This window comes from Chlamydotis macqueenii, chromosome 16 (assembly GCF_036417535.1).
Source record: "Chlamydotis macqueenii isolate bChlMac1 chromosome 16, bChlMac1.mat, whole genome shotgun sequence".
Lineage (NCBI taxonomy): Eukaryota > Metazoa > Chordata > Aves > Otidiformes > Otididae > Chlamydotis > Chlamydotis macqueenii.
Genome location: NC_141571.1, coordinates 6,351,184 through 6,404,188, shown reverse-complemented (window position 1 = coordinate 6,404,188; position 53,005 = coordinate 6,351,184). Strand labels below are relative to the sequence as shown.

At 49.4% G+C, this 53,005-nt stretch overlaps 4 protein-coding genes across 6 annotated transcripts; 2 read left to right on the top strand and 2 right to left on the bottom strand.

Annotated features, from left to right (window-relative positions):
• Nucleotides 1-3,164: 3,164 nt before the first annotated feature.
• On the bottom strand, nt 3,165-9,932 carry LOC104474686 (oxidative stress-responsive serine-rich protein 1). Its single transcript, XM_086760438.1, has 4 exons — nt 9,802-9,932; nt 6,578-6,694; nt 4,733-4,846; nt 3,165-3,980 (listed from the first exon to the last, which is right to left on the bottom strand). The coding sequence occupies exons 2-4, from the start codon at nt 6,652-6,654 to the stop codon at nt 3,287-3,289; spliced, it is 885 nt and encodes a 294-aa protein (XP_086616564.1). The 5' UTR covers nt 6,655-6,694; nt 9,802-9,932; the 3' UTR covers nt 3,165-3,286.
• Nucleotides 9,933-9,957: 25 nt separating this feature from the next.
• On the top strand, nt 9,958-14,871 carry LOC104485578 (oxidative stress-responsive serine-rich protein 1). 3 transcript variants are annotated; one of them, XM_086760435.1, is made up of 4 exons: nt 9,958-10,048; nt 10,761-10,881; nt 12,538-12,648; nt 13,213-14,871. In XM_086760435.1, the coding sequence occupies exons 2-4, from the start codon at nt 10,805-10,807 to the stop codon at nt 13,895-13,897; spliced, it is 873 nt and encodes a 290-aa protein (XP_086616561.1). In that variant the 5' UTR covers nt 9,958-10,048; nt 10,761-10,804; the 3' UTR covers nt 13,898-14,871. The 3 variants fall into 3 exon arrangements, with proteins under 3 accessions (XP_086616561.1, XP_086616562.1, XP_086616563.1); XM_086760436.1 differs by lacking the exon at nt 9,958-10,048 and adding an exon at nt 10,077-10,214; XM_086760437.1 differs by lacking the exon at nt 9,958-10,048 and adding an exon at nt 10,218-10,326.
• Nucleotides 14,872-19,127: 4,256 nt separating this feature from the next.
• Nucleotides 19,128-31,171, top strand: GDAP1L1 (ganglioside induced differentiation associated protein 1 like 1). The gene is made up of 6 exons (XM_010127979.2): nt 19,128-19,531; nt 22,312-22,504; nt 24,330-24,503; nt 26,561-26,658; nt 26,811-26,925; nt 29,789-31,171. The coding sequence occupies exons 1-6, from the start codon at nt 19,352-19,354 to the stop codon at nt 30,130-30,132; spliced, it is 1,104 nt and encodes a 367-aa protein (XP_010126281.1). The 5' UTR covers nt 19,128-19,351; the 3' UTR covers nt 30,133-31,171.
• Nucleotides 31,172-38,256: 7,085 nt separating this feature from the next.
• Nucleotides 38,257-44,173, bottom strand: FITM2 (fat storage inducing transmembrane protein 2). The gene is made up of 2 exons (XM_086760904.1): nt 44,001-44,173; nt 38,257-41,882 (listed from the first exon to the last, which is right to left on the bottom strand). The coding sequence occupies exons 1-2, from the start codon at nt 44,171-44,173 to the stop codon at nt 41,240-41,242; spliced, it is 816 nt and encodes a 271-aa protein (XP_086617030.1). The 3' UTR covers nt 38,257-41,239.
• Nucleotides 44,174-53,005: the final 8,832 nt, after the last annotated feature.

Here is a 53,005-nt window from a genome sequence, read left to right as displayed (position 1 = left end):
TTAGGGTAGGATCCACAGTCTCTCTCCCCGCTCCCGAAGAAACAAACTTACCAAAATCTTCTGTCTAACAGCTGGCAGCATAATTTAGTCTCACTATGTTTGGAGAAGAAAGGTGAGGCCCTGCCCTTGGGACAGTTGCAGACACATTAAGACACACGAGCTCACCTTGCCTGTAACAATCCAGGTCATCAAATACAGACGGTAGAGAGGACAAGGAACGAAACATCAGGTAACAGGCTAATCCAAGCCCTCTCTTCTTCTAGCCACACCTGTCCCATCTCCTAAAGACATTGTCACAGAAAGATTATGAAGAGAGGACCTTCTCCTCACTGACCACGAGCTGCTGAGGAGCTGCAGGAGCTGTGGGGTGAGGCTGTGCTATCAGCAGGCTGTGCTCTGCCCTTCCAGACGAGCTCCCGAGACCCACGCAGAGTCCTGGGGCAAAGCTACCACAGACAACAGCAAGTTTCAGACGTGCATAACACAGCTTTACAGCTTGGACAACCTCCGTCCGTGTTTCTACAAAGAAGAGACATAGAAAAAACCACGCAATACATAACTGCAAGAGCCAAGTGTGCATACACAGCAAGTGTGCATACACATGAACTGCAAAACACCTGCAGGCACAGGTGAGAAGGACCAACTGCCCACTATAAAGCAAATTACAAAAGGCATCACTTTTGTTCAGGCACAGGAAGGAGTGGGCACTTGAGTAAGGGACTCCAACACGACTCAGAAGTGCCACTTGGCAAACCCAGTCCCTAAAACTTTTTTTTTTTTAAAGAGTCAGATTTTTAAATTGGTTCAAGTTGGATTTTTTTTTTAAAGCTGAGCTTTTAGACTACTCAGGCATGCTCTCAAGGTTCTTGTTGCACAACTAAGGGCTGGAAATTCACATTTTCTCAAAGCAAAAGCAGAGGTTTTTGTTTTGTGGTTTCTGGGTAGACCAAAGCATCTTAAAACACCCAGTAGTAACAGCAGGGAAAGTGTTAAGGCAGCAGTCATGCCTGTTTCATGATGTTCCAGGATTTACCAGCCCAAATATGCTGCAACTGCCTAAGAGCATGCCAAGTTCAGGACCACGTAATTATTTACTTAGCAACTCTTCCTAATTACATAGCACGGTTGTGAACTGATGGTACACTTTGTTTAAATGTTAGCAACTGAGGCAGATGTTGGCATGTTAAGAGCTTCTGTTGACCGCTGTCTAACTTACCCACACAGTCAAACTTCAGAAAGCACTCACTTTGTGTGTGCACTAGGGCACCACCCAGAGCTGGCCTTATTTCTTCATTCTGGCAGAAAAAGTCACATTCTCCCCTGAAGGCTAAGGAGGCGCGGAGGAGCCCGCTGCACCCAGCCAGCCCGCACCCGGCCTGGGGCTGACCTCTAGTGGCCCAGCACTGCTGGGCTGCCTCCCCACTCTGCACCAGTTCAGGTCTTTCTACGCTATAATTTTTTTTTTCTTTTACATTACCTCCTGGATTTCAATCCACTTTCTATATGCGGTACCGAGCACTTGACGTTGCAATCCTAAACCCTGCCGGCACAGGTCTGTGGTGACAAGCCAAAGGAATGGGAAAAAGCAGCACTGTATTGCAAGGTGTTCTCAGCCCCACAACGGTGCTGCGGCTGCTGCCTGCAAGCCTTTGGGAAGAGTAAAGAACAGTTATTTGAGAAGTAAGGTCATTCTGCACTTTGCAGCCCAGTATTGCAGACAATAGTCACCAAACAATTGCTTGGAATTCAGAATGCAGCTGTTTAATGGAAGGGAGATGTGGGACCCAGATACACTCTCTGCAAGCGGTAGATGACACTTCAGAACTGGCAAAAATGGATAAATTTGCATGGCTACCTAGCTCTAAGATACTAGATACTGCCACAGAAAAACCCAAACCAAACCAAAAAAAAAAACCAACCAAACCAAAAGTAACACCAAAGGATTTTGCAAGGAAATGTTTGTCTCCATTTCTTCTCCAGACCTTACAGGTCAGAAAAGTTCAGTACTGTAAAGGCAAACTTAACACAACTCATCTCTCCCTCAACAAATCATACTATTTGATAGGATGCTCCTTTGCTATACACATCTGTATAAGAAACAGGTTGTCACACAAAGTATAGTAAGCTGGTTGTTTCTGAAGTGATGAAAAAAACTAAAGTGAAAAAAAACTAAAGTGAAAAAAAAACTAAAGTGAAAAAAAAACTAAAGTGAAAAACAGTTTTAAAAAAGCAAGTAAAAAGACTGGAGGGGAAAGAAAATACAGTGTTCAAGATCTCCCTACTGCACAGCTGACAACTGTTCACTCATCTACAAATCTTAATACTTGAAGGGTTGCACTTGGTGTTACAGAGCAGGCTGAACAAAGCTGAAAATACAGTGCAGGAATAAGGACCATGGAAGGCTGTTTCGGCCTTCATAAAAATATACTGAACGAGTCCCTCATCTCATTTCTCCTTTGGTTAACTGCAGAAGCAACTCCCTTGAAGAAAGCAGCGTATTTCTGCTGCTGCAGGCAAGTCTTTAAGGCCCATTGGACACTCAACAAAGTTATGCTTGCTTTACATTTTCTACTAAACAACAGGACAGAGATTAGAGTAACCTCTTGAAACAATCTTGCTTTGATCATCCAAGTTTCTTGTCTAATCAGGCAGCCTAGCAAGCAGGTGTTACATTAACCTACTGGCATCTGACTACATTAACATCAGAGACAGGGGAAGAGGATGCCTGTTCACCTGATCAGAAATAAAGCCTCTTTAGACACAAAGAAATAACAACACCTCCACCCAAGAAAAGTTGACTCTGCCTCCTGAATTGGCCTAGAGTAGCAACAGCACCAAGAAGAGGACGGGAGATGGTCACACTCCTTTGTAAAATAAAATCAGAGGCATAAGCATCCAAAACCACAAGTGTAAGGGTTACAACCTGAGATCAAAGCCATTTCAAAGAACGTGAATTACATGAAGTTTCTCACAATACAGACTCTTCTCTCCCAACAAACCCAGCCAGGAGGATTTTGAAAACAAAGTAGAATTTCCCAAGCGTTAGGTCACTGAAGTACAGGCAGGTACGCTCTGAACACTGTGTTTACTTCATTATCTATCCCAAGCTTAAACTGTAATGCTTAAGCTAAACCGTTTGTCCAGTTTAAATAATGAACATTAGCTAAGATGCAAAAAAGTGTTTTTATTGCAAGCACAGTGAGCAGGGAGAGGGCTGCATCTCCCATGAAACTGACAGAGGTCAGATTTAAACCACCCACCCTTCTTTTTTTAGTGTTCATTGCTGTCAGGTGTACATCATTTCTGCCATGTGAGACATTTTCTTTGGAATATACAAGTAGTATTCCATGTATCCCGACAGATCTTCAATAGTCACATCATCCACAAAGGCCCTGGCTTGCTCAGAGCAAGAGCGTGGAGAACTTGCGGGAGTTCTTGATGGCAAAGACTGGGAGCGGTCCTCAGAAACTGTTCTTCTATCAGGTGCCAACAGGAGGGTGTTCTGCAAGCCAGAGAATTTGTACACTTCCATATCTTGCCATCGTTTACACTGACAGGCTTTATCTGCACACGCACACGGCTTATTTGTGTTCAGCGTGGACACAGACTGAAAGTCAGAAAGCTCCGTAGTCTTTAGGCCAGCTTTGGATACTAGAGAAACGGCAGCTGGAGAATTCTCCTGTTTGTTCTCTGATGCTGACTGCATAACAGAAGCTCCCAAAGACTCAACATCAGCTCCCTGCTGGCCAGCGTCAGGAGGAATACTACATCGTTCATGTGCACAAGCTTCCTTTGGGACTGGCATCCCAAACCCAGTGCTGTCTTCTGGGGCATCAGTCTGGCTCTTCTGCACTAGCTGGTTGCACGTAGAATGTGATTTTGGGCTGCAATGGATAAACTTGGGAGGATGAAGAATTGGAGACTTGGAACGCCTGCGACGCTGGGTTCTCACAACTCCTCTTGAAGGCTTCTTCATAGACCTACCAAGGAAAGATACAAGAGGGAGTGAAGATTCACTAAAAGACTTATCACTGGGTTACAAATAACACTGGGTAAAATCTCTGCTGCATTTATTTTGCATGCAAGAGCTTTAAGCTTGGAGTATTTGCTCAGAGTATTCTGCTACCTTGGAGTCTGTCTTTGTTCTAGCCAAGCAGCTGTATAAAATATAAAAGGAACACCTGAGAAGTGAAACCTAAAGTGTGTGCTGTAAAGATTAGAAAACGAGTAAAGCATGCGAGACAAGAAAATAACCTGAGAGAAGGACAAAGCAGAAGACAGCACAAAACTAAAGAATCAAGGCCAAAGGGTAGTTTTGTTTCACTAGATGAGTGTGAAGTTCTACACAGACACTCCAGAAACCAACCCTTTATTTTAATCTAGTTCCCAAAGCATACTGACAGCTTCTGCAATGTCAAACAGTTATTGAAAGAGATGTATTCATAACTGTCCAATTCAAAACCAGCCGTTCATGGTTACATTAAAAAACATCTACAATGTTTAGAAATCTATAGCTGAACAGCATTTCTTTTCACCTCATAAAATTGTAAATAAGCATAGCAGTCACCTATGAACAGAAAAATGTGCTGTAGAGTATTTTAAACAGTCTCTTTAATAAAGAAAACTTGGTTCCCTTGTGTAGGGCTGTCATTACTAGAAGACCTGTCTATTTAAAACTCCCTCTCAATGCAGTATAATTGGAAGTAGTCTGACAATCCCAAGCTTCTCTTACCCATGCCAGGTTTCCTTAGAAGTACACACATTCTTAGGTTTGGTTTCATCTGCCACTGTTCTAACTAGTGCTCTAGGACTTGTCCCTTCACCCACAGAGAGAGAAGCAGTAGATCTGTAAAAGACAGAAAAATTAAAAGCCTAGACTGGTTAGCATTATGAATACGAAAAAGCTTATGAATCTTCTTCCCAGAAAAGATTGCCACAAATCATTTACAGTATGTCTTAAAAGACTTGCCAACAAAGACCACCCAAACCAGAAATACAGTGTTTACGCGTTGCTGTCCCGAAAGTTTGTGTAACGGACTCCTTCACCAAATGCGATGCCATTCAGCAGCTAGACTGCAAATCCAAACTCCACGCGTCAATGACGAAGCACACACAATGGCTGAATTTCAGTGTCCCGGGAGAGGGGAGGGGAAAAACACCATCACTGAAGAAACACGTCTCTTTTTCCAGAGACAAATAAGCCATTCTTTCCTAAAAATAAATGTTCTTTGGACATAAATAGACTTTGTTTAACTGAAGAACACTTAAGCCTCTGTCTAGGACGACATAAGCTAAAACTCTTCATACGATTGCAAGTTCAATCACTTGAGCAACAGAGTTCTGTCAGATCTTCAACTTCTACTCAAGCCAGGGACCTTAGAAAATTTACTAATTTTTCTGGTGCTATAAATTCATCCCAAACTCCCATTTTCAAGGACTGTGATAACCCCAAGAACAAATTTTTCCAGGTTGTGACTTCACATATTACACCGGAATTCACAAGGAAATAATTTTCCAAATACTCTATCAAATTTGTTTGTAAGCAGGGCTGATTCCCTGAAAAGTGAAAATAAGTCTGCGCATCCTGTTCTAGGACAGCTTTAACTGATATCGGATAGAGGCTAAATTGTCAGTCAAACACCTGCTATTTTCCATTTAAAGAACAACGAACACGGAGCAGTAAATTGAAGGCCAACAGTAAAAACTCCGAAGTAATGAAGTATGCCTGACCTGGGGGTGGGGCTAGAGATATGGAAGAACTGAGAGGCGCTTGGGTGGTGATGCATTTCTAATAAGTTTAATTACTTAAATGAAAGAAAACTTTACAAGCACATCTACTCGCCACCTAATTCCAGCTACCATCTGGATACGTACATACTGCCTTACCTACACTTCCAGTTCAGTCACTGCCACAAAACATTATATAGAAGCCCTTTTTCTTTTTCTTTCAGATAAAAATGATCATCACCAACAGAAGATACAGTCTGCTTGTGTTCTGCTACTTGGGACAGGCAGGGTAAGTGCCACATGTCACATCTCCCACAAAACAAGACAACACAAAAAGCATTATTTCCCATGTAGTGATTTTGGTTATAAATAGGAAATTTGTAAATGACATCAATAAAAATAGTTTGCGTGGGAATTATGCACTGAATCTAATGCTCTCGTACACTGACATGGAAAGAACGTTTCTCTCCTGGGAAAAGATGGGAGTTTATTCTCATGACAGACCTTCAGAGCCATGACAATATGTTGAGTTTAATAGCGGAGTTCTAATGTTATGGACATAATCTCTGGCAGCCAGATTCACGCCAAATTTAATTTCAAGCAAATTGTCAACTGCTGACTATCGTTAGGTTTCTTTCAAGCCTGTAGGGAGCTAACAGTGATAAAACAAATCACAATTTATTGAGCAGTGCAGTCTACAGCTAGTGAATTTATTTCAGTTTAACTAGAATGAAGGCTTTCAGTGCCTAACCTTTGGGAATTACCTCATTGCTTCAAGTTTAACAGCAAGGGTGTTCCCTTCGGCCCTTTGTAACATGTTAACTCCGTACCTCCCTGTGGTGTTACTTACCCAGCTGTGTCAACTCTTAGCTTTTTGAATGCCGTCTGCAGGCTTTCCTCTTCTCCATCCTTAGCTTCCGTTTTCATTATTGGGATGGCCAGAAGCTGACAGAGTTACCATGTACCGCTACAAGCAAAAAAGAGACATGACTGTAAGAACCTTGTTAAAAACATTAGTTGCTCAGCAGCACCACAATACACAAAAATAAACTCAAAAATAGCACACCGAGCGCACAAAGCTGAGGTCATTCTAGCAGAACATTTTTGAAGGTTGATTCAGAACAGCTTTACGATACCCAAGAATGGAACAACCAGTCCCTTGTACAACTGCATAGGTGAATTAGCAATTTAAAGTAAAATTTGGTGTCGAGAGCGTCTTGCACATCCATTACGATTTAGTCAAACTCTTCTGTTTGTGTTACCAGCGTAACTCCAGAAGAGGTGAAAACTGAGAAGGAACACCACCATTAGAAACAGTCAGCTTTATACAGCCACTGCTTCCGGCTTTGGGACTTGATGGTACTCACATACTTAAAAAACCAAACCCAGCAGAAACGCCTGACAGAAGCAAGTCTCAGTTCTATGCCAGACTGCCTCAAGCTCGGTATTTGTTAAGTTTACCTGGCTGATCAGCCTGCTTCATTCCATGCTTTTGACTTGACTGCTTCTGGAAAAACAGGGCCATTTGGTGTGGGCGGCATTTCTGTGAGAGCCTTTGGCCACACTGTGCAAGACCATCTTCTCAGGCTAGGGGAAAGCAGTGGACATTTTCTACCTGGACTTCAGTAAGACTTTTGACACTGTCTCGCGTAAGGCCCTCATAGAGAAGGTGATGAAGCACAGGCTAGATGGTCAGACAGTGAGATGGACTGAAAAGTGGCTGAACGGCCGGGCCCAGAGGGTGGTGAGCAGTGGCACGAAGTCTAGTTGGAGGTCAGTAACTAGCGGTGTACACTGGGAGTCAAAACTGTGTCCAGTCCTGCTCATCACCTTGATGAATGATCTGGATGACGTGGCAGAGCGTACCTTCAACAAGTGTGCTGGTGAGACCAAGCTGGGATGAGTGGCTGGTACACCAGAGGGTCGTGCTGCCATCCAGAGGGGCGGGAGAAAGGGGCCGACAGGAACCTCATGAACTTCAACAAGGGGAAGGGCAAAGCCCTGCCCCTGGGGAGGAACAGGCGCTGGGCTCCCCACTATGAGACACTGACATGCTGGGGGAGTCCAGAGGAGGCCACAAAAAGGGGATGACAAAGGGACTGGAGCATCTTTCCTATGAGGAAAGGTTGAGAGGGCTGGGGCTGTTCAGCCTGGAGAAGAGGAGGCTCAAGGGGATCTCATCAATGTACACAGATACCTAAAAGGAGGGTACAAAGAGGACAGAGCCAGGCTCTTCCCAGTGGTGCCCAGTGACAGGAGCAGAGGCCATGGGCACACGCTGAAATGCAGGAGGGGCTGCCTGAGCACAAGGAACCACTTCTTTGCTGTGAGGGTGACCGAGCACTGGCACAGGCTGCCCAGGGAGGCGGTGCAGTCTCCCTCCTTGGAGATACCAAAAAGCTTCCTGGACACGGTCCTGGGCAACCGGCTTGGGGTGGCCCACCTTGACAGGGGGGGTTGAACCTCCAGGGACCCCTGCCAACCTCAACCGTTCTGCGATTCTTTATCTTTCTGAAGCTCTGTGAACCCATGACGAAAGTAACTACCCAAACCCAGCACATGGTAACAGCTCCTGTAACAAGAACGCACACAGAGCACTAACTCTACCTCATAATACAGCAAGAATGCCTACGTTAGTACCACTTTAATCAGCTAAGCACCAGCTTTTTTTTTTTTTTGTAGCATGGAAGAGAAAAGGTCTTGGTGAAGAGTAATCAGAACCTCTGCAGCTCAGTCACTTATGCAGCTACAGAATGATAATTTCTGTTCCCTCCCAACCTCATTCCGGTTGGAGGCGGCAGCTCTCCCTGCTATGATTTCATCTGGACGCCCTGTATTGCAGACAGCTATTATGACACACGCAGAAGGATAATGTATCATAACAACTTCAAGGCACATGTTGTCCCGTGAGTCAGACAGCACGTAAACACGAGATGAGGAAGCTAACACAGAGACTGACAACATGATGCTCATGTGAGCAGGTTACTACGTTAGATACTCTCTTAGTTACATATTATACTCTGGTGAAACATATGGTCCCTGCTTCAGAAAGTTCTTTTCCTTGACCCAAACAGAAGGTTCTTTAAAATTAAAAATTCAGTCTACAATGTTTTTTTTTTTAAGTATCAAATCCCTTTATTATATAACCTTAGCAAGAAAATTATAGCAAACAATTTTTAAATCACTGTACGTTATTCAAAACATACTACCAGTCTTCGACTAAATATTTTACCCTGCTGCCCTTCACCACTGACACTGTAAACCCTCAAAAAATACGCAGAATTTATTCAAATAAAACCCCACTCATTCTGTGATAACTAAATATAACCCTAAGCATTTCAGACACACCAGCCAACTAGCACCGATACCAACAAAAAAAAAAATTACTGTGAAAAACAATCAAAGTTTAACGTTGTGTCAAAAACCACATTGAAACTTATGGTTTTTATGTCCTAGGAAAATACACATCCCACACCCGGCCTTTCCCGTCTTATTTCCAGCTCTTTCCCACCACACAGGGCTATGAACCCAGCTCGACGCACCACCCCTCGCAAAGCCCTGACGGGGCGATGCACGAACAAAACACGGGCGTCTGGTTTCAGAGCCGGGCACGCGAAGGGATCCAAAGCTCCCAGGCGCTCCCGGCCAACGCTCCGGCGGCGGCAGAAGCGCCCCGAGCGCGGACACCGAGCCCGCCGAGCTGCCCTGGGGCGGCACCGGCCGCTCCCCCGCCGCCCACAGACGGCTGCCGCTCAGAACCGACCTCCGGCCGCTTCAGGGGCTTTCAGGCCCCCCCGGCCCACCCCGGCCCCCTCCCGGACACTCCGGTCCCGCAGCTCTGGGCGAGCCCTCCCACCGGCGCTCGGCCCGGGCCCTCGGCGGGGGTGACTCAGCACAAGCCCCGCGCCCCACTGCGGCTTCCCCGGGGCCCTCCCCGCTCCCGCGAGGGGACCGGCGGCGGCTCCGGCGACCCGCGAAGGGAGGGCTCCGCCAGCACCAGCCGCCCGGGGTGGGGGGGGGGGGGAACGGAGCGGGGACCGGCGCCGGGGAAGGGGCCCCGCCGCCCACACTCACCGCGATCCCCAGGGCCCGGCCCGGCCCCGCCGCCTCCCGCCGGGCCCCGTCCCCTCCACCGGAAGCGACGGCGGCCGGGCGGGGGCGGGGCCAGCACCCCTCGCGCACGCGCCCTCAGCAGGGAGGGGGAACGGAGGGGCGGCGGGCAGCGCGCCCGCGCATGCGCTTCCGCGCGGAGCTGTGACCTCACTTCCTGTTGTGCTCCGCGGTTCCCTCCGCCCCCGGAGCGCCAGGCTGGGAGGCGGCGGTGAGTGGGGGGCCCGGGGCTCCCCCCCCCCCCGCCCCGCCCCGCCCCGCCGGGAGAGCCGCTCGACGGCCGTGCTGGCGGCGGAGGGGCGGCCCGGGGCAGCGGGGAGGGGCGTCGGGCGGCGTGGCGGGGGAGAGCGGCCTCCGCGGGCCTTCCCGCCCGGGCGGTGAGGAGAGGCCGCGGGGGAGCTGGCGGGAGCCGTGACAGGGCGCGGGCGGCGCGAAACCGCGGCCCCGGGCCGTGGAGCGTTGCGCTGCCGGGGGCTCCGGAGCCTTCAGGTTGACAGGCCCGGCGGGGGGGCGGCGGCGGCGCGGCCCTGTTGCAGGTCTGGCGTCGGTGGCGTTCCGCAGGCTGGTGACCTGCTGGGCTGTCACTGGGCTGTCACGGGCGGCGGCGGCGCCCGCCTGTCGCTGGCTCTGCCGGCGGTGTCACGCTCACAACTCAAACTGGAGTTACACTAGTTGACAGAATATATATCTCGTGTGTTCCTGGGGAAGAAAAAAAAAAAAAAGGTATTTCGTTATTTTTGGCGTAGGCTGTGCCTGTTCTGAGAACAGTTTGGCGTTCACAGTGAAAAGTGGTGGACAGGTCTGGTCAGAAGGCAGTGAGATTGCCCACGGAAGAACCAGCGTCCCTTACCCATGTCATTTGGGGTTTGTAGAGACCGTGTGCATTCAGACCACAACATCAAATCCTGATTTCTGCATTTCAGTTTATTCTGTATGGCACAGCTGGTTACACGCTGAGAGCCCATCAATGGACTTGGAAGCTAAAGATGAAGAGGAAGAGAGTCTGCAAACAGCTTTCAAAAAGCTGAGAGTGGATGCAGCAGGGTAAGCGAGCAACAAAAAAGACTGTGTAATTTGTTTTCTTATTACATATTTGTATTTGTTTTCTGTTCTTTTGAATCTCAAAACAAAGGTCGCAATTTGGTGAAAGGTTCCTTACTTTCCAAGAGGAGACAACTGCATTGCTTCACATGAAGTGCAGTCATTATAACTGTCTAATAGGCAAAGCAGTACTTGATTACTGGCTAATTTTGACACAGTATCCAACGGAAATTTCACAGTGACCATATGAAAATGTGAAATGACTCGTCCAAAGCGGTGAACCCACTCGTAACTGTTGTGGCAGCCGTAGTCATCTTGTGTGATACAGAAGTTGTTTGTCCATTCACGTAAACGCTCATGTCTTCTGCTACGTTGTCAGCCTTTACTGCAGTGCAGGAAGATTTGCTTGGAAAGCATCTGAAGGACAGCACCAGCACTTCGTAGTGTCCCACTGGAAATCACCAGGCTAAATATGAGCACTGATCATTTCTCATTTTGGGGGATTTTGTAGCGTAAAATGTCTGCAGACATTCTTATACTAAAAACTTACTTATACACTGAGTATACTCATAATATGTAGTATAAGCATCTTCCTTAAAGGTAGGAGTTAATAAAATTATGCAGTCTAGCACTTTGTGAGATAGTTCACCTGATGTTTTTTGGGAGTTCGCAGACACAAGAAAAAGCTTTGTGTTGATAATGAATGTTACCTTGTGAATTCATCTCCATAGCCATCAGTACTGCCAACTCATTACTTCCTCTGCGCGTTAAAATGTATTTTGCTTTGCTACTCATTTCCTCTACTTCAGGAGATCTTCTGTTACATGTAGAAAAAATAGCTGTTCTCTAACAAGGACTATGCTTATTAAGCATATCCATTTTGATGTATTACCAGTGACAAACTGCGTGGAATTCTGATTGATTCTTGGTGATATCTTGCTAGGCGTAAGAAGCTTGTGTTTTGAACAGTTCAAGTCTTGTGATCAATCCCTTAAGACCGACTTTGGGCAGAGTATTTGGGCGCATCTGCTAGAATTTCAGCCTCATTTCTTACGAGTTCCTATCCCGTGTTCCAAGTCACACATACAGACATCATAAATACAGATTTGCACGCTGAGGCATTTATGTTTGTTGTCTGGACTTCCGGGGCCAGATGTTTTCTTTCATTACATGTTTATCTGGGAAATCTATTGAGACATTTAATGAGAAATAAATTAGCAGCCTGTCCTAGTCTGTTATACCTCATCCAGTCCTCCGCTGACTCCTGCTTAGCCTGCTGTTATGGGTTCCTGACTTTGCATTTTAGATGAGTAGCAGTCTATTTTTAACAACTATTGTCTGACAAGGACATTTGGAACCCGAGTTTACATTCCTTTCATGTGTCATATTGGAACAAATAGGGCATGGCATCAGCCTCTGGGCATTTTGGCCTCCTTTCATTTCATCTCACCTATCTTTAGACGCTTGATGGAGGTCAGTATAGTAAGAGCGGTTAGATAAATCTCTGTAATATCCTGTTTCTAACCACTGACTAGAGAGGAAGTCAGGCTGCAAACTTAAATGTCTTAGCGAAGCATCTAAAGCAAATAGGCTGGATCTAGACCTCTGAAGCAGTACGTTCAGGCACTGCTGTAATGTGGCATTTCCCTTTTTACTCAGATGTGTTGCAGCTCTCTCTGTGGGTGACGGGACGCTTCTCAGAACACCGACAAGAGCAGCCATGGATGGAGCCAAGCAACAGGCTGTCTGCTCAAAGGAGGCATGGCATGGGTAAAACACTGCATTCACTGCACCCTGCGTGTGTTTCTGGTTTGAGACATTTATCACTTGCGTACCGTTTTCCTGTGAAAGTTGTTGTTAATTAGTTGCTTCAACATGCCTTTTCTCTCTAAAACTTTCCACCGATTTCCTCAGAAGTCCTTTTCTTCAAGCCTTACACCTTTGCGACTCCCTCTCACCTCTTTCTTGGGTTATTTTATTTCTGTATTGAAGTACCTGGATATTCAGTGCAATTCTGCCAGCAGCTCCAACTGATATCCAGGTTCTGCACTACAGTTCTGTTTGGGATGACAAACTATCATTTGCTTAACAGAGAAGATTTGGGGGGGAAGTCCTTTAAAATGGGGCTGGTTATATGCGTCTCCTTTGGGGGAGCCCCAGTTTCTTCAGACTCCTCCACTGTTCCTGTCAGAGATTGTAAGTGACCAGTCACCTGATTTTTCTAAGCAGAAAAAAAAAAATCTTCTAAAACGTTTTTAGCCATATTTTAGAGCTTATTGAGCTATGGTGTGGATTCTGGAGTGACCTACTTGCTCACCTGTTACAACCCTGCAGGTGTGTGCGAAAGCCTTCCAGAGGATCAGCAAGAGCCCCACGTCGTAGACGCTCCAAGTCTCCCGTCCTGCATCCCCCCAAGTTTACGTATTGCAATACAAAAGCCAGCAGCCAGCTGAAACACAAGACCCAGGCCGACACGTCAAAGAGTAATATCAGTTCAGACGTTTTCGTTACAGCAGAACACGGTACGAAGGACAGGCACGATTCTCACCTTGAGGCCAGTGATGACAGAACTGACCCTTTGGAAGCTTTCACCGCCGAAGAGCCTTTAGAGAAGTCGGGAAAGAATTACCGTACTCTCTCCTCATCCTTTGAAACTAGCTTGCGTTCTAGCCAAACCTCGGATTTCCAGTCCTTATCCATGCTTAGCAACGGCAAGCAGTGCCCTTGTACGGACAAGCAGTGCCGGTGCAAACAGTGGCGCGCCATGGAAGTGTACTCTTTCTCTGGCTTGCGGAGCGTTCTGTCTGAATGCGAAAAGGCGGTCCTGGGAGTCCGCACCCACTCTCTTCAAAGTAGATCCCCTTGTGGGACAGCCTCATCAAGTTCTCCTAGATCTTGTTCTGAGCAAGCCCGAGCCTTTGTGGATGACGTGACTATTGAAGATCTTTCGGGATACATGGAATACTACTTATATATTCCCAAGAAAATGTCCCACATGGCAGAAATGATGTATACTTGACTAAGAGCAATACAGAATCCCGAAGCAGAGTTTGTGATAATGATTAGGTTAAATGCCTTGCCAGTGCCATGTTTTCACTGTTCTGTGTTTGAACAAAAGTTTCCTTGCCTCATACAGTTTAGTTTTCTAATAAAATTAAAAATGGAATATAGTTTCCAAGCTTAGTTCTAAAAAGAATGCACTAAAGTATCTGAATACCATAACAAAAGCACTGTAGATCAAATGAACTCCCTTTGTTTTTGGGTTTGTGCTGTGGATATTCAAGCTCTGTGTGCTATTTTCACTATGTTTTGGGAAAAAAAAAAAAAAAAAAAAAGCCTTTTAGGTTTTGTTCTGAAATTTTGCAGTGTTTGGAAGGTTCATTCTTAATGTGTCCCAGTACTTAGAGAAATGTTTCATAGCTACAGCTCTGTCCTCCTCATCCTGCTCTAGAGAGAAGCATGAGAAGGCATTCAGTATTTTGGATAGGATGGATCTCCTTTCCTCCAACATGCTGTGGCTCCTTTTTAGTTGGATCCAACTGTGAATGCTTCCTCCTCACAAATTTGTTGGGAGGTCCGGAATGTGTGGGTGTATGCTTGGACTCTTTCATAATCTGACTAGCTCACACTTAAGCAGTTCTATTTTTCTGCAGATAAGTGAAGCTCTTAGAAGCAAAAAATATATTTTGGTATTTGTGCTTTACAGATTGAATAATTTAGAGGGGAGTGAAGCAGGCTGATAGGTTTTTTTGGGCCATGCTGTTTCAGAAGTGGAGATGGTGGAGCCATCTATGCAGATTGTTTCTGAGTACGTTTGGTACACAAAGCAGTGTGGAAATAGGGTAAATAAGAAGTGTTTATCATACAGGCTTTGTGGTGTAGAGCTATAACGTTCCTTCTGGTTGAAAATATTGAAATAAAAAATTTTGTTGCCGAGACTTGCATTAATAAATATTTGCCAAAACCCAGCAAATTAAAGCCTGAATAGTTTGACTTACACTTGTCTACTTTTGGTGTCAGCTATACACACACATGCTAAACAACGACATTTGAGTAAAATACTGCGATTTAAATATCAGTGGTCAGCAAGCCAAGGAGTCACAAGCAGTTGTTTAAAAATAGAATATAGCAGACAAAGAGTTGGCCTTGTATTCTCTGCTAGAGAAGTCTCAGACAGTCTAGATGATAATTGCTATCTGTAGATTTTATTCTAATCATCCCTGAAATTCACACTGTGGAGCCATGAAGTTCAGATTTAAAGTTCAAATAAATCTAAATAAGTTAACGTAGGACTACAACTGAAACTGTTACTTTACACCTAAGTGTCGCACAGCTACTTAGCATTCAATATTGGCTCATACTTTTAAATTTAACTGATTTCCAAGTTTTCTCAGGTTGGTACTTTACTGTTCCCTTCCCCTTCCAGCACTATCCTGCATACCCATACGCACAGTTTTGGTTTTCATATTTTTTCCCTTCTTTCTCCCTTGAGTAAATCTGGTATAATACATACTTTGCTTTTGAACATAAATATTTAGTACTAGTTCTCTTTGCTGCTGCTGTTTTTCAAAGGCTCTTTCTGCCTCAGCAGAGGGTGTCTGCTCATGTTTCTGTTCACGGTTTGGTTTTGTGCCCTCTTTAAAATCGTTTGAAGGTGGTGTTGCCAGATGCAGTATTTCTCCCTTTTAGCCTCTAACAATTACCCTGCCCTTCGGCGAGCGTTGACCTGGAGCCTGTGCGTATGCAGCTGGGGCACAGATCTTTAACGCGCACGGATACAGTTATTTAAATCTGGTATTGGTTGTCCCCACTCCCCTCTTCAGCTGGGGGGGGTCTATGAAGCGGCACAGTGAGGCTCTTTTCCCCAGGAACTTGCTGTGGGTGGCTGGCTCAAGGTCACCTCGGAGCAGTTGTTTCTGCTGTGGAGCAGCAAATGCTGCTGCTTCTCTTTAATAAACAAGGACAAACCCCTGGAAGTGTCTAGACCTTCCAGCTGGAGTCATATAAAACTAGCAGGGACCGACAATGTTGGAAGGGCACAAGTTCCAGCTGTGGAGCAGGACAGTGCGCAGCAGGTCTGCTGTGTCCGGGCAGAGTGGGGAAACCAAATCGTGGAAGTTAAACTAGTCCAAGATAGCTTCTGCAGTTTAGGGCTGAGAAGTGAATTCAAATTGCCACAAGATAGGATGGGGGGAAGAGCGAGAGCGGGTTCTCCAGGCACATTCGCATAGCGTCCCATGCAAGACAGAGGTAACTAGTAGTGAGGGGGGAAGGAAAGGCAGTGTGGGGAGGGAAGAGACAAAAACTCAGCAGTTTTGTATTCTGCCTGAATTTCTGTTTGTGCTAGTGTTTAAGAATGCCCAGTGCTGCCTGTGGCAGAGGAAGGACAGATATTTTGAGTTCTTGACTGCAACTACCAGGCTCATAGCAAATGTACCGAAACGTTGTTGCCGACATTCACATTGCTCAAACCATCTCATTTTAGTGAAATGATGAGCACTAAGAGAGGACTCGATCACAAACTTACTGTTCCTTCAAAGCCTTCCAATTCACTCAGTGACTCCTGCTTGCTGCCTGCCCGAACCCTCAAGCATTACTGGCAAACGGCATCTTCTCTGGGAATGCCTGCACAGCACAACTGACTTGATTGATGAGCACCAGCGCTTGGCCTTGGACATGGCCCAGTACAACCGGTGCTGAGCACAGCCCTGCCAGCCTCACTGCTCCCAGCCTGCTGCTCTACCTGCCCCAACAAGCCTGGGGGCTCTCTTCTGTCCAGGGATGCCCCAGGACGGGCCTGCAGTCCATCTGCAAAAGAACATGTCTAAAATCCTCTGAGAAAGCACTGGTGGGCTTGGAGCGCTCCCAGGACTTTTCTCAGATCGGATCCCACCTCTCTACTTCCTATCTCAGCTGATCCAGACTGGTGCTTTGTGGTTTTTTTCTTGTTTGTTTGTTTTCCTCCCAGTGGCTTCCCCCCACCCCAGCATTTTACAAGTTACTTGTCTGTCTAGTTTGGGGACTAGTTGAACTGAAGAGGGATGCAGAAGGGCACCCTGGATCAATGAAATTTATTTCTTACCTTACAGAAGTCAAATCGAGTCCTACCTAAGCTTTACATTGGCAGACGCTGAATCAGGACACCAGGAAAGGAGAAAAAAAAATAAAAATTAATGCAGCTGATTCTACAGCCTGATTTCCACCCCACCCTTCTAAAACAGGGAAGGTGCTTCTGTGCTGGCAAAATCCTGTGACCGACTCCAGCCACCTGCTCTCTTCCCTCCGTAACACTTGCATCAGCTCTGAGAGGAGACACCCCAGACTGTGTGTTCCCAAACCGCCAGCACCCCCAATCCTGCCCCGATGGCACCTTCTGCCGGGGCTCTGCTGATGCCACCGGGTCCAGCCACACCGCGCCCCATAGGGAGCCCAGCATCGGCCCCTTTCACAGGCGAGGAAGCTGGGGACGATGCTGGGGGATGATCTCAAGGTCACGCAAGGTCAGGACATCCCTAAAGGGGGCTGGCACCCATCCTGCCCATCAAGTCTTGCTCAGTTTAGCAAGCCAAACCCCAGCTAAATAAATAAGCGCCTCCAGAGGTGCCACGTACCTGCAGGACCCAGAGGGATGAAGCAACTTATCATTTTTTATTCCCAACGGTGCAGCATTAATTCATCACAAAATACGCCACTAGATGGGGCTTTCTGGACAGCAATCCGCAGGAGAGAACCGCTTCTGCTTGGTCAAGCTGCTCCTTTCCTTCCCTAAACCCAGAGGTGGCCCTTTCCAGTGAGGGGAGCCCCAAAAGATGCTTTGGGGCAGTGAGGGCTCTCCTGCACGGAGCGGCTGGGAGAGGAGGCTGCAGAGCAGAGGGCAGGACAACTCCACACAATGGTGCCAGCTTTTTATTTAAAGCCCAATTTGCTCCGAATTTGCAGCCGCGCAGGTCACCGCCCTGACTTTGCAGCCCCAGAGCAGAGGCCAAGCCAGAGTCTTTTCCCTGGGTGTCCCCGAGGCCAGCGCGGGGTCTCCAGCAGCACTGGGGAAAGCCCAGGCTGGGGAGGGAGGGTGGTTTGGGGACCTGCTGCCTATGGAGAAGAAGGCAGGGAGGAGGCAGGGCAGAGCAGAGCACTTCCCAGCCTCAGCCCTCCGTCATCACCCTCCTAAGCACCCTTGGGAGCGGGACGTCACAACACCAAAGGATTCGTTTTCACCTCCCAGCCCTCAGAAAATCGCTCCTTTCGCTGTGTTTGTGCAGCCGGGTTCCAGTTTGGCTCCGCTCCCTCCCAGTGCTCTTGGGCAAAGCGTGCCTCAGTTTCCCCACTTGAACCGGCTCTCCCAAACCGTCCCGTTTCCCTCCACCCCTGGGGTGACCTCACCTGCTCCAGTCTGGTTGTACACAGGAACAGTGTGTGGAGGAGCCACGTTCGCACCCAGAGCCCTCTCTCAGCCCCAAGACCAAGCCTGCAGAGCCCAGTCCTCCATCCTCTCCACAACTTGCCCCTGTGACCCCCAGAACTGGGCTGGCTTTACCCTATGGCACTGGCAGCCAGTCCCATGCGTAGGAATTTATCTCCAGGCTGCCTGATTGCTGGAGATGGAGCGTGATGGAGCCGAGTGCCATAATGCGCAGGCCCGAATGTCCAGCTCGCTGTGTCTAGGACCGTGTCAGCTGTCCACAGGCGTTTGCCCGCAAACCCCTGGGTGATGCTCGCAGCACCCAGCCGGCAGCAGCTACGGAAGCCCCCGCGCTCTCCAAGCAGCAGAAACCTGGCCAGTTTGCAATTGCAACACTCCTTGCTAATTCTGGAAACGATCCCCGACCGTGCCTGCTTTGGCGCAGGAGGGCTCGTGCGGTTTGGCCCGGCACCCCAGGGGCTCTGTTATGCAGCGAGGGCTCTGGGCTTTACCCCGGTACAGGCTGGACGACACCCGTTAGGCAGTAATTTATCTGTGCTCTCCAAAAATGACTGAACACCTTTAAAGAGCCATTGCTGCTTCGTTCCGTGAGGGTTGCAAGGCAGGCAACACACCTGCCAGATGTTTTAAAGCCACTGTCCATCAGTGTGGCTGTTTATTACATAGCTGCCATGTCCAAACCAGTCAAAAACAATCATCTCGGTCTTTGCTGCAAAATATTCCTAAGGAGCCGCAGGGGTTGGAGCTGCCCCGGATTGCCGAGCTGGCAAGGCAGCAGGAGCCTCCGCTGCCGACTCGCCTGTGGAAGCGATGCCTGCGAGCGCGGCACGTTTCCGTGGGAGCCCCACCATGAGCGGGGACGGGCTGCGATTTCACCCACGCCACCGCCACCATCCTCTCCCGTGACCCCTTGGCACCCACCGCCCTGCGCTGCCCACCCCAGCCGGGGAGATGGAGCTGCCCCGGGAGTGATGCTGCTGGCAGGAGCCCATGTGATGCTGGGCTAGCGCCGCTCGCTCCCTCATCCCTCTCCCCGCTCGCTCGCAGGCTGTCATGGCGACTCCCAATAATGTTACTCCCACCAACTGCAGCTGGTGGCCCATCTCGGCGCTGGAGAACGACGCAGGGAAATCCACGGAGGGGGAGGAAAACCAAGACCCGACAGACCCCGCTCTCAAATCCCAGGACAGACTGGTTTTGTACCACTGGACCCAGTCCTTCAGCTCACAAAAGGTACCAAAAAAAAAAAAAAAAAAAAAATAAAAATTGCTCGGCCGGGTTCTCGGGGAAGAATCACCTCCGGTCCCCAGGGCATCCCCTCGCCTGGAGAGGATGGATGCTGTCACAGGGAGAGCAGGGGGCTCATCCCCAGGGCTGGCGAGGGCAGAGGCGCGTGGCTGGGCAGCTCTTTTGTACCCGCGGTTCTGCGTTTTAACAGCATCTGCCTGGGGAGGGATGGGGATGGAGGGGGGGCTCAGCCAAATTCTGCTTTGGCTTTGGGATCGTGGCTGCAGCGGGAGCCACCCCGGCTTGGTACTTGTTCACAGCCCACCCCGGCGTGGCCAGGAGCACAGACAAAGGCTGAGCCGGGCCCCAGGACCACCCTGCTGCTGGGGAGAGGGGGAGGCAGCCCCTGAGCTGGGCTGCTTCCAGGCAGCAGACCCCGGCACGCAGCGATGATTTACCCCCAACATTGCAGCAGCGCCCTGGAAATCCTATTTGCGGGGTGCCCCAGTGAGAAATCACGTTTTCCAGGCGATAGTAAATGCTCATTTTTCAGCGCACCAGCTGTGTATCAAACCTGACCTTCTCCCGGCCCCAAACCCCCCATCATTCCCACACCACGCACATGACACGGGGAAGGGGCTGTTCAGAGGGGTGGGGGAAACACCCGTTCCCGCTCACAGGCGCAAAGAGAGGGGAGGATGCCCAATGCAGCAGGGTGGCTGCACATGTTCGCCTCGGCCGCTGCCAGCGGCGGGTGACTAATGGGCTTCTGATCCGCACCGCCGAGAGATGCTCGCGCCCGGCTCCCCCGCCTCGCGCTGGGCTTGCCGCTATTTTTCCATCTTGTCCGTTTGGCCACGAGCAGCAGGGAGGCAGCGGTTAAGGTGCCTCTCGTGCGGGGTTTCCTACAACCGGCCCCACCTCTGCGGGGCCGGGGATGGAGTGGGGCACGCCTCGAGCCACAGCACCCGCTGGCCCCGCTTCGAGCTTCGCTTTTGAGGTCACTTGCAAGGGAAAAGCGTTTGCTGGAAGGCAGGCGAGCACAGCTGGTGTGATGGACGTCACAGGGCAGGGAGCGGAGGGGGCTGCACGGGACCCCCCAGGCAGAGGAGTTCTGCTCCACGCCGGCTGCGGGTGAAGCTTTTCCAGCTCTGCCCCGGGAGCTGCTCAGAAGCACCCCCAAGGTGCTGGGGCTGTTTGTGGGAGGGATCCTGAGCCCCCACCAGGCTCTGACCCTCCCTGCAAAGGGATTTTTGGAGTTTTGCAGCCAGCGTTGGGCTTTTATACAAGATGCCCCATTGCAGGCGGCCGGCGCTGCAGGAACTGGCTGGGGGGGTCTGGGTGCGTTTCACCACCTCTGGCTGGGACCTCTCCTCGGGGCGCTGGCAGGGGCTCCCCTCACCCACAGGCACCGGGATTACCCCAGGAGCAGAGCCCTCCAGCCCCCGCTGCCTGATGCCAGGCCTTCGGCCTCGGCTCTCCAGAACAAAACAGGGAAGCACGGGGAGTTTGGAGCCGGATGCCCCGGGTGCTCCTGCCCAGGGCTGATCCATCAGCTGGGAGGAAGAGGCCGAGAGCAAGTTGCAGTTGAGGGACTCAGGCTTTTCCTTGTTTGGCTTGAAAAGAAAAAATTAATTTGCCAGCCCTGTTAATAACTAATGACTAATTCCTCAGGAACTGTGAAGTACTAATAGAAATGCTTATATTTGTCAAGTTGTATTTTTAGCTGAGGCTAGCTGGAGGAAAACAAGCACTTTTCCCTCACTCAGTGATTCCGTAAGATGTAGCTGTCTCACATCCCCAGAAGGTTGCGGGTTTTTTTTCCTGATTGACACACTTAGTTCATAACAGTCAGATTTTTATAACCCAGAAGCCTAAAATGCACATTCAACACCACCTTGAGCACAGAGCAAAGCAGCAGGCTCAGCCCCGAGGGCTGGCCATGGGGACGTGGATGAGGACGGTGTCCCACATTCAGCTTCACTCCTGCCTCTCCGCACCGCTGGACTCGGCTTTCCCACCCGTGAGACAAGTGGGTGCCAGCCCAGCCGTGCCGCTCGCTGGCCCGGGGCTGGAGGAGGGCGGCAGCAGCAGGGGAAAGCAGCAGGTTCAGCACAAGAGGTGTGAAGGCAGCAGGCAATGCCCCTGGCAGCGTGGAGGAGGAGGGATGCCATGCAGGCTGCTTGAAACCCTCCACAAAACACAGCACCCCGCCTGCTCAAAACAGGGCTGGTAAAGCCAGAGCCCACCCCGGAGGCCAGCACATACCTGAGTCAGCATCCAGGTCTCCTTCAGCCAGGCAGCAGGACCCACTGGGTGCAAGCACAAAGTATAGCATTGCTGCAGCCCCTGCCTCCTCCTCTTCCTCCTCAGCTGTGTGCTGGGCTATATTGGGACCCTCAGCAGCATCACTGATCCCCCACAGCTGGGGAGCTGCCACCTCCCTCCACCTGCTGCCATGGGATGGGTTCTCAGCCCACCAGCCCCTCCGCCTGTCTCATGGGCCACCAGTGACCAGAGGGAGGATGGTCCATGATCCTGCAAAGTTAGGAAGGGTTTGGGTCTCCCCCTGTTTGCTGGGAAGGCAAAGCCTCGCTTGGCTGCCTGGATTTTTCAACTGCCCCATGCCAAGAGTGCTTGGCTTCTTGCAGGATGAGCGTGCGTCCTGGCACATCACTGTGCTTACGCGGCAGGGGAGGGCCAGGGAGGTGCGATGGGGCAGTGGGGCTCTCGGGGCTGGCTTGGTGTGTGGTGCTGAGCCCTTTCTCCCCGGTCCCCTGCCCCAGGTGCGGCTGGTCATTGCAGAGAAGGGGCTGCCCTGTGAGGAGCGGGACGTCAGCATGCCGCTGATGGAGCACAAGGAGCCCTGGTTCATGCGCCTCAACCTGGGGGAGGAGGTGCCTGTCATCATCCACAGGGACAACATCATCAGCGATTACAACCAGATCATCGACTACATGGAGAAGAACTTCACAGGAGGTAAGGGAGGAGAGGGCTGCATCTCAGAGGAAACTCGGGTCTAATCCAGATGCTGTTTGCCAAATGCATGCACTACGTCCTTTAAAATTTCAGCACACTGGGATGCTGGGACAGTGTTCAAAGGCAGCTCTTTGCAGGGCCGCTGCGGCAAGCAGCCTCTCCCCAGCATCTCACGCCCCTTCGCCCTCATTTCCCCAAACCTGCGGGCTGTCAGGCTGGGACGCTCTGCCGGAGAGGCTTCAAAGCTGAGCCGGGAGCTCGGGCTGTGCCGTCACGACGTTCGCCCCAGCATCCATTCCCCTTGCAACAGAAACATCAAAACCATCTCAAAATAGCTCCTGAAGCAAGGGCATCTCGCCAGCTCAGCTGCTGTCCTCTCCCGGCCCCGCCATGCTGGTGCTGCTTGGTGGAGGCACAATGCTCACTCACCGGCGGGCAGCGGGGATGGGATGGGATGGGATCGGTCAGGAGGAGCCCGCACTGGCAGCGGCTCCTGGGGAACGGCAGCCGCTTTCCTGCACGGCGGCAGCCCCGGGGCCGCGAGGCAGCGGGGAGCGTTGATCTGTGGGGCTGTGGTCCCTGGACCACTTCGCCCGGCCTCTGCGAAGGGCAGGTGGTCCGGCATATGTGACAACAGGCTGTCCTCAGCGGGAGGGGGACACTGCACTGCCCGTGCGCTGGGAAACTCCTGTTGTAGAGATTTTCCAGCCAGGTGCAATTTCTTACCTTTTTGCTGAGAAATGGAGAGGGGAAGCTCCAGGGAAGGGGCCCGGAGCATCCCTGCCTGCTTCGTGCTCTGCCCCAAGTCATTTTCTACCAGCACTGGCTGGCAAAAGCATTGCCAGGATGCCACGGTGTTGGTCCAAGGAGGAATCTCCCACCTGACAGAAAGGTGCAAAGCTTGAAAATGCATTCGTAAGAAGGTGTATTCACTGAGTTGTGTTTTCCCCTGGGCTCGGAGCATAGTCTTTTTCAGATGCTTACACAAACCCTGAGGCTCAGCTGTCAGTGAGGGGCGGTGCAATGAGCAATGGTTTTCTTTCCCCAAAAAAGCAGCGAATAGCACCAACAAGCCACCTTTGAGGGTGCCTCTCACTAGGGCACTGCCCAGCAGTGCCAAGAAACCGCTGATGAGTTGGCTGGTGGCAATGCATCTCAGAACCTGGGCGAGGGGCTCTCCAAGGGCTGCAGCCCCCAGCTCCATCCTCTAAGCCCCCCTCCATCCCACCTTTGCACGGCCCATCCCTTGCTGACTCCTAGTGCAGGTCCACCATGGCATGCAAAGGCAGAGTGAGCGCCATCCCACCAAAAAACCTCCCTGGGACGTGCTGAAGGTTGCGGGCTGGCAGCCAGCATTCCAATATTTCATTGTGGTTGCTCCGTCTCGCTGCCGGACGGGGCAGTGGCTCTGGATTGCACTAGTGTAATGAGTCCGTAACTCAGGGGAGTCCAAACTCAAATCCCTGTGTCTTAGCTTTTTTCTGCAGAATGGGAAGATTTTGTTCTCCTTTGGAGAGATGTGAAGCCGCAGTGTACAAATTGAGGGGCTGCAGAGGTGAAGGGCTTGCTGTGCTGAGCTCCTGGGGACGCGGGGGCTGCGGGGCTGGGTAACGACAGGCGTGCACGTCCCTGTGATCCCGTGGGTTTGCCCACCTCTGGTTATCTCTCATGCCAGCTGAGCACGGGGTACGGTTTTGAGTTACCGCACCGCCCCAGCCAGCCCTGCTCAGAGGTGGCTCAAGCCAGGACTGCAGGCTGGTGTCCCGCGCAGGCTAACGAGCCACTAATGAGTGTCCTGCTAACAGCTTTCCCTTTGCGCTCGCAGAAAACGTCACGCAGCTGATCCCCGAGCCGGGCAGCCTGCTGCACTCGCGGGTGCTGCAGTACCGGGAGCTGCTGGACTCGCTGCCCATGGACGCCTACACACACGGCTGCATCCTGCACCCCGAGCTCACCACCGACTCCATGATCCCAAAGTACGCGACTGCTGAGATCCGCAGTAAGTTGCCTCTCCGGCGGGGCTGCCCAGGGCCGGCGCCGGCGGGATGGCTCCCCCAGCCCTTCCTTCAAGCTCGGTTTGGCTCCGCGGTCTGGCCAGCCACCCTGCTCATCTCTCCTTTCCACCAACACGGGCAGGGACAGAGCTGGGAAATGCCAAAGCAAAATTAATTTGGGAGCTGCAGGCACCCTGTGGAGGCTTCCTAGCCCCAGAGGTGTCTGAGCTCCCATGGGCCATGCACGTTTCTTCACCAGCTCTTTCTAGGGCACACAGATTTACTCCCTCTCCCACGCATCCCCTCTCCCTCCAGTAGCTCTAAGGGCACAGGTGGGAGAGTACAGCCCGACTGAGTTGCAGACAGAGGATGAATTGGCATAAGACTGCGTACCTGACCTTCAAGCACTCATGAAACATTGACGATGCTTAAATTAACTCAACAGCGAGGATCACTCCTGGAGAGAGTCCCTTGCCAGAAAAGTGACCTTGTTCAAAGGGCACCAGTGTGCCCCACATCTCTCCCTTCCTTTAGGCTCTGGACCCAAACAGCAAACGCTGTTCCCCCCGCAGTCCCTTCAGCTGTCTGAGCTATCACCCTCTGAAACGGGGTGCATGTGCATGTGCACACAAAGAGAAACAGGCTGTTCCTGAGGTGTCTCGTCGTCTGCCCTGTCTCTGCTGGCACCCTGCACAGGCTGCTTTCACTGCGTCCCCAAGTGTCACATCTACCCCCAGACCTCAGGCAGATGCAGGGTGCAGAGCCCATCCCTCCCCAAAGGGTGCTGCTGTGATGGCTTTTGACCCCACCTGCCTCACATCACCTCCTCAGCACTCTGCCAAGGTCCTTAAAAATATCTCACCATCCAAACTTTCTCACTGGTGGTGTTTTTCCCAAGCCATTGCAACAGGGGGGCTGTGGGATGCCCCAGTGTCAGTGGTGCCCTTCGTCCCCAACACATTCCTACACCCAGGGAACAGCTCAGCTGCTCCGTTGCAGTGGGTGCCGAGGCAAATCCATGTAGTTGTGTCCCAAGGAGAGGGTGAACTGAGGGCCAGGCTCTCCCAGGGGCAATGAAACCAGGGTGATATCCAGGCTTCCCTCCAAGTTACAGCCCCAGGAGAGCTGGCTGGGAGCCTTAGTGAGCTTGAGCTTCAAGGCTTGTGGTGGAAAATAGGGAGTTTCACCATTTTGTGGCAGCGTACAGCCCACTGCTGGCTGCCGCCCTGGCACCTCCTGCACCCACGCATTGGCAGAGCCAAGCCCTCTTTAGGGGGAACAAGGAGGGAGAGACAGAAGGTCCCTGGCAGGAAGAGATTAGCCCACTTCAGGTAACTTAAGTCATCCCTAAGGTGTTACTTTGCATCTCGTGGTCTGTTCTTCCATTTACCCTTCTCCTTTCCCTCTGTTAGCTCCCTTGCATAAAGCCCTTCACAGCCCTCCCGTGCCCTGGGCGGGGAGGAAGGTGGGTGTCTCTCCCGTGCTCATGATGGGCTTCACGCTACAGAATTGCATCTCCAGACACTGAGCCAGGGCAAGACAGCTTCATTCAGGAAGGAGCATCCCCTCCTCTGCTGCTCACACGTGCACACCCACTCGCGGGCAGCCGGCTCAGACATCCCAAAGGATCGACTGGCTGGGGACGGAGCTGCAGGAACCAGGTTATGGAGCAGCTCAGGGCTGTTCTTAAAACAGTGAGAGACAGAGATCTGCTGGCAGCTCTAGTATGAATCCAGTAGAGGAAATGAAGAGCTGAACCTCCCCTGAAACCTGCAGAGCTGGAGCTTGCCAGGGCCAGGGAGGGGAACCTGCCGTACCCCGCAGTCAGCACTGCCCTGCCATGAGCGGATGGGAGGGCTGAGGAAGCCACGTACCCTTGGGAGGGCATGCAATGCCCTACAGTGACATGGTGGCAGCAAGCCATGAATTTGGCCCATTTTACCTCTCTGGGGTGTTTTTCCTGGTGCCATAGCTATTTTCCATGCAGGACAAGGTGCTTAGATACCAGCCACCCTAGATACCAGTCATCCCTACACCAGCCCCTCTGTCTGTCTCCCCGTAGGACATTTGGCTAACGCCAGCACGGAGCTGATGAAGCTGGACCACGAAGAGGAGCCGCAGCTATCAGAGCCCTACCTCTCCAAGCAGAAGAAGCTCATGGTAAGTGGGTCAAAGCCACACACATCTCTTTGGTGGTGGGGGGACACGACCCATGGACCTGCCATGGGCACCTCGTGCCTCACATCCCTGCGCAATTGCAAGGACATGTGTCCATCCATCCATCCCCCATCCTAACCCCAGTCTCCACCCAGGCCAAGATCCTGGAGCATGATGATGTGAACTACTTGAAGAAGATCCTTGGTGAGCTGGGAATGGTGCTAGACCAGATTGAGGCTGAGCTGGAGAAGAGGAAACTGGAGTACCAAGGTAGGTGCTAGACTGAGTTTAGGGGGTGTTTTTCCACACGAGGCTGAGGTGCAATGCCAGGAACAGGTGATGGCTTTGCACTTGGTGAAACACCGTTCAGGTTCATTGGGGGCTGGGGCTGCCACTGGGCTCTCCTGTTTTTGGATGCCATGGCAGATGTGGTCTTACTAACCTCCGGCAAACCACCCCTGCTCTGGGGAGCCCCTGTGCCCCTCGCCACAGGGGACAGCGAGATCTCTGTCCTCATGGCTGTTCTGGGGGAGCTCCAAAGTCATCACAGGGTGGTGGCAGGTCCCCTCTGTCTCAGTGAGGGGTCACCAGTGACTGATGCCCTGGCTGATTCAGGAAGGAGCAGACTGGCTTCAGGCTCTTGCAGCACGAGGAGCACAGACTGCCAAAAGTGCAGGGCTGGGGACGTGTCCCACAGCCAAGCCCCCCGCCAGCTGCGAGGCTGCAGCACGTCCCAGAGGAGCACAGGCAGGGAAACCCAATGGGAATTTGAGGGGCCCTGGAAGGGTGGGAGCTTTTCTAGTACCTGCGTCAAACGCCAGTGGGTGGGAGAGAGCAACACCAGCCATCCCTGACATCAAATACGAGCTGCTGGGGGCCTGTCGAGAGCCACCCTGGCAGACAGGGATGCATGGGCACAGCTGGGCATCGCTTGGCCCGCTGTCACCCCACGATGACGCCATCGTTCTCCCATCCCTGCTGCTGGTAGGGCTCATAACCCCAGCCCTGGCAGGGCTGGCGGCTGCCAGCGCCGTGGTGCCAGGTCTGGAGCAGAGCCCAGATGCAGTTAATCAGGGGACGACCCCACGGCTGCCCCTGCCCTTGGGACCAGCCTCAGCCACGGGGAGCCGTGCGTCATGCTCGGGGCCGCACCGAAGGGCTCTCAGAGGTGCCAAGGTCGGGCCCTGCAAGGCGCTGTTTTGGGGATTTGCTGAGAGCCCTGATGCGTTCACAGCAGCACCCTGTGTTGCCCTAATTGCCTCCAACGAACACCCTCATTAACTGATCCGAGAGCTGGGATAGCTCAGCAGAACTCAGCATAATGAGGTGCCCTTGGAGGATGTCCCGCGTGCCTGGGGCAGAGGGATGGCTGCTGCTGCTGCCAGCACCAGAGCAGTCTGCTGCCTTTGGTCTTTGCGTGCTGCTCCTGGCCCCCAAAGCTCCCCCCGCCAGGTCAGGATCTCAGCGGCGGGCACAGGCACCAGCCCCTTGGCACCTTCCCAGGAGCCGCAGTGCAGCAGCTCTCCTCCCACGCAGCCCAGGCTGCCGGCCGAGGCGCAGCGATGCGGGCAGGGCAGGGCAGGAGGAGGGGGAGATGCTGCAGGAGCACAGGGTGACCCCCTGCCACAGCCACCCCGCTCGGCTGGGACAGGCTGGTCCAAGCTGGGGCTGCTGCAGACGCAGAGGGGACGAGTTGCCCTTACCCGTGTTTCTGCCCCACTTGGCACTGGGAAGGGGTGCAAGGCACTGGGGCACCCCACAGCCAGGTCCAGACCTCAGCAGCGGGTGCAACCCAGAGTCGAGAGAGGCAGGGCTTCCTCCCAAAGCTGCCATCCTCACATTTGCTTTCTCCTTTGCCTATAGCAGCGCCTAGGAGCAAGGCACCTCAGCCCTGCTTCCCTTACCTCTGAGCCAGAGCATCCTCAGGGTCCCTGCAGCACCCAGGAGGCTCTGGCTGCAGCACCCCCACAATTCATTAGTCACTGAAAACATTTATTGACTAATTAGGCACAGGCAATCTGTCCTCTTGGGCTGTGCCTCCAGCAGGATCAGGCAGGCTGCCAAGCGGCTACAAACGAGGGCTGCTAATTACCAGTAATTCCCCTGGCCTGGCCCTGCAGGCAGCACCGGTGCCGGCTGAGGGGTGCAGTAAAGGTGCCGCTCTCTCCCTCCCAGATATAACAGCCACAGGACAGTGGAAGAGCCCCAAAATTCATGATTTGGTGCAAAGCTGGAGGCTCAGGCTGGATGGGGCCAGGTTTTGTGGCCCTTCTGCTGTTCTTGCCTACTCGCACCTCCCTCAGCTCCGTCCCAGCCCTGCTCCTCAGCCCTGAAGGCCACAGAGGAGCGTTCAGTGCCATCCTGGCCAGAGCCCGCTTCTTCCAGCCTAACAGCAGCTCCGTTTCTTCCTGGATGTCTCTCTGGTGAGGTTACCCATTATCAGGGGCTCTCAACGCTTTGGTGCCTCTCCTTACACCCGCCATTCCCATCACGTCCTGCCTCCCCCAAAACCTGGCTCTCGGCACAAACGTGCTGCCAGTGTTGGTGTCCCAGAGCGGGGTCCCTGCTGCAGGAGAGCGGACAGAGGCAGGACCACCCTGACAGCACCCAGGGAGAGCAGCCAGGCCAGCCAGCACATGTTTTTGATTCTTGAGGATTTCTCACATCCCTAAAATAGGATAAGTTAACGTGACACTCCTGCAACAGCTCCCGGTGCAGCCAAGGACAAACGCTGCTGCTCTCCCCGAGCGCTGACAGGGCAGAAGGGGTCACTGCACCGCATCTTCCTTCAAGGGCAGCCAAGGGCCCTTTTCCAGGGACCTCCTGGGTACGGCAGGATGCCATCTCCTGCTGCTCTTGACTTGGGAGAGGGTAACAGAGCTATTTTGCAAACAGCGAGTTGTATCTTCACGTGGGCCGTAAATTATCATCTCGTATTCCCAGATTTGTGGCCCCACGTGTCCTCCATCACATAGCCTGGTAGATTGGGTCTGAACTCTTGCAATATCAGACAGCTGAGACAAAACACCCCAGGTATAATACAAACGCTGCTGCCCTCGTGGATCCTCTGAGCAAGGTGACCACCCAAGGGTTCCTTCTTACTCTGCCTGTTCTGTTGCTTCTCTCTCTCCAGGGCAGAAGTGTGAACTCTGGCTCTGCGGATGCGTCTTTACTTTGGCCGATGTCTTGTTAGGAGCTACCCTGCACCGCCTCAAGTTTCTGGGACTATCTAAGAAATACTGGGAAGATGGCAGCAGACCTAACCTACAGTCCTTCTTCGACAGGATACAAAAACGCTTCGCCTTCAGGAAAGTTTTGGGAGATATACACACCACGCTCCTGTCCGCAGTGGTACCCAACGCCTTCAGGCTGGTCAAGCGGAAACCTCCCTCCTTCTTCGGAGCCTCCTTCCTGATGGGATCTCTGGGAGGAATGGGATATTTTGCTTACTGGTACTTAAAGAAAAAATACATCTAGTGCTGGCTGCTTGGTGTTTAGTTTGGTGTCTCTGTGCTGTGTGAAATTATGATGCAGCCTCAGTAACTGTAATGAAATTTGAAGCAAGGTAATGAATAATTATATTGTTTAATGTAACATTCCATAGTCTAGAAGTAGAAACGTATACTGCAAGGAAATAAGACAACAACAACAAAAAAAAATGCGTCAACTTGTAAATGCCTTTTTTAGGTTTAAGTATTCAACTCCAGCGAGAGGCTCAGGGGCTCACGGGCTCAGCTGTGCCCCCCGGGAAGCGATGCCGCCTCTGGCACCAGCCGGCTCCAGTGGGAGAGACGAGAACCCCGGGAAGACTCCCTGACGCCCAGGCTAACTAACGGGACTCGGCTACTGGGTCCTGTATGTTTGTGTTCACATTTCACACATGCAGGTAGTGGGGACTTTCTTCTCCTAGAAGGCGTTGCATTGTTGTGCTCGGAGGCTTTCCTGGGAGCAGAGTGCAGTAGCTGGTCACAGTCAAGGTGGATTTGCGTTCCTAAAGTATCCATTTTTTAAATTATTTTCATTAAAAGGAATATTTTTTATTGAGCTGCTCTTAGGATGTATCCACTTTCTACGTCTGGTTTTGGTAGGCTTTTTTTTAAAGAATTTAATGTTTGTCTTTAACTGCCGCACTTTTTTCCTGAGACACATAATTTTGACTTCCATCCTGAATTTTGGCACATGAAGGAGATTTTTGTTTTAAGCCTTTTGGCTCTGTCTCTTGAGTTTTCTTTCACGGATTTGCAAAGCATCTTTCACCGACTGAGCATATCTGGACTCTGAAAAAGTACAACCATTTTCAGAACTCTTCCGCACTTTCCTGAAAGCCCTTCGGCTTTCCCTTCCATCGGGGGCTCTTTTCCATCATTTCCTCGTTGTGTGTTTTCTTAGAGACACTTTGCACAGAATCACATTGATGACTTTCTTGTGCCTTTTGCATGTTGGAAAGAATAACGGGCCTCACTGCTACTCATGCTTTGAAAACTGAGATCCTCAATAAACCATATGGGAGGAGTAACGGCTTCACATTTCTAAATGCGTTCAACGCTCTTACCTCAACGCTCTGTGGGCAGAGGGATGTGCAGGTGGTTTGTGCTTTTTCTCATGTACAAGTTTGCATGGAAACAATAGGTATTCCTCTTCCAAGGCACTCATTTCTGTCAGTGCTCAGCCTGCTAGGACCTCCCCTGGCTGCTTTTCCGAGCGCTCCGGTGATTCCTAGCGAGTCGCGCTGTGTCTCCGGGCTCGGGAACGTATGCCAAGTGTGGCTGAAGCAATATGAATTGCATTTGCCTCCGACTCAAAAATTATCTTTATGTAGTGGAAAGCAGCAGGATTTCCCCACAGCTTTGGTTGTTGATACCCCCTGGCAGCCACGGAATTGTGACTGTTTAGCAGGAATTACAAGGGATGAGCACACAGACATCAGACAATGCAAAATGCACAAATTTACGCTGGGCTTGTCACAATTAAGTAGGCTGGTCTGATGCGCTCCTGGAATACAATGCCCTGTGTGGCTGCAAAGGTGCTGTGTTGTCCATGTAACCCCCAGTGATCAGGGCCACATTTAAGATCCGCCGAGGCTGCCAAGTGAAACATCACAGATGCACACCGCCCCAAACACAGTTACAGATTTGCCTCACGGTATCAATGACTTTGGGAAGAAATAGTTATTTTGCTTGTTTTTGAAGAGGGAGGCACGAGAGTCCTCTGAGGTGATCCCTTTTGCTGGATCTGAAAGAGCATACACAACCACACGTGGTTCATCTGGTCCATTAGCAGATACTAACAGAAGTTATAAAGATACGCTGACATGAAACCCTTACCAGGATTTCCTCCTTTGACCTTCACCTGTTGTTCTATGCACGCATTCCCTGGTGATCTCCAAGAGCTGATGATTCCTTTATTTTCTGTAGAAAGGAATATCACTGGGGGTACAAGGCCAGGAAACACAGAGAGCCCAGGATTTCAGACCAAGAACGAGGCAGAAGGAAGCTGCTTAGCCAGACTGATACTTGTTACTTTGCTCTATTTTTTTTTTTAAACCAAATAACAAATTTAAAATCTCAGAGCAAATCAGAACTCTAAACACTGCAGAAAATAGGTGTTTGTTCTGTTCTGGAGCACACCGTTAACACACAACTGTTACACGGCAGGCAGGGCCAGCAGCTGGAACACGGCGCAGGTCAGTTTGGACCAACACGCGAGAGCCGTCAGTCCCGTTGCTTTGTGGGGAGCCCACAGATGCTGTAGTGATGAGTTTTGTACAGGTTCCCAGCTAGGACTATTCACTAGCAAGCCTTTGTTTTGGATTAAATTAAAAAAAAAAAAAAAAAAAAAAAAAAAAAAGGCAAAAATCAGTGCAGACAGTGCCACTCCCTGTCGCTGAGCCGCGTTCCCCTGCAATGGAAAATACCGGGACTTTGCCCCAGGGAAAAGCAACCTGTGCGAGCGATAAAAGGCAATTGCTGTCAGAGGCAGAGGCTGGATTGATGTTGAAGACCACGCTGAAACGAACTGGGAGGTAAGTGTCACCACCCCGATCGTTCCAGATTAGCCAGTTACTATAAGCAGCCCTATGGTGATCCCAGGCTGTCATCATAAAAAGTTGCTTTCGCTCAAGCTGATCTGAGCCTAATCAGACTTTTTCTGCTCTAGTTCCTTTTAAAAGGGGAGACCACCACACTACACAGCCATAAGCCCGGCACTGGCCCGAAGTTCACTGTCTGAGGTGCTTTCTGTACACAGAAATATGAACACGATAGCAAAAAATCTGTTTTCTCACTCCAGGACCTTACGCTTTGCTCTCCGCAAGGTGTGGGTAGCAGTGGCACCCAAGGGGCATGGCTGGAAGGTGAGGCACCTCAGAGATGCTATTGGGAGCACGTGCCTGCTCTGGGACCCCTTACAATTCACCGCTGAGGAACTCTGTAGCAAAGTGCTATCGCCGAAGCACTGGCTTGGCTGCTCTGGACAACAGAGCAGAATGGCTCGTGCTGTATCTCGCATCAAATACTCCTGTGGACCTGATCCAACCCCAGTTAGGGTCCTTCTTAGGCTTTACCCTATGTATACTTATTTTCCCCAAGCAAATTTTTATCCTTCAAAATCTCTGTGTTTTAGAGGCAAATGTGCTTTTAGGCACCTCAGGGCCTTAAAATCTGTATCTGTGCTGAAATGCAGAACGTTTAATTATCAGAGGGAAGAAAATCAGGGGCTATTTGTCAGGTCCAAGCCCTTTCGAGCACCTCTGAGACGGAGCTTCATAACACTGAGCGAGCTCCTAAGGAGCGGTCACTCGCTCGTCCCTCACAAGTCTCCTGTTTAACAGGCTCCCCATGGTCAGATCTGTAGTACTACAGCTTCTGAAATCTTTTTACTCCTAGGGGTTTTGCTCAGAAGACTCAATTATGAAAACTGAAAAACGTACGTGCCAGTCTTGCAGCTGGCTGGCAGCCTTCTCTTTTGCCTGTCAAGGGATGGAGGAGACCTCTCCATGCAGAATAAAGGATTTCAAAACCAAGCCTGCCAGGGGACATGGAAGACACCACAGGCCCTGTCCATCACAGGTCGCCAAGGAAACCGAGAGCAAGGGCTGCCTCAGAATACTGAGTGACCATCTTGTGGCCCTCTGAGAAATTAATTGCTGAGTCTTGCTCTGTTTCTGAATTTAAAAAAAAACATCCTTACCACTCAACTGCAACTTCAGTATCCTGGCTAAGAAGGAAAGGAGGATGGTGTAAGATCTGCTGCTTCAAGCAAGGGGAAACTCTCTTTCTGCTAACAGAAAACACTAAAGCTTCTAAAAATACTTAACATCAGGTTGCATTTTGTGGCATTCACTGCCGTCATCAAGGTCAACGCCAACACCACCCAGACTGGATCCACAATGCAGGCAATGACAGCAACTAAATCTCTCAGGTTCCTGAGGGATACACAGGATTAAAATATGGGATAATAGGATAATAGTATTTTGAGAGGGCCAGGGGTAATATAAAATATGATAATATGGGATTAAAAACTAAATAACCAAAGAACCAAGAAACAACGTACAACATAAAAGCTAACTACTGTAACTCCACACGCGCGGTTATCTGTGGAACAGCAGAGGGTAGGAGGGTAATTTCACATCTGTTCACGCTACCAAGCTGCTCTTGCTACTCGAATCTGTAGAAAAGCTCCTTTGGCCTCGGTAGGACAGAAGAGGTCCCAGCCCAGGTTCAGCAGGCTGCTCCCAGACAAAAGTTCAAACCCATAGGTACGAATGGGAATGAAAACATTTGCATAAGTATTTTCTGAGCAGGGACAGACTTTGTATCCCTAAAGGATTTCCTAAAGCATGGCCTCAGTGATAAATCAGAGAGGTGTCAGGCCAAGCCATTTATAATATTGAATCGAAGGTTTTAAGCAGTGGAGAAAACAGACTGGAACTTGTATTCTCAGATAGAGTGCATTCACAACAAACAAATTTCCTATTTTTTCCCCTCATGCTGATTTCCAAATGTGCCCAAATGACATTTACTGTCATTGTCTTTCACTCTCCATTTTGCACGCTTTCCTCTGAAGGACTAAACAGAGAGAAAAGTCTGCTTTAAATGCCTCACAGTGCAAGAAAGAATCCCACAGACGCCGTAAATAATTCAGATGAACAACTGCTTTGTCAGAACACAGCTGTCTCGGTGCAGCTGCAGCGAGGGCAGGCAGAGGCTGCGGACTGCAGTAACGCGCGCGCTGCAGCCCGGGGCTCCACTCGCAGACGGCGCTTGCCGTTGCCAAAGCAGATTACGCCTATTTCCATGCGACTTTGATGCTGAAGAGCATCGATGAGCAAAGTGTCAACCTCCACCCACTCCTTGAGAGCTCACAGTATTTTTTTTCCTTTTTTTTTTTTTTTGGCTTTCTCCTCTGCACAATGATCTACTTTCAGCTCTTTTTTCTTCACCCGTCTCTACCGCCCTACCCCTCTCCTCACTCCCCTGATTTCTCTCTCCTCCTGCAGACAGCCAGGGATGTGTGACCATTTTCAGAGACATTTCTGTTGTCAGGAGCCCAGGGGTTGTGCAGCGCTGCGTTGTGGATACAACACCTCCCGTTTCCACCTTCTCAGAAAGAACAGCTAAGAAATGCAGGAGATACACTCTTGACAGAAAGCTCTTAATTAACAGCAGAGTGATAACTTCAAAAGCTTGCCTTTAAAAATAACACCGTCCAGCCCCTTACTTTCACTGCCTCCTGCCTCAGCCCTTTCCTACCAGCACCTCATCTCTCCTGTGACCTAAATTCTTTTTAGCTCCAGGAGTTATCCAAATAAAGCTACTTTGCAATCAGAACAGAGCGTGACCAGGTTTGTGGGTGCTTTATAATCCTGCAGGCACTTCTTGACACAGAACTAAGTGCTCTGCATAGTTAAGTGCTTTCGCACACGCTCTTTACATCACAAGGTCACATCACTCCGCTGCAAGCCTCCTGGAACACTCTTCTATTTTTGCTTACCAAAAGCAATTTCTTTCCATTTCATGCCCTCAGAGCCAATCACTACAGAACAGCAACAGGGAAGATTCTTGGCCACACGTGAAAGAAACCTCCCTAAAACAAAGCAAATCCCTAGAAAACAAAAAAAAAACCCCAAACACTCTGGCATAATTTTTTCTCTTAACTTCCGAATCATGACAATCCACAGGAAGAAAAGAAAAATATATATATATTCCTAAAACCTAAAAATTCTATTACTCTTTTTCTTCTAAAAACCAAACCAGTCAGGTCAGGCTACAGCAAAGCTGGAGCAATGGTGCAGTGCTGGGACCTAGAATGACACTGCCGTGACCTAGAATGACACTGCCAAGCACGTATTAAATCCGTGCTCGCTTCCATCATCTGCCAAACACAGCGCGCAGACCCCGAATGCCATTCCGAATCAGCGCAGTCCTGCTGGGTTTGGGTGCAACGACTCACACGTTTGGATATAAGGCTAACAGGCTCTACAGGCTCAACACCATCTTTATTTTCAGCTAATTTTGCCCGCCTTTCTCCATCACAGTCAGCTATTTTGAGCCACGGCCTCTTTAGCTGAATTTTCTCCAGCACTGAGTCATGATGCTAAGCCTGTCACTGATACAGTCACATCGCGTGTAACCTCTCAGCTCCGCTCTTCTCCCCAGTCCCCACGAGATGGGAAGGCTCCACAGAACAGAGGCAGCACAGGATTCAGGGATGAGATTTCAGAAGAGAGCTGACATGTACATTAAGGATATGCTTTCTTACTGCTCTGACATCAACAACGCTTCCCACAGATTATATGCACTAAATCGCATGACTGAGGGAATACACGACCTAAAAGTACAGAATGAGCCTAGACCGGACATGGAAAAAGGCTTCAGAAATATGAGATGAAAACCAATCATCATTTGTTCCACACTTTTCTTTTTTCAGCCTTACACCACTGGGGAGATGCACAGTACAACTGCACATCTCCCACACTGTCAGGAAAAGCAGGACTGAGAAGGCACTTTTCTGAGTACTGCTTTCCCTCAATATTCAGCTGTCCTGAAACACCAGTAAAGCTCTTCACCTACTTATTTTCTCTGCCATAATATAGCTCCAAAGCTTTTCTGTAAAAGTTGTTCAGCTTGCTACAAGGCACACGGCATTGCTTGTGTTTCATGATGGCCAGAGGGCAGTTTAAAAAGAAATAATCTTTCAGACTAAATATTACTACATAATTGCCTGAAATTTCAGGCCCGCAATCCTGATAATAATTTCCATTTCTACTTTCCCAGCTTGTTAACCTCTATGTTCTCATACTTTAAGCACTAAGGTACTTTTCCCGCATTCAAATTAATTAACAATTTCCTACTAAAAACTTGGGTGAAACTACAGAAATGCATTCCTTGCTCCCCAAGAAAAGGACAAAGCTACCTCTACTAATGCACCAAGTGCCACTGTCGTGTTGTCTTCTCTTTTTTTCCATGGGTTCAAGCACACCAGGTGTGGCTATGCTTCAATAAATTCAGCATGCGTTCTTTTCTGGGTAAACACCATTACACTGACAGACCAACTCCTTTTAACAATGGTTAATTACAAGTTCAGAAGCACAACAGCCTTTTTTTTTTGCTAGCATTAATTACTTTCATCTTCAGCTTTGGCAAAATACTTAAAGCAACGGAAGACAAAAATATACAGAGAGGAAGCACGCATCTAGCAGAGGTAAAGAGCATTTATTACTAATCTGCGCTCCAGGAGGCGAAATGAAGCTATGAAAAGAAATAATCCCAGGAAACAAGTTTCTGAGCGAACAGAGATAAACTCAGGCTGATCAAAGGGAAAGAGCTGGAAAAGGCTGATTGCAGAGAAGCTGCAGGGATCTGCTTTAAGCTACAGTGGAAAAAACAGATATTATTTCACTAAGAAAAGTGACTGTAGACTTGTGTTCATAACTAAAGCCTGATTTTCCAAAACATCTAATGTATCACAGCAGTCCCTACAGTTTTTTTTTCCCCACTAAAGTGCACCATACAGCATAACTGGGCGTTTCTCGCTTCAGAATGAAAACAGGATTCTTCTTTCGCAGCTCTCCGCAACCTAAATTTCAGTACACACAAATAAATTGACAAACCAAGAATACCACTTAGCACCAGTGAAGCATTCACGGAACAAATCTGCTTTGAACAGAGACTTTGAGGAAGAATCAAACCCTGGTTTCGGCTGTGTTTAAAGTCTGAACTGTGCAGATGGCTCTTACGAAAGATCTAAACTTTCCTGTTTGCCTGATCTTGTCTCCAGTGACGCAAACATTTGAAAGAGTCCCAGATAAGTGAGGGGTGAAATGAATCCTAATCCAGTTGATCTTCTCACCGGGTTGTAGCTGAGACTCCCCTCCTTGCTGGCCCCAGCAGAGGAAAGTGTTTAAGGCACCAAGAACTGCCTCAGCCACATCAGTCAGTCCACACACTGCTTCTGTGAAAGCACCGTGATACAGAGCTCACAAAACAGGCTTGACAAACACAGGCAACGAAAAATTAGCATATGTTGAAATAAGAAATACACTAGTAAGACATTGGAAATAAGATTTACCTAAATAATTCTACAGACACAGAAAGACAGCTCTGCAGAACAAGAGAAATACTTTAATGTAGAACAGAGGAAAAAAAAAAAGAAGACTTAAGTTTCTTGTGATTACAGCTGCTGTCTTTTGGAATTCACAACAAAATGTGAAAATTTATTCTTAAAATGCTATACTTTTTTAAAAACACTTGAAACAAATGAATAATATCTGTTGACAGCTGATTTGTGCCTTTGGTACAGGACATCAAATCCAGCTACTCACAGCAGTGTTCCTCTTTCACAGCAAACCTGTCACAGAGAGGCTGCGTTTTTGTTTTAATGATAAAAATGTATTTGGGGGAGGGAAGGAAATCAGACAAAGGTGGTGGCAAATGCACGAACAGAAAATTTGTAACCTTTGACTTCCAGTTAAAGTACAAGAAAGCAAAGACTTGCTCTGAATAGAGTCAAGAAGCGCCAATAAAAAAGGTCTGGAGCACCAGGGAACGCAAGCCAAAAGCTGGTACATGGTCTCAGGGTACTGAGAAAGACACATATGCTAAGATTTCCACACTCATAAGCAAGATTACAGCCCACGGGAATTTCCCAGTATATTTCAACAGATTAGGTTTTCACTTTGCTGCAGTAAGTAGCCGTCCATGTCTACAAAATCAACTGCCTGGTGTAACAGGCACACATTGGGAAACCCGCTTTTGTCAGGCGTGGCTTTTCTTTTTGTTTTGGTTTGTTTTTTTTTTTACACCCTGTACTTTTGAGAATCTGTGCTGTATTAACCATTCAAATTTAGAACTATCCATGTCCGTTTGATCGTGCATCTTGTAGTCACAAAAACAGTGAGGCTGAATCGTTCAGGGAAATGAAGAGCAGCAGCAGCATCTTTGCAGACATCAGAAACAGACTGTCAAAGACACAAACACTGATAAAGTTTCCAAGGGTTTTTCTGTCATTGTTTAAATAAAAGTCCTTTTGAGAATAACCATATCCCACGTGAATTCCATAATAAAAAAAAAATTGTATGACACTGGTTAGAGGTGAACAGAAATATCCACATAGTGACTGCACTAAACATTTCTGAAACTGAATTTCAGCAAGTCAGTTGGTTTAAATAAATAGCATTTCCTGTTCCAAGGCCTTGTCTATATAGCAAAGTTACAGAAAGATAACCTAAAATAGAAACTTAAATCTAATTAAATTAATCAGAAAACCTTCTGGGTATATAATCCTTTTTCATGGTGAAAGTGGCTTGCGGTCCAGCTTAGCTCTATTGGGAGCAGGCTTACATTACATCAAAAGAAAATCTGCAAATGAATTTGCATCGTTTAAATAAATTTACTTAAACCAATATGAGTTAATCAGTGCAAATTTTCCAAAAGGCAATTTAATGCAAAAACAAATGGAGGAGCTCGATAGAAAATACATAACCTCCCGAAACAGCTTCTTTCTGTTAGGTGATCTGTACTTTCTAAACATGCACAACAACTGAATTCAGTAGAAATTCAGGTGAATTCAGCTCTTCTCTGAGGCAGACCACAAGCATGAATTAACACTGCTGTATTTATTGCAAACGCTACCACTCCCTTGCTGGAAGAGAGCTGTTGAGATGGCAAAGAGAAATGTCCTGAGATCAGACTACGGTGCATCGTACCCTATAACCAGCAAAACACTCACCTTGGAGTCAAATGTTACAGACAGATCAAGTCCGCTCTCAGAACAGCAGATGCTACCTACAGCCTTGCCCACAGACCTTTTTGGCTGCCTTGCTCATCACTACAATTGTCAAACAAATTTTGTGCAACTGCATAATGAATAATCCTTTATGAAATAATAAAAAACTTTTCAAGATAAAAAACTATGCTAACTGTCTGATTGATATGATTAGTAAACTCATCCCACCTCACACCTACTCATCCCGTAGCAGTAGTGTTTTATTCAGTAGTGGGTTTCAAGCCACATCAAAAGCGGCCCCAGCTTTATGTGCAATCAAAATTAAGTAGCTTATTGATATTGCTGGATAAACAAGAATAAATATGGCTTCAAGCACACTGCTTTGCAGCTCTTAGGATAAACAATGTGCTTAATTCGCTAGCAAGCAGGCTATTTGGGAAATAGCAGGTTAAGCTAACTTGTTCACAACGCCAGAATTTCATTGTTCTTCTAGAAGAAACATACCACAAAGGACTCGTTGTTGCAAAGCGTGCAACTCATAAGATATTTAAAAAATTAAAACCCCAATTCTCATATAAGACTTCTTAACAAAATTGGAAGGAGTTTGTTTTTTTCTGTCAAGAATAAATGACAAAATACTGTTACAGATACTTCACCTCAGGAAAAAGTTAAGGCTTGTTTTTCAAGAGTTTCCTTTTCAAAGGCAGGCATGAATTTAAAGTCACAGCCTGCTTAAGACATTACATCTCAGATTTACTCCTATGGCTGCAGAAGGTGCAGACAGCTAAGAAGCATTTGTGGCAAGTTAGTGTATTTAACACTTGAGAACATGAGATGTTCTACTTTCACAACAGAACTATATACTGCTTTAACGAGTATTGATATTTTTGCAACACTTAGCAGCACTGTTATTATCAGACCTTTCCCCTAAGGCAATACAAACAGAAGTATTAAAAAAAAAAAAAAAAAAAAGAAGAAGAAAAAAAATGTTTGGATCATCCACAATATTTTGACCCAAATAAATAAAAAAGAAAGAGGGAGAATTAATTTGAGATTAGTGAAGCTCTTAAAGAGCAAAGGCCTCTGTCAGCCTTGGACCTGCTCCTCCATTTGTTAGTAAGAGAAACAGATCCAGCTTCTGATTTCTTTGCCGAGAATGTCAGTTAGCAGCTCCTAAACAAGAGCACACCTCTTCCAGTACCAAAGGAAGAAGCTCATTACCATCTGCTAGCCATCAGCTAGTACAGATTTGGTTTCCTCCAGCCCATCACCTTGTTCCTTGCAGTGGAAATACAGTAGCCATTTCTACATTCAACTACTCCAGTACTGAAAGCAAAATCACAAAATTTTAAAACTTATTTTATCTGCTATAACTGTATTTCTTTGAACTCAAAGGTATATTTGGAAGAGGCAGTCCAGGAGAAAAGGGTTTCAAGTACCAAAATCTGTATGTCCCGTACCAAGCTGACAGACCTATCAGCACACCAAGAAACTTTTGACTGAAGTCATGGAAATACACGGCAGTGCAGAGAAACATGAACACCCAGATCATGGTGAGAAAACACAACGAAACAAACAGGCTGTTGATTACAACGTGCAGCTTAGAGTTCTGGTCTATGGACAGGCCTTCCAGCACAGCCACTTCCTCCACAATCATCAGAGCACAGTACGAGAGCAGAAAACAGTGCCCCGAGATATCAAAGCCATTCCAGATCCCGTTGTCCCGGTGGCATTCCTGCTTGGTGGCGTACAGCCGGCGAGGCTCGCTGAGTTGCGTCGAGGTAGAGCACGCGCCGGTGAGGTTCTCGATGTACATGAAGAGCCCGGTGCAGACGTACCAGACGGCAGTGCCCACCAGCAGCGCACTGAGACGTCGCAGCACTGTCAAGATGCTCTTTGTGGGACCATAGAGGAACTTGCTCTCGGCAAACTGGTAGGTGGTGACTGCGATGAAGGGCAGCAGAAGCCAGAACGTCCATGCCCAAGCCACCTTGACAAAATATCTGCCAGAGAAAAGCCAAGAGAGAAACATGCATGTGTGAGACTTCACAGGAGCTGGGGTAAGTGGCAGTGCTTGAAGAAGTCTGTTCTCAAGGTCAGTGTTCAGAGCTGTCTAAATTAGACACTTCTGCCCTCCCCTCAAAGTAAAGCATAGCTAAAATCTTACCCCTCTCCACACTATTTCTCTTGGGCCCAACACCTGAATACTCCCGCAACCAGGTGCTTCACCTGTTTCCCAGGCAGCGTTCCCTCAGACCCAGAGCCCTCGTTCAGACTTGCAGTTCAGTTGTGCAATCACTTTTATCCTACAAACCCGCTCAACTCTGCCCTACTCAGAATGCAGCTGCCAAGAATGTATTTTTAGCTTGCCACTCTGACCACAGTAACCCTTCTTCTGACTCTTTTCCTCCATTCTTGATTATATTTGCTTTCAAAGCCCTTCACAACCTGACTCAATACTAAATAAGATCGCTAGTAGAAGGGCGGACTCTTTTCATCAGCCCTGAAAACTTTTCCTCTGTTATCATGTTATAAAACAAATGAAGCACCGCAACGCATTTGTTCCTTGGCCATCCCTCCAGTTGATGAGAGCTTTCCTTTACAAACACAAACGCTTCCATCTCTAAATTCACCCTCTGCCTTGAAAGTTTTTGCTGTGATGCCTATAAGATCTTGAAAACCAAGTGACGACGTGTTAATATCCTGTTTAGCGGGAGACTGCATTGCATAACTAGTAAACTTTTCAAATCTTAAAGTGGAGTAGGTACAAATTAATTTATTAACAAATTAAGGAGACCATAGTCTATGATCTTCTTTCTCCCATTAGCACCTTCCAATCCAGTTCGCTTCCTATCAGCCGGTAGGAAGGGAACTGTGCAGACCCCTATTTACTCACATTCCAGTTCAAAAAACAGAGACAGCAGGATTCTGGTCTGTGGCTGAGCTATAGCCAGACACACACAGTCATCATTTAATCATCACCTCAGCATCAGAGACAAAAACAAGTGAGCTCCTAACAAAAACCGTCAGGGCCTTGCCTAGTACCTCCTTTACTCTTGACAGTAGAAGTGGCATCAGTGTGGCAACTACAGTTGCTACCATGAAACAGTAATTGGAAAAAAAAAAATCATTTTATTAAGATAGTTAAAAGCTAAAGAGGCTGCTAACATCATTGCTGCTGGCAAACCAGCAGGCAAGTAATTTGTGGGGGAAAAACCTGCTTCAGATAACCTTCCCCTATTTAGAAAGGGAGAATTGAACTGTAGAATGTTTTTACTGCAAGATCAATTTCACTCTCTAGACATTCCTGCCGATCCTTCTTTCCAATCCCACTAAAAGCAGCTCTTCTCCCTTGTCATCAAACGACAAATTTGAATCGATAAAGCACAAACCTCCCCAAGTCACAGGGGAAAACAGCACCTTTAGCTTTACTTTCTGATCTGTAGCAGGGAAAGCACACGTGCCCTGGCCCAGCTCAGCGCCTTCCTCGTGCCAGGGAAAACGTTCAAACGCAGTGCATGACTAAGAAGAATGCTAAGCCAGTTAAATCACTGCCTGAGTACTAGAAAAGGATAGCAGTAACTCTGCTTTTACAAGAGACGCTGAAATACTTATTATTTTTAGTCTGCTTTTAGAAGAGTTCAGTAGCTATCAGTTTACTCAGACCTGAGGAACTGTCTGGGGGATAAAGGAGGGGAAAAAAAATCCTTCTTTTCCTCTTCCGATAAAAACTGAGCAAGAAACTCCAGTTGTTCTGAAATCTCGCGGTCCCGTAGGCTACAGCAGACGTTTAGACCACGGAGTCCAACAGAACCCCCCCCAGCAGCCCGGCTCACCCAGCCCTCCCCGGCTGCCCGCCACCATCAGTCCCGGACCCCCCTCCCTCCTCCCGGGTCGCCCCGGGCCACCGCAAACCCACCCCCAGCCGAGCCCCGCGGCCTGCCCGCTGCCCCGCGACCCCTCAGGCCCCACACCCGCAGCGGGCGGCTGCCCCCTGCCCTCTTTCTCCCCACCCCCGCCCCCGTGCTGCCACAGCCCAGGCCTCCCCGGCCCCCCGAGGCCCCGTTAACACCGGGCGGCCCCAGCCCTACGGGCTCCCCCCCACCCCCGCCTCTCCTCACACGTTGAGCGGGTTACGCTTGTTCCGCATGGGCGTCTCGGGCACCAGGTCGCCGTCCTTCAGGGCGGACCCGAGGAGGACGATGGCGAGCAGCAGCCAGGGCAGCCGGCGGCGGACCCGCCCGGCGGCCAGCCCGGCCCGCAGCCAGCGCCCGCACCGCTCCAGCCGCTCCATCCCCGCCCGCCGCCGCCCCGCCCCGCCCCGCCCGCTCGGCCGCCGTACTGCGTCACGCACCCCGCGCCGGCCCCTCCCCTCCGCCGCCCCGCTCGGGCGCCCCCCCGCGGCGCCCGCCGGGCTGGGAACGGGGGAGGGCTGTGCGCATGCGTACGGCCGCTGCGGGTGGGAGGGCGCCCCCTGCTGGGCGCCGCGCAGTGGGAGCCGATCGGTGCGGGGTCCCTACGGGAGCCGGGAGGGGCCGTGTCTGCGTGTCCGTGCCAGAGGAACGAGGCGTGTGCTCCGTTCCCACTCTCCCTGTCAGAATCAGAACTGGGGTGGCGTTTTGCGTCCATGGCCAGCGGGGAGGGTGCTTCCAGACCAGAGCGGCAGAACGTCGTAGAGCACTGGCCCGGGCTGCCCAGAGAGGCGGTGGATGCCCCGTCCCTGGAAACATTCCAGGCCAGGCTGGACGGGGCTCTGAGCAACCTGATCTGGTTGGAGATGTCCCTGCTCCTGGCAGGGGGGTTGGACTGGGTGGGCTTTAACGGTCCCTTCCAGCCCAAACCATTCTGGGATTCTAAGAGGAATGCTCCGGGGCTCGGGGCTGTAGCACCCATTCACAGAATCATTTGGGTCAGACCATCGAGCCCTGCTGTCGGCCCAGCGCTGCCAGGTCCACCGCTCAACCACGTCCCCGAGCTCCACACCCACCCGGCGTTTGAACCCCTCCAGGGATGGTGACTCCACCACCGCCCTGGGCAGCCCGTTCCAGTGCTTGACAACCCTTCACTGGAGAAATGTTTCCTAATATCCAATGTAAACCTCCCCTGGTGCAACTTGAGGCCATTTTCCCTCATCCCATAAATGAGCATCCGCTACTTCTAGAATAAGGTGCAGCTCCTCTGAAAGACAGCGTCTACCATGATAGTAAAGAGAAAAATTGAGAATTTCCTCACTTAGTAGAATTTTCTTTTTCCTAGGAGAGAGAGAGAGGGAGAAAGTCTTTCTGGGGTTCTTAAGGCTTCTGCCCTTTTTCGCTGTCCGTTCTTAGAGCCAAAATTGGTGTCCAAGCACTGGCTGCCACTGTGGTATTCGAGACCTAGTCATCTATCGAACTGCTGCCGCTGTCATTGCAGCTTCGTTTTTGAAAAATGAAAAATGCATCAGCAAGCAGAGAAATGGCTAAATGAACAAAGAGCCTTTATTCATCCCAATGGCCTCAGCACTAAAAAGGGGGGGTGGGGGGGGGGAGCAGACCCTATCTGAGACAGGATGGGAAAGTATTTCTTGCCAGAGCGCCTTTCAAAGCCGGCTTGCAGTCATTGTCAGCAAATCTGTGACAACATCTGGGCTGAAAGAGCAGAAGGACACATCAAAGCAGCTCCAGGAGATACAGAGAGTTTCAGCTAAGGAGGTTATCCAGGGTAAATGGCATTTGGCAATTTATTAGATGTTGTTTTTAATAAGACTGCCACGGCCACGTCTCACACTTGCAGCCACATTGTACCCCTGAATTAGAAAGGACAGACAGCTGCGTTCGCTCAAAGGAGGGAGGACAAGAGGGGCTGGGAGCAGGTTTTACAGAGTCCGGCATTGTCTGCCTAAATCCCCCTCTGCCTTTGAAACCTTGTCTCCTTTGCTTCCCAGGTTTGGGTCTCTGATCTCCAGACTGTGTGCAATGCCGGCGAGCTGGAGGTGGCGAGCTGCTCGGCTGGTTGCTAATGAAGCGTGCTGTGGTGTCTACCACATGGCAGGAGCATTTCGTAAGCTTGGCACCTGTTCCAGATGAATGGAGTTGATGGCATGGGCTGGAAATGTGTCTATCCTCAGCCCAGCTTGAAATGTCTGAGGATTATCTCTGTAAATCGCGGATTCTCCGAAGTGCAGTGAGCAGAGCTCAGCTGGGTCCAGGTGTCCTGCAGATTTAGACTAAATCTCTACTTTAGCGCCAGGTATTTGCTGCCATGTCCACCAGCCAAGACCAAGAGTCCTTTGAGGAGCCGATTGCCATTCCTCTGTAAAGAATCAGAAAAGCAGAATTTAGGTCTTTTAAAACTGCATAAAAAAGCTTTTATTCAGAAACTTGGAGTAAGGTTTGTTGTAGGGGGATTGCAGAAGGTTCCCAAAGAGCTTTCACAGACACCAAGATGCAGCAGGTATAAACCATACTGAACTGAGTTAATTTGTCAGGTATAGCAGATGTGTCTGTCCTTCCCTTTCTTCATATCTTTTTCCTTAACCTCACCAAATCACTGCCTGATTCAAGCTGAAATCTTCCAGGCTATTTGATTTAAAATATTGGTGTGGTTTTTTTTTTTTTTTCTTTTCTGGTTTAATTTGAACCAAGGCCCGAAGAAAATTGTTTCTGTTTCATTGAGAAATCACATCTTGCCTTTCAGCTACGCAGGGATAGATTCATCAGGGGCTGTAGAACCACTTTCAGAGCTGCAGAGTGGTCGGTGAGCCTTGTCCCTCGTGCCCCGTCACCCAAAGCTGAGGGCAGGCAGCGTGGAGATCCCAGCCAGATCAGAGGTTTGAAGTAAGATCCGACACACCTGGGAAAAGCATCCTTACTCCTGAGCTGTGGCAGGTTTGGAGGAAATCTTTCCTGGTCATAGAGTTCATGTTGTATCAGGTATTTCGCTCTTCATTGGAGCAAGACCAATGACACTCCGAGTTGTTAATTATTTTAAATAATTTAGTTCTTTAGAAAATTAGTCTCATTCCAATGATTCTGTTAATCGTCCGTTAACCACTGTGATTGCAGAGAAGTCTGTCTTGCTGATGTGAGACTGTGGTATGGAGACCTTCCGCAGAACTGAGGAACCCCATCAGGAAACAGTCACCCCAGTCTCAGTCTATACTCAGTGGAGAGACAACCTTAGAACCCCTGTCAGGCGCCTAGGGCAACTGAACACCTAATTTGGGTGCTTAAAATTAGCTGTGGAGAAATTCAGACCTTCTTGCATTCTGCTCTGGCTCCTGGTGCTGAACTGTGATCTGCTGCCACCTCGACGCTGAGAAAATGATGCTGTACCCAAACACGCTGCAGCGGTGTCACCGCTTCACGCGTTGATGTCATGAGACCTCCTACTCACAAGTTCTTCCCGCTAAACACACTCAAAAGTGTTGCATGTTAGAAGAAGGCAAGATCGATACTGAAAAGCTGATTGTACCTTAAAGCCAGGATGAGCTACTGGAGTTTAATTCTTCAGCCCTGTGATAAAGCCCTGCAAGAACTTCAGCCGTCACGAGCGCCTCAGCCAAGGAGGCTCCCAACACTGAAGAGTAAACTAGCAAAGGTCTGGACATTTGCTGTGGAGCAGGACCAAGGAGTTTGAACTGAATTCTCAGCTTAAACAGTCAAACTGGGTCTCATGGCTGTGCTAAACAAGAATCTTTTTTTTTTTTTTTTTTTTGTGAGATTTCTGGGTCCATTGCTCTCTGTTGCAACCAAGGAAGGACGCCTGGAGTGATGGGAGAGAAAAGCTACCCAAATTTTCTTACAAAACACAAGCAATTGTTCTTTTCTGACTAAATTTGTGCTAAGGTGGGTTCTCACAGGCCGACTGACACCGCAGGGAAGGGGTGCTCCAGGGGCACCGGGAGGAGACGGTGGGTGCCCATCTGGGCACGCTGCACGGTGGGACCGGCAGAGCCACCAGCCTGTGGCCGCACACTCGGTGGGGCCGAGTTACCCGGCTAGTAACGGCCCAGTCGGACCTGGGAGACCCCCCCTCTGCCTCACAGCGATTCCCACACCGCGCTGGCGTCTGCCTACCCACCATTGCCTGCCGGGGGGGCAGCTGTGCCCTCGCCAGCCCCCCGCCCTTCCCTTTGGGAGCCAGGTGCGCGCGGCGGCCGTGCCGCTCATTCTTGCCGAGCCGCCCCAGCTCTCTGTTTTCCTTGGTGAACGCTGCTCACATCTCCATGATTGATTGTGTTTGAGTTTGATCGCGGAGCGTCCTGGGATGTTTGCATGAGAGGTGCTACATAAGCATAATTTGTGCTGTATTTTCTTTGCCTAATAGGAGCTTAAGCTTGGAGTTTAAGATCATTCTGGCCCTTTGCTGAGACACTGTCCATCAACTTCAGTGCTTTCAGCTCCACAGCCTTCTCTATTCACTGTCAGTTTAAAAAAATATAAATAATAATAATATTGAGCTTTGTTCCCTTCTATCAGTGGTGCCTTGAAATGCAGCCTGGGGCAGAGGCGTGGCAGCCTTCCCCTCACACTGGCCTAGATCTTTGCTGCTCATCTCTGATGAGGCTCTTCCTACAAGCCTCAGTCGTGTCACGGGCCTGGGCAGAACCAAGGTTTAAGTTTCGCTCCTGTGAGCAGCTGCTGCGTTATTTACAGCAGAGATGCTGAGTTGAGAGACAGAAGAGAGAAGATGGTAACTCACTACCTGTGTGGCTGCCCAGACAAATGGGAAAGGTCTTTCCCAGTCCTGAAACCCCAAGAATTTTGGAAAATGGTGTGGAAATTAACCCCGGGAATTTGTACAGACTGAAGCATCGCTGGACCTGGCATGAAAACGCCTGCATGGCACACATTTCCCCTCCAGCTCTCCTCAAATGAATAGGAAGGGTATGATTTGACCTACAGGGAATTTTCAGCATATTTGGCGGTTATGTCCAAAGATGTAAATATTTTGGGATACAGGGCAAAGCATAATAAAGAACCAATTCAGTTTTTAGTGGCCCAAACTTTATTAATGCTACAGATGAATACCTACTGCTACAAAATATTTACATTTCTTGTTCCGCACAGCCAGATTGCAGTGGAGCAGGCTAATGACGGGTTTTAATTTACAAGAAAGAATGATGTTGTGACGAGCATGGGCTCCGAGGAGCTGGGTTTAATTTGTGGCTCTGACAAACTCCCTCTCCAGCCATAGGCAAGTCCCTCAACCTCTGCATCCCCATCCCCTGAGCAGGATACGGGAGAGCTTCTGTTCCCCTTCCTAAATTTCTTTCAGATATAATTGTGAGGTTGCTGAGGGATACAATAATGATCTGAAGAGCTTAAAAATAACCAGGGTTCACAAAGATGTAAAATGGTTATTTTTCCTGCAATACAAATTAAACAGCCAATTAGCAGATGATGTTGGGTGAGATTACACATGAAAAAGATACATAATTAATGTGATAAGTGTACATGCACTTGGGCATGAAATGCTCTTAATTAGTCATGTTTATCTGTAATTACCTGACTTCCTTGAGCAGCTGTGGTGGCTGTGTGTGCAGCTCCTTGCTGAAATATTCCTTTTTTTTTTTCGGCACAGCATATAATGCATGCCTTCTGTGTTTGCCAAAAAAAATCCTCACTCCTGCCCCCCAGCACCTGAGTATTTGAATTAATTTGATTCTCCCTGTGCTGTCTTTTAGGGGTGGCTGCTGGGTGGGTTTTTCCCTGCAGGCTGAGAGGGCAGCGCTCTCCGAGCAGCACGGTCACTGGGAAGTGACTCCTGCCCAGTTTGATTAAACTTTGTTAGCCACGTGCTAGAAGGGATATTTGTTGTTTCTATTTATTCCCTTTCTGTAAGGATTATCAATCACAGATCAAACATCATGCAAAACCCAGGACAACGACTTCCACGAAGCCCTTTGCTGGGTGGCCCTTGAGCTGCCGCACAAATACACAGCATTTTTTTTTTTACAGGGAGAAGCGGCTGTTTATTGGAACTGATCAAATATGGACAGGAAATGGTCTATACTTATTCAAATCCAGAAATATGAACTTTTCAAACCTTACTGGTGCATTTTTAGGTCATATATTTGCAGGAAAGAATCAGAGTCATATGTTCAGGTGTAAAATTTGGAAGTCACTTTGTGTTGATTAGCTGCAGTTAAAAGTTCCTGTTTCTTGACTCCATCGCTGGTACAACCAGCCACATCGCCTAAGCTGTAGCTATTTCTGTCAAATATGTAATTACAAATATTAAATGTAAAACTAAAAAATACACATGCATAATATTTGATCTGTGCTTTACTGGCTCGGTTAATTATGTAAGTGTTGGCTATAACTGTGATTTGCGTTTGCCCTGACCACAACCACTGGTGAAATACTCTGTAGATGTGAAATAATAGTTACAAGAGATGTTCAAAGGGAAAGCTGAATAGCCAGTGCACTCAGGATTGTCACGGTCTTAATTTAGATGCTTAAATTAACAGATTTTTTTTTTCAAGTTATATATTTTTCAGTTTTTACCTATGTATTTCCTGTGTTCGGTGAGCTGAATGCTTACCTCTCCGCACTCTTTCACCACAGGGCTGCCCCACATCTCAGCCTTCTGCAGAGGAAGCAAGGATGCCCCAGGCCATGGAGTTCATTGGTGCGGTCATCAACCACGGGCAGCACCTGAAAGACAAGACAGGCAGAAAGACGGCAAGGTGAGAGGACGTGTCAGCGTGAAGTGTGCTGAGCAGTGCCCAGGTCACCCATCCCTGGGATTAGGGCAGTGGAGAAATGAGTTTGCCTCAAGGAGAAATCCAGAGCTGGTTTATCACCATTTTTCCCAGCCAGGACTCTTTCCTGTAGCTTCTGCAGGAACTTGGAAGCACTTGCTTTGCTGTGTGTACCAGTACAGAAGAACTGCTGTTAGGGTTAAATGCTCCCAAACAGCAGATTAAGGCTGAAGTATTTTTTAGGGAGCTTCTGCACGTTCTCCAAGGAATCTCATTATATTTTACCATCAGGCATGAGAGGCTGGCAGGACCATTACTGGTCCATTATGGTCTGGCCCAGTTTCCCCACATGAAGTGGGCCAGACTGCCTCTCTCAGCTCTCGCCGGGAAACACATCCCAGTTTGCCAGGAATGGAGCGTCTCCCAAAATACAGTGATGCAGTCTGTGTGTTACCAAGTGGAAGGAAGGTATGAAGGTGGTTAACAGTGCATGGGGGGTGTCACTGACAGCCTGAGGAGGAGGTGGGCGATGAAGGTTGTGCTCCTGCTATGTGGACTCTACCTGTTCTGAAAATAAACAGCTTCCCCTCTCCTCTCAGCTTTAAATTTGGTGAAAAATAAGATCAAATCCACATCCCAGTGCTTTAACTAAATCAGAGCATTTACCAGCTTCACTTAAAGAAACAAGATTCTTTTCACAAGTGTTTATTTGTGCAGTTCAAACAAGCTATTTTTTTAAAATATGATTCCACCACAGATGCGCGACTCAGCCCAATCTCTGTTGACACCATTCAGAACTTAGGAAAAAAAAAAAAAAAAAAAAACCAACACATGAGAAGCATGTTCTGCCACTTTGCTGGAAAAAGGCTTTTCTTTGGGCTGTTTATTTAATGTAGGCTCCAAACAACTGGCAAAGCAGATCTTACCTTGGTGCAGGGAGATAAGCAGGACCCCATGAGATGATGAAAGATGCCAGTGCTGCACCAAGCACCGACACAGTTCCCCTCCTTGTAGAGCAGCATTTTTACACATCAGGGAGAGCTCGCTCCCCTCAAGACATCAGCATTTCTGGGGCTTTGAACTCCACTTCAAAGCTGGAACTGGAGCGAGGTTTCTGTAAACCCAGAGAAACAGGTAAATATTTGTCAGGGTCAATTAACCCTCCTCATCACCTCAACAGTCATCTGTGCGAGACGGCTGGAGGGGTTTTGGCAGACACAGAGGGGAGCCTTGTTGATTTACTCAACCACTTCAGCAGGAGAGCAGACACAAAACGCTGCAGTGAGGAGACCTGGAGGCTTTCCCCATAGCACGGTCCATGAACTCATGGAGACATCTCATCCTTTCCATCACTGAAACAGGCAGAAGAGGAAAGCCCTGTCCTTGTCTGAGGAAAAGGAGAGAGGTGCAGTCCTGCTCCCAGCACTGCTGCCATAGCTTTATAACCACTTCATTCATCCCAGTTACTCCAGATGGGCATCAGCTGCTCGCAGAGCCTGAGAGCTCGTATCTCCCACCTGCTGTCGCAGGTTTAATGGTGAACATTGTTAGCCACCCATGCCAGGAGATGTAATGTCATATAACCCTTCAATTAATTTATCAAGTTCCAGTTTGTGACATTCCCACAACCCGGTCACAGAGATTCAAGATGTTGGTTTTGGAAAGAGGGTTTTGCTGGGCCCCTCCATCTGTGGTGTCTGTACTGCAGCAGCCCATGGAGGGGAAGATGTGGACACCCAGTAGCTAGCCCCATCCACCAGCGCTCCCAGACCTCCTCTCTCTTATCAGCACAGCATGAAAATACCAGCTTAAATAAGAAAAAGGGAAGGGAAAAAACAGAAACAGCTGAGCACCAGATGAGAAGGATGCAGCTAGGCTTATTCCTCAGCCCTCTGTCCAAACTTGACCCAGCACACCCCTGCTCGGACATGGCCCCTGGGGCAATGCCACCCTCCATTTCTCTCAGCCAGGACCCGGTGGCTGGATGTTGACAAGCCCAAAAGGAAGCGCTGGGGCTGTAACAGGGTCCAGCTGGGAGCTGCACGCAGCCCCTGCGGATGTCTTTGCCCTTGGCTCCTGTCTGGGAAGATGCTGGGGGAGGCTCTGGGGGTGCAGCTCTCCTGGCTCCCGGGACGTGGTGCTCCTGCACGGCTCTCACCTGCCCTGGTTTCAAGGCAGGGAAAGCCGGACGGGGGAGACTTGACCGCCCTGGCAGGCTTGGCTTAGCAGCAGACTGACCGCTGGGGTAAAACTGCGCTCCGCGTCTGCTGGGGAAGTGGAGCGGGGAGAGGGACGTGCCAAAGGCAACAGCTGTCTCGCTGAGCTCAGTGTTTGCTGTCCTGCGAGACGCCGGCCACGAGGCAGATGGGCTCTGTCCTTCCCTTCACCGAGCACCTCCCTCCGACCTGCCAGGTTCCTCTGCGGGAGCTGGCACCAGCA

What these genes read in the sequence shown, in the direction of transcription:
- GDAP1L1 (XM_010127979.2), top strand. Translation starts at nt 19,352, where the DNA reads ATGGCGACTCCCAATAATGTTACTCCCACCAACTGCAGCTGGTGGCCC. An exon ending in GGAGAAGAACTTCACAGGAG is followed by an intron (nt 22,505 to 24,329) that starts GTAAGGGAGGAG and finishes TTGCGCTCGCAG; the next exon opens with AAAACGTCACGCAGCTGATC. An exon ending in CGCGACTGCTGAGATCCGCA is followed by an intron (nt 24,504 to 26,560) that starts GTAAGTTGCCTC and finishes GTCTCCCCGTAG; the next exon opens with GACATTTGGCTAACGCCAGC.
- LOC104485578 (XM_086760435.1), top strand. Translation starts at nt 10,805, where the DNA reads ATGGACTTGGAAGCTAAAGATGAAGAGGAAGAGAGTCTGCAAACAGCT. An exon ending in CTGAGAGTGGATGCAGCAGG is followed by an intron (nt 10,882 to 12,537) that starts GTAAGCGAGCAA and finishes CTTTTTACTCAG; the next exon opens with ATGTGTTGCAGCTCTCTCTG. An exon ending in TCAAAGGAGGCATGGCATGG is followed by an intron (nt 12,649 to 13,212) that starts GTAAAACACTGC and finishes ACAACCCTGCAG; the next exon opens with GTGTGTGCGAAAGCCTTCCA.
- LOC104474686 (XM_086760438.1), bottom strand. Translation starts at nt 6,654, where the DNA reads ATGAAAACGGAAGCTAAGGATGGAGAAGAGGAAAGCCTGCAGACGGCA. An exon ending in CTAAGAGTTGACACAGCTGG is followed by an intron (nt 4,847 to 6,577) that starts GTAAGTAACACC and finishes TGTCTTTTACAG; the next exon opens with ATCTACTGCTTCTCTCTCTG. An exon ending in TCTAAGGAAACCTGGCATGG is followed by an intron (nt 3,981 to 4,732) that starts GTAAGAGAAGCT and finishes TTTCCTTGGTAG; the next exon opens with GTCTATGAAGAAGCCTTCAA.
- FITM2 (XM_086760904.1), bottom strand. Translation starts at nt 44,173, where the DNA reads ATGGAGCGGCTGGAGCGGTGCGGGCGCTGGCTGCGGGCCGGGCTGGCC. An exon ending in AAGCGTAACCCGCTCAACGT is followed by an intron (nt 41,883 to 44,000) that starts GTGAGGAGAGGC and finishes TTTCTCTGGCAG; the next exon opens with ATATTTTGTCAAGGTGGCTT.